General features: G+C 34.7%; 5 protein-coding genes across 6 annotated transcripts; 1 reads left to right on the plus strand and 4 right to left on the minus strand.

The window, feature by feature from the left end:
- Nucleotides 1–6,513: 6,513 nt before the first annotated feature.
- Nucleotides 6,514–26,724, minus strand: LOC107864537 (myosin-7). The gene is made up of 41 exons (XM_016710935.2): nt 26,201–26,724; nt 24,445–24,573; nt 23,498–23,641; nt 22,627–22,772; nt 22,391–22,547; nt 22,145–22,203; nt 21,895–22,054; nt 20,968–21,117; nt 20,758–20,894; nt 20,523–20,669; nt 20,331–20,432; nt 19,913–19,970; nt 19,727–19,828; nt 19,329–19,366; nt 19,080–19,206; nt 18,793–18,963; nt 18,577–18,708; nt 18,388–18,497; nt 18,205–18,265; nt 17,467–17,644; nt 17,090–17,295; nt 16,784–16,903; nt 16,389–16,487; nt 14,587–14,883; nt 14,216–14,355; nt 13,572–13,692; nt 13,207–13,346; nt 12,476–12,569; nt 12,353–12,373; nt 11,896–11,997; nt 10,611–10,781; nt 10,283–10,426; nt 9,150–9,332; nt 8,627–8,758; nt 8,478–8,548; nt 8,294–8,393; nt 8,146–8,202; nt 7,849–7,905; nt 7,480–7,560; nt 7,126–7,208; nt 6,514–6,932 (listed from the first exon to the last, which is right to left on the minus strand). The coding sequence occupies exons 1-41, from the start codon at nt 26,201–26,203 to the stop codon at nt 6,818–6,820; spliced, it is 4,845 nt and encodes a 1,614-aa protein (XP_016566421.2). The 5' UTR covers nt 26,204–26,724; the 3' UTR covers nt 6,514–6,817.
- Nucleotides 26,725–29,289: 2,565 nt separating this feature from the next.
- LOC107864539 (malate dehydrogenase, chloroplastic) lies at nt 29,290–32,750 on the minus strand. Of its 2 annotated transcripts, none has more exons than XM_047408992.1 (2): nt 32,649–32,750; nt 29,290–30,671 (listed from the first exon to the last, which is right to left on the minus strand). In XM_047408992.1, exons 1-2 carry the CDS (start codon nt 32,710–32,712, stop codon nt 29,425–29,427), a joined length of 1,311 nt encoding a protein of 436 aa, XP_047264948.1. In that variant the 5' UTR covers nt 32,713–32,750; the 3' UTR covers nt 29,290–29,424. The 2 variants fall into 2 exon arrangements, with proteins under 2 accessions (XP_047264948.1, XP_016566423.1); XM_016710937.2 differs by having other exon boundaries at nt 32,535–32,716.
- A 2,704-nt stretch (nt 32,751–35,454) lies between these two features.
- On the plus strand, nt 35,455–37,052 carry LOC107866588 (golgin subfamily A member 6-like protein 2). The gene is made up of 2 exons (XM_016712617.2): nt 35,455–36,427; nt 36,526–37,052. The coding sequence occupies exons 1-2, from the start codon at nt 35,995–35,997 to the stop codon at nt 36,756–36,758; spliced, it is 666 nt and encodes a 221-aa protein (XP_016568103.2). The 5' UTR covers nt 35,455–35,994; the 3' UTR covers nt 36,759–37,052.
- A 538-nt stretch (nt 37,053–37,590) lies between these two features.
- Nucleotides 37,591–49,653, minus strand: LOC107864540. Its single transcript, XM_016710938.2, has 18 exons — nt 49,164–49,653; nt 46,336–46,394; nt 45,906–45,987; nt 45,680–45,747; nt 45,358–45,427; nt 44,653–44,734; nt 44,184–44,248; nt 42,714–43,724; nt 42,536–42,598; nt 42,410–42,456; nt 42,103–42,148; nt 41,915–41,994; nt 41,300–41,413; nt 40,066–40,147; nt 39,628–39,753; nt 39,083–39,163; nt 38,150–38,275; nt 37,591–37,927 (listed from the first exon to the last, which is right to left on the minus strand). The coding sequence occupies exons 1-18, from the start codon at nt 49,470–49,472 to the stop codon at nt 37,874–37,876; spliced, it is 2,565 nt and encodes an 854-aa protein (XP_016566424.2). The 5' UTR covers nt 49,473–49,653; the 3' UTR covers nt 37,591–37,873.
- Nucleotides 49,654–57,812: 8,159 nt separating this feature from the next.
- On the minus strand, nt 57,813–59,888 carry LOC124896561. The gene is made up of 5 exons (XM_047408120.1): nt 59,751–59,888; nt 58,702–58,788; nt 58,497–58,604; nt 58,274–58,381; nt 57,813–58,172 (listed from the first exon to the last, which is right to left on the minus strand). Exons 1-5 carry the CDS (start codon nt 59,886–59,888, stop codon nt 57,813–57,815), a joined length of 801 nt encoding a protein of 266 aa, XP_047264076.1.
- Nucleotides 59,889–72,089: the final 12,201 nt, after the last annotated feature.

Below are 72,089 nucleotides of genomic sequence, written 5' to 3' on the forward strand. Positions count from 1 at the left end.
GCATAAAACCTTTAACTATTCAAAACTGTACAAATATGACCTTTAAATGACTCTTCACTATTATTTTTTCATTATTTTCGACTCAAAGATGAAAATGACATCTAATTCTCTTTTGTCATTGCGGAAAAAGACCAATATTGAAGATTATTAATTAGGCAGGTCAACCTCATACAAAAAAATCGAGCGGGTATGTATATATATTATAAAGTAGAGGACGAATTTAAGTTATATAATATATCTAAATATTATTTATTTAAATATTAAAGATGAAACTATACTAATAATAAAAAAAATTATAGTTTTAATAAAATATTATTAAATTAATATTATTAAGGATAGTAGTAGTAGTATATTAAACTAACGTTATCAAATTAATGTAATTAAAATGTTATTAAATTAACGTTATTAAAACTTTATTAAATTAACGAGGGGCGGACCTACGTGGTTGCCATGAGGTTCACCTAAACCCCCTCATTAAAAAATTACGTTGTATATATATAAGATAGAAAATGTATATTTATGTACGTTTATTAATGTTGAACCACATGAAACAAGACACTTAGATAGCCCAGTGGTGTTATTTATTCTTCTTGGGCGCTTCCTTCAGCCTACTGTGTGGGTTCGATCCCTGCTAGTGGCTATTTTTTTTTTAATTAAAAAAAAGCTAGATGTTGCTGCTATAGAAATAAATAAAAATAAATAATAATAATAATTTTTAAAAATTAATAAAAAGTTAGGTGTTGCTACTATAGAAATAAATAAAAAATTTATTATTATTATTATTATTATTATTATTATTATTATAATAATAATTAAAAAAAAAAAACGACGTCGTTTTAACACAAAAAAAAAAAACTTTGACAGTGCACAAATATGACCTTTAACTATTCAAAACTGCACAAATATGACCTCTCTCCAAGTTAACCCTTTTAACGACGTGGCACCGTGTGATTGGATTACCTTTCCACGTAGGCGCGAGTGAGACTCATGCATGGGGTTGCAAAATCGAAGGTCATATTTGTTCAGGTTTTGAATAGTTAAAGGTCCTATTTGTGCACTATCAAAGTTTAAGGTCAACATTATAATTTAGTGTCAAGTTTAGGGTCATTTTTAAGTATTAACTCTTTAATTAATAAAATATTAGTCATTTGTTTACAATACATACATTACCTTGAATATTATTGTGAAAACTTTATTTATTAATATGAAGATTTGATAAAAGTTTCTAAAATACTTTTAATAAAAAGTAGATAATTCATTTTTTAAAATTTAAACTTTGTACCTTTCATATTTACAATCTTTTTTATTATTTAAGTGAAATTAAAATTATAAAATTCATATTAAATTTTTTGGGATCTCAGAATTTTGGAGGCCTCAAGCAGAAACTTTACTGGCTTTACCCTTGAGTCACGCCTGAAATAAATGATTTGGCATATAAATAAGAATTCAAACCTCGTAAAATTTAAATTATAAATTCGCGTCTCGACCTTAATTATATATCTACATGCTTAGTAAGCTTTAGAACATGCATCAGATTCTCTACCAATTTTTTTAGGCATTTGTTTGTGGACAACTACGAATAATTATTTCCTTTTTCCCATGGTATAAAAAAAAACAAAGAAAGTTGGAGTTAAAAAGTTAATTAATAAGCTAAATCTATTCTTATAATTAATCATCTGATTCGAACATTAACAAACACAAGTTGGTACAAAATCATTTGCCATGTTCTAATTATAGAAGCCATGGTCAAAAGACACAATAAAAGGAGGAGAAAAAAGAGAAATTATTAATTTAATAATCTTTGTAAATTAAAACTTGATACACTTATGATTGGCATTGACCATGGAGTTAAGTGCATGTGTCCCAACACAGATTATGGTGGGATGATCTGGGTTCCTCTGCCCTTCTTTAATCAAATGTCTCGGACTCAAGCTTCTCGGGACAGAAAAAATCTTGTTTGAGCGTCGCCCTAGAAAATAGGTCATGCGATGCTTGAATTCAGAATTGATTGAACCTCAATGTAGGTACTGGATCTAAAAAAAACTAAAAAAAAAGTGCATGTGTGAAAGCACATAATTAATTAATTTTTTAAGTTAAGCATCATTCTTTGCACATTCAATTGAGGCAGTTTTTCCAATAATTAGATTCAGTTAATGAGGTCAATTGCTAGGATTTGAATGAATGAGGACTTGTTTTGTACTAATTAAGTCAAATGTCTATCAACTCTTTATAACTCAATTATGTTAAGCAATTAACTAGGGAATACTCAAAAATCTTTTCTTGTTTTTACCAATTCCCTCTTAAGATCTTCATGTTGTCCTCAATTTTTGATGTTTCCTTTGTTTGCACATCTTATGTTGTTTCGTGAGGAATGAAAAGATAAGAACATAACTTAAAAAAAAAATAAAAAAATTGTGTGTTTGCCTCTTTTGGAATTTGTATTTGAGACCTCGTGGCGTTCAACGAATTTCATTGATTGCTAGGTCATATTCTTGGGTGGTTTCTCAATTACCGTGGTATCTGAATCAGCTTACGTACAGCTCGACTATACAGGATACCAACTACCTCCCACCAACAATACATATCATATAACTTTGTCGTCCACCTAACCAGGATGAAGTAATTATTTGACAAATAGAAGTATGAAAATCTTGGTTGTTGAATGATGAACTTTTCCTTTTATAGAACTGTAATATCACACGACAGTACATTATATTAAATTGACGATCAAAATATAAGTTTGAGACTAACCGCGTTTGTCATTATATATTCATCAAACAATTATTTTTCCAAGTCAATCATAAAATGTGATATACAAAGCTCTATGCTCGAGACCAATTAAATAAAGGGGTACTACGAGCCCTCTATCTAATGCATCTAATCAATTTGTCTTGTTGGCTTACTTTCATTGACTAGATCAAAAGAGTGGTAAAGTAATTTTGTATATAAAGGTATGAATTTTAGGATATATATATATATATATATGAAAATGTATATATCGATCAAAATGCATTTATCGACGTATTTAGTTAAGAAAATCTTAAATTAGAAGAGGCGTTACATAATTTTCTTCACATATTTTTATCAAGTTTAGATAGCTCAGCCGATTAGAGCAAATTAATGATTAAAAATCTCAATGTCAGTGATTTGAATCCACTTTCAAGCATATGAAATTCAAATCATATATAGTCGGAAACAAGTCAAATTTAAAAATAAAAGAAAAGAATAAGTAAAAAAAATATGAACGCTTTTACACTTAGCGATAGGATTGAGGACTGAGGTGACTTGTTTGAGGCAAATCGATTATGCTTATCAAATATCAACACCTAATTGCCTTATAAGTGACTCAATTTTATAAATTTCTTCACTCATTCTTTTAATCCAAATAAAATTGTCACTTTTTTTTTTTCCTTTTTTCATAAATTACAAAGTCATAAAATGGAATTTTGTCATAAATGTTGGTGAACAATACCATCATGGAATAACTTGTTCTTCAATCATTTTTTTCCTTTCTTGGGGAAAGTACTTTTTTTTCTTTTGGTCTCACAATGTATTAAATTTCTTAACTATTCATTGAATTAAGATGAAAAAATATTACATATAGCATTAGATTTCTAACTTTTGTTTTGAAGCCATTTCTAGATTTCATATTCAAAGGACAAGTTTTCACAGGTCCTTTTAATTGATCTAACATGTCTCAATCCAAAGAACCTAAATACACTCTCAAGTTAGATTCAATTTAATTTCCCAAGAACATTATTTTGCCCCACAACTATTAAATTAATAAGTTGGGATAATAGCATTTTTAGTCCTTAAAATATAGGTATATTTTGAATTTAATCCCTGTGATATGAGCTTCTTCATTCTCTATCGAAAACATCCGCTTGACCTCTCAAGGTAATGATTAGGTATGCGTACATACCACCTTCTCTATACGGCTATACCCCACTTGTAGGTTACAAAAAATATGTTGTTGTTGGTCCTTGTGATATCTGACGAAGCATATTTGATCTTCAATTCATTGTAATGTGTACTTCTACTCCTTTTACGTAAGAAGTATGGTGTATTTGAACTGCTTTTAGAATAATATTGCCGTCAAATATGGAGTAATAGGACAAGTTTAGCAGTTAACATACTACATGGTTAATTGGATGGTAGAACGAACGACTAACAATTAATTGTAAGTTAAATTTATGAATATTCACAAGCATGGAAATCAAAAATAGACATTTCAATTATTGAAAATTTAATGTATATTTAACATTCAATTAATCGAGATGTGTGATTTTAGTCCTGAATTACTTATGGAACTATATGGCATCAACTATGAAGTAATAGTATAAGCTTAACATGACACATGAGTAATTAAGGGGTGTAACGAGTAATAATAATAATAAATTTGTGACTTTTCACAAGTAAAGGAAACAAAAGTGCACATTTCAAATAATCAGGGGTTAAATGTGTTTAATCAGACATTACAAGAATCAAAATTGAAATCTATCAATAATTGAAGGACCAAAAGTGCTATTAACTCTAATAAGTTAATAAAAAAATTCTTATAAAAATATTATTCACTTGTTTAATTGTACTATAATATTATATATTTTAATGCAACTAACTCCATAACTGTAATAACTGAAACCCATTAAAATATTTTATATATTTATATCATGTGATAAGTCAAATTAATAAAATGTCCGTAAAATAAGATATTAGGGAATCAATTAGAAAACATGGAAATTCATGTGATCACACATGACCCTTAGAAGGGTTAATCTTTGAGATTATTGCTTAAGTTAAATTAGTCAATGACCTTAGACTTAATAATATTTAACATGGCATTTGCAGCTAAAATTAAATTAATTTGGTTAATAATTATGAAAAGAGTATCCATTAGGAATTAATTAATCTTTAGTTTTTGTCTTATGTGAAGGAAAAAAGTTATAGTTATTTTTATCGCCTATCGCAAACAAATCGATTCCAGGAGTGAACACTCATTCGTGATCTTATACTTTCTAAATAATTTTGAGAATAAATATACGTTCTCTACATTAAACATCCTTATTTCTTCTTGTTCAAGGTTTTCTAGAACCGCAAAACTATTTAGACTAATTGTAATTAGTATTTGAAAGAGGTAAAGGGACCAAAAAAGATTTTCTATCCACCATCCATCATAAATTAAAAAAGAAATAGGAAGAAGTTAATCATGTATAATTGAGATGCTTATTTGGTAATTATTGAACGTTATATAAATTAAAACGATTTGAAGTATATGTTTAATATTCATTATTACACAAATAAATCTCATAATGAAATCCCAAATTATTTTAGGACCACATAAATATGCAACAAAATCATAAAGAATTAAGTCAAAAGATATGGATACCTCTACTATATACACTTGAAACTCAATTCATCACTTAAGTATAGTAAATTAGTGTAAACATTCAATATTACGTGATTAAGTTGTTTCATATAACAAACTTTATGACGGAGAAGAGAAGCAATACAGGAACGATGATATAGGACTATAGGTATTTAGACATGCATGGCAGAGCGCAGTTAAACTGATTATGTTTCGACTTTTTCTTCTATTTATATTCATACGCATATTAGCTGAGCAATCTGAAGTTCTACATCGACCTTTGTGTTCATTGTTTCCTTTTGAGATTTAATGGCCTTGGAGAATTAAAATAAATTCATTGTATTATACGAGTATTTTGACATGTCCTCGTTTGTGATAACGGATATATTTGAATTCTAACATAAACAATGGATAATTTACAAGAATGATCACAGAAATTAGTGGTCTTGAATTTTTATCGTGTTTGCTCATGAGCAAACCTTCAAGATCAAAAGTCAAAAGTTCGTTGCTTTATTGGGCTTGTATTGGATTGTTATCAGCTATCACTCTAGTAGCAACAGAAATGAAGCCCAATAATAAGTAGTCCTCAAGTGTAAGCCCATTTCTTTGGGCTTCTTTATTTTTGGCCCATGGGCCAAACTTAATTGACTAATTATGTATAGTATATGTATATTGTATGTATATTTATGCTAAAATCGAAAAAAATCTATATATTAACTGGCTATTTTCTAAATTAGATCTAACATATCAAATGATAATTTTGAATTTGATCTTTCTGAATACAAGATTATAGAACCTGAAGCTAAAAGAAGATGAAAAATGTCACAACAACAACATATCCGGTATAACCCCACAAGTGGAGCCTGGGTAGGGTGGTGAATGGTGGTGTGTGCACAGATCTTATCTCTACGTTGTCAAGTAGAGATGATGTTCCCGAAAGATCCTCGACCCAAATAAAGACATAAGCAATAACAGGATAATAAGAAAATCGATACGAAAATTTTTTAGAGAAACGGACACCTTTATGCTTAGGGGGCACTGAATTGGCCATTTTGCTCTTACAATAATATTGTACTCCATTTAGTCCTTTGTTACAAAGAATCTATAGCTAATGAAAACTCTAAAAAAAAATGGACAAAAATGAGACAAATAAAGAAGAATAAAGACTAAATAGAACTTTACAAGCTCTAAGTTGGAAAACTTCTTCCCTTATCCCCCTTCTCCTATCTAAACTAGACCTACAATTTTACAAGAAGACTACATTTGAGCAACTTTACAAGGGGCATTGGATGTTACAGTATAAGGAAAAGACGCGTCTCGAGGGAAAATGAAATGAATTGGTTGATATGGATGTACAATAGTTGATTGATATTCATGGCGTGGGAACTTGAACGGCGTCCTTCCAACAAACATGCATGCATGCACTTACTTCCTGCTAGACAAACCTCAGCCTTATTCACGTAAAAATTGGAAGGCTGCGTGTTGAAGCAGTTCGTTTGCAGGTTTTACACCGGTAAAATCAACATCCTTGAGGGAACTGCTAATGTCCTCGACGGAGATAGGGATGCTGCATTGGAAGCAGATAGATGAATGATAGAACAGGATCTATGTCATTTGACCTATGTTGCTCGGACTCTCAAAAAATGTTGTTGTATCCTCCAAAAATGCGTTACTCTTGGAGGATCTGACAACCACCTGTCGCTATTTTTGAAGAGTCCGAGCAACATAGATTTTGACAGAAAATGGGATTAGTGACGTACCTGGAACTATCATCCAATATAAAGTGGTTCTTATCTGCATCATTCGCGTCTTCTTTTGATTGATCCTTAAAACTGGAAATGACCTGTTCCGAGCAGCATGGTTTAGGAAGCGAATGCAGTAAAGTTGAGTTAAGCTTTGCCATTGAGAGAGAGAATCATTAATTAAAGCTAAAGTTCAGCATCCTCGATAGAAGAAAATAATCAGAAAAACAGTTGGAGGATGTAACCAATATCTTATATCGATGTACATTAGTTGACTAGCAGATCATCTCGAAGAAGCATTTCTTATATACACAATTAATTTAAGACATTCAGTGAAATAAAATAGAAGCAGCTGAAGAAAGGAGGACTCACATCTGGGGATACACCTTGAGTATTAAAATCTTCATCCCAGTAAAGTGTACATATCCGATACAACTGTTGAGTACTAAGAATCTGAAAACATGATCCCAACGAAAAAGACTATCAGTGAAAGATGCACAAATGCTACAGCAGGAATGGCAAGGGCGCATATTGTAACATGAAGATAAACTTCAAAACACCATCTTAACTCTGGATATAATTCATTTAAGTCCCTATCGATCTATATACACTTCACAGCTCTCCGATAGGATGCTTCGTGCTAGTACTCAAATAACTAAAGGAGTATGAACTGCCATGTATTATCAATATTTGAAATCTCTAAATTAAGTACAAGTAAGAAGACAATGAAGATGAACTTACGGGGCAGAGATCAGCTGTTAGATCTTCCAATGTAAGTCTTGACTTATGATTAATAACCTGTAAAGGAGCTATTTAGACAGGGCAAAGTATATCGTAGAGGTCAGGTGATAATCTCAAATTGGGAGTTAAATGTCCATAAATGTGGTGTTACTTGCAACAGAAAGCGCTTCCGCAAAATCATACTTGGACTTAAGAAGAACATTATTAGCCAACGAAGCAGAGTAACATTTTCCAAAAAAGAAAAAAAAGATTCATATTGAGAGATATACTTTGCCCGTTCAAAGAGGAGAAACATACCAAAAATCCTACTGCCTGCCTCGCATGCTTTAGTTCATCCAAAGAAGAACCAATGTACTGCGAAGGAAAAGTTAAACATATGTAAATGCAGTTCATCATACCTACTATTTACTAGCAATGTACCGTTACAGTTCTAATGATAGAGTACCTCTTCTTTCACCTTGCCGCACCAATGTTCTATTTCTTGCAATCCAGCTTTTACATACTCCCCGTTGCTGAATGTACAGAACTCTCTTTGAAGGAGAAGGCTGCAATGATATTTAAGTAATATGGTAATTAGAGTATCTATGACTTTCTAGCTAAGTCCTGCTATGAGGTACGGAAAAATGTACCTATTGAAAAGCTGAACATTTATGTAAGAGAATATCTGGTTTAGAATTTTCTGGATGAAAACTGGATGAACCTGAAAATATTCGTAAGTCCACTCATTAGTTTATAATAATATTAGCACATCCCACTATTTCCAACAATGAAAACATACATATTTTTCTTTCAGTGTACTGAGAAGCCCGTTTAAGCTCTCAATTACGCCATCCCAGGGAGTGGATGGGGAAGGACCATCGACAGACTTCCGTGGTGATTGCGACGAGCCGCCTTTTGATGTTTGTGATGCCTAATTAAGATGGGAAAGTACAAGTATAATTAGAAGTTTGAATATCTGAAGTACAAAGACCATAATCCTTTTGAGTCAAAATATGAATTAGTTGGAAGCACAGCAGTTTATCACAATTTTGAGATCCAATACACATGTTCTGAAAAGGCCATGGAATCAAGATAAACCAGAATCCTAATCAAAGCAACAGTGAATATGGTGCAGTGAGTTATTAAACGGTACAGGAGCCCAACGAATCCTTGTGAGCTAGCGAGAGCCGAGAAGTGCAGTTTGAGAAGAGAACTTACTCGAGAGATATTTTTTTATAAACAAGCACCGAATGTTGTCATTCATATTGTTCAGAGTCCATACATACATTGTCATAGAACTTCTAGAAAACATCGCGATTTACCTCGATACATGAAGTCAGTAGTGAAGACAAGTCCCTTTTCCAGTTATCTCGAATAATTCCATAAATCTTTTCGACATAAGCACTGAGCTGTAGCTTAAAAAGTAAAGCTGGCTGCTTTGCCTCAACCTGTTGTACAGTGTCGAGACCACCAATTGCAATGTTGGCAGATGAAGACCGGAAACTCTAGAAAAGAAGTACAATCACTTTATCAATATATTTTCTGAATAAATCTGCTGGAAGTCTGTTTTGAGTAACTGCATATTCCTCATTCTAGGCTACTAGTGTTTTATACAGAGATACTTACTAATGTCAAGCCAATGAAACTGTAAACAAGTAACATTTACATGGTCTTGCTTGGAAATTTGCAGGATACAAGTACACAAACTATTAGAAAGTAAGGACAACACCAACAGGTTGCAACCTAATAAGTAAGTCAATGGTGAAATAAATGTGAGTGTATCTTAAGTAGCGTATCACACCTATATATTAGTGTATGTTGTATTTTCATACTAACCAAGATGGAATCAATATGACTTGTTCTCCTTACTCCTTCCTCTCCATTAGAATCTTCATCATTGTAGAACCTTATAAAAGTTATTTCCGCTTACTAGTGCGGTGTTGCATATAATTCACTTCCTCTTCCAACCTCAAGTGGTTTCACCCTTATGAGTTTGATGGACGTGTTCGAAAGTCAAGGACCGAACACAAACTAATACATAAGTTAAACAGTGCAATAAATGCACCACTGTAATTTTGTATATTATGTTCCTAATCAGTTCTGCTTTTCAAATAATATATCCACACATGTTGATACAGTTAGCTCTCTCTATTATCTCTCTTCCTCCCTCAAATCTTCAACATTAACAGTAGCATCAGAGATACGTCCAATTTTGTTAAGTAAAATAACAGGGAATTCAAAGAATAACTGTAGAAACTTTCAATAGAAGTGCTTTCAAATACACAAAGTAATACCGCAAAAGATACATTCAACTACTTCAAATATGATAGTGTCTTTCAGTAATCTTATGTCACTCAGTTTAGGTTAGATAAAATAAGAGGGCGCACGCACAAACTTTAATTCAACAGTTTAAGGGCCACATTTAACAATAGAGATGAAGTAAGAATCTAAATACCTGCCGCATTCTACCAAAAAATGATGTTGGTTGGGGCGGTTTTTTTGGAGCTGAATCAGCAGTTTTCAGCGTATGCTGAAGCAAAAACAACAATGTTGCACTATTGGACAACCAATAAGCCATGTGATTATTGTTTGTCTCATCCTGAAAATTGATATAAAACGAGCATGCGTGTATATCATGAGTTAGAGAGACAGCATTTTCAAAATGATGCATTTATGACATAGCAGTACAATACAGGCTAGTGTGTATTTCACTGATGTTATCATGAACTCGTACGAATAGATACAGCATGACCACTGATTTTCGACGTGATATTGAAAGTTACCTCTATCGAAGAACCAATCATCTGAATAAGACGATCAAATACATTAGTTTTATCTGCTTCAAACGAATTCCAATGAAGTAGGCATTTGTATATGGTAAATGCTGCCACTGGTTTCCCTTCACTGAACCCTAGATCTTGACTGACACATTTGATAAGGATATCCACACTCTCCTGCAACATAATGTTAAAGAGGATATTAGCCACAGCACCACCACATTCATTCACAGGAAAATGGAGGAATATTTCCCGCGCTGATGTATAATACCTGTGTGAATAAAACTTCTCAAAAACTAAGTAGCACGAAATTAGAAAAATAACTCAATGTTTTTTGTATTCATGGGAAACAGTATATATACAACTTCATCTTTAAGCATTGCATACACACATAAAATCATTTTACCCGGTCCCCAGGGCTTAGCTCACTTGGCAAAGGTACAGGAATTTGAAGCTTAGGTCACAAGTTCGAGACCAACACTAAGCTATCTAAGCTTACTGTTTAAGTGGAGAAGGTTAGAGGGCAACCCCATCATCCCTGAGTTTCCAAGGTTGCGGTTGGTCCTAAAGTTGGCTACAAACGGATTTCTCGTTATCAAAAAATAATTAAAAAAGCATTCTACCCAGGGTTTAGGACTAAAAGGGAACTCCATTGATAAACATTTTTACGCATCTATGTCCTTCTGATACTATCTTCCGCAGAAGACTTGCCAGCTTTTTTTAGGTATACCATAACTTCTGATGAAAAAGAAAAATTGCAAGGAAGGTAATTTTCAAGATGCATCAAGAGAAGTTCTGAGTGTGTCTGCACTCTTTATTTGTTCATTTCTTTAGCTGCCATTACACGTTGATTGTTTTTATCCAAGAAATAGCCAATGAACAAGGAAGTATACAAGGGATCATAAAGGAATATAAAATTGGAAGGATTTGGACCCATCCCCCACCAGAAAAGGAAAAAAAAGGTAAACTGTATCAACCTCTTAGCAACATCACAGAAAAGGAATTCAATTGGTCCTCTCTTTTCCCGACTTCTCATTGAATCGAAGATAATGTTTAATCCTGGTTTTTCTTTCAGGAAAGAGGACTTTGACTAAGTCATCAGCTCGTAATCTGTGAATCTCAGTTATTCAATAGAGTTCAAACCACAAGCCTTGTAAAAGATGTTTTTAGGAACTCTAATTTTTAGATATCTTGTCCGATATATTTCTCAAAAAGTACTAAACTAGAGAAAGATGTCAAACAGAAAAGAAAATCTGTTTGAAAAATATTTGATCACTTCCTAGGTACATACCCGCTGCCTTTCAGCAGTGGACCTCCTCATAGACTCTGTACCAATCAATTTTGCTTGTGCTCCAGTACCAAACTTTCTTGATGGAATTGCAGCCAGTGGTTCCTGTACATATATAATGTTATTACCGACGTTATGCAAAGCATAAACATGACTGTCACTCCCTCCATCCCAGTTTATGAGACTGTAATTGAGTGTACACGGTGTTTTAAGATGTTAATTTAACTTATATGTTGTACTAGTGATAGTCGAAGAAAACATTGGAGTAATAGTTGAAATGTTAGCTGAATGAGAAAATATCATCTCAATATTTAAAACTTGAATACTTAAATGAATTTGAATTCGTGAAAATAATGAAAGTTGTCACGTTTTGGGATGTTATAACATGACAAGAGTATCATACAAGTTGGGATAGGGGGAGTATATAACAAAGCACTAAATAGGTGAATCCTTCACTTACATGATGACCGTTTTCAGTAGGCTGCAGTAGGAAAACAGAAAAAAAAAAAAAAGTTACAACGTGCTCAAGAAAGCTATGAAAAAAAGATTGGTGTTTCTATGACATCAGAGGCAGAGTTTTTACTGAAAAACGGCTTGAAGCTCTTCCAGTAGGTAAATGTAACGCTTGCTGTCGAAGAATCTGCTGGTCTTCTATATCGGAAAGTTTCTCTTCAAGCCTGAGATACACATGCAAAGTTAAACAAGACATTCAAGCTAACTAATTTCACATGATAAATAATCCCAGATTTTAACTTGTACAAATACAAGCAATATTGTAGAATCCCGGATTTCAACTTGCTCATCTGTTCAAACTTTGCTCTAAAAGAAGAAGATATAAAAGAAATCGGAGAACATACCGAATCAATAAACATGGATTCATTATCTACTTTGACATATTTCGTCGAACGGATTTGACTAGATTGAACTGGAATTTGAACTTTTACCCAAAAAGTTCAATTTTCACAAGCTAAAAAGCCTCTCAAGAAGACTGACTGGGTTGATATCGTGAACAACAATTAAATCGGGCTTTGGTATTCAATGCAGGTCCAGAGGTAATCCATGATCTGGTTCTTCACGAAAATGACTCTAGTTACCAATATAAACTTAACAACTGATTGATCTAACAAGGTTTTTTCAAGCTTGATCCACATGTTGTGACATGGGTATGGGTATGTCGATAAAATATTGAATTTCAGCTTAAGACAAACGGCTAGCATATCTAAACGACATGCAAAACCATATTTTAAAAGAATAAATAAGATAAGAGGCCAGCACTGCTGAAGAAACCAAGCCATATATGTAAAACTTTTCAACCTTTGCATGTTAAGCTTCAACTCAATTATCTTGGCCTCTGCGTCCAGAGCTTGCTGCAGTCGCTCCTCACTTAATTTGCTTGCTTCCTCATATTTTTTCTGTGTTTCATCAATTTTCTTTTCCAATGAATTAACAAGAACCTGCAACATATATGATAAACATGTTAAACGCTAATTCGATAACTGAAATATGATAATCACGCATCATATACTGCAATCCTAGAGTACTAATCCGATGCAAGAAAAAAGTTAACAGGATAAAAAAGTTAGAAGCAGCAAGAAGACCAAAATTCCATCGGGTATTGATTGAAATTCAAGAAGAGTATCTATTAAGTAGCAGATCACAATTTAAACTAACATCGTCACCTTGAGCTGCTCATTTTCAGCTGTAAGTTTGCCCGACATCTCCTGATCTGCAGCCCGGAACTCGACTTCTTCCAACAACTTTGTGGCAGCCTCAGGATCCTTCAGTAGCAGCTCTTTAGAACTGTGGTTGTCCCAACAGTATCGAATGAAAAAATTAGGGAAAATAAGGATTTAAATTGATGTGAGATTCAACTGCAGAACTTACTTAGAGCTGTATTGACAGTAAAATACCGGCAATTGCAAAAGTTATGAGAGGATCTGTATTCAGTAGAGATCAAAATGCAATTTTGGTCCAAATACAAATTAGATTCAATTCAAAGGGGAACCTAAGGTTGATTGAAACAATTGAACCACAAATTTGCTAGGAGGTGTATGCAGTTATTTCGGCAGAATAAAATAATATTAGAAGGTAAATAATGTATTGAAAATATTAAACTTAGACCATTCAACTCCCCAATTTATTTGGGACTGAGGCATAGATGTTGTTAGATCATTCAACTATGATGGATTGAAATCTTAATTGTCTTTCAGCGTACGACAAACTATGATGGATAATCCAGGTAAATACTAAACCATATAAAGGTAGTACAAGTATGGAAAGACGGTTTCAAACAAAGAAACTGACATATGTAAAATTTCATTACCTTTTTATGGTATCCTTCAACTGACTTATCTTAGACTCGGCCTCCAGAACTTGCTTCAGTCGCTCCTTACTTTCTCTGACTGTCTCCTCATATTTTTTATCTTTTTCATCAATTTCCTTTTCTAATGAGTAAACAAGAACCTGCAACAAACTTAATAAGATATTAAAAGCCATTCGACAACTGAATTATGAAAATTATGCATCAGACGCTGTAACTATGAATATAATCTTGAATAAGAAAACAGTGGATCAAAAGACAAATTTGAAACAGCAGAAAACTTTTCCATGTCAGGATTACTTCATGTACTTTTTGAACTTCAAATAGAGTATCCAATATCCATTATGCAACACGGATAAATCCCACATCCTAACCTTAAGCTGTTCGGTTTCAGCTGTAAGCTTGTTGACCTGCACCTGATCTATAACCTTGACCTCTTGTATAGCAGATCCTTGTTCCACGACCTTTGTCTTGGTCACACATTCCTTTGTGAGAGGCCCCTGATCTATAACCTGGGCCTCTTGTATAACGGATCCGCTTTCCAAGCCCTTTCTGGCAGCCTCACGTTCCTTCTTGAGCAGCTCTTTAGTTTCTTGAAGCTGAAGACTCATCTCGTCCACTGCAGACTGTAACTTCATTGTTTCCTGGGTTTTAGCTTCCTCAAGCTTGCCCTATATAATATAGTTTCTGTAAGTTACTGGTATAGAAACAAGATGCCAATACAAAATAGAATCACATTTGTTTGCTGCTTATTTTCAATGCTTGCTTTACCTTGGTCCAACAATGAACACTTCATAGTGAAATTATAAGGCATGCACATTTCCAATGTGATATGCATTGATACTCGGTCTATATAAACTCCGAATAGATCAGAATGGGCGTATAGGATCCAAATAACCGAGCCCAACTACTTCCAAATTGAGGGTTAGTTGTTTAATTAATCAACTACAACTAGAAGGCAACAAAAAGAAAGCATGTTTGACGACATGAATCACCATTTACTTATAATTTGAATCCAGATCGCGGTATCTGTTCTATGTTTAATTCTGCAGAAAAACAGGTATACCAAGGTACAGATATCCATCACGTCTAATTTTCATCAACAATTCAACTATGTATGCATCATAAGCAAAAACATGTATATCCTTTCTCTTGATTCAGAAGTTGAGCACTATGATAGTCGATCACTAATTCACTAAAATATTCTGTTTCAACAAGAAATATTTGCGGAGTTTCAGAGTCCTAATCATATAAATCCTAACCGAAGAATTTCCCGAAAAAGGTTAGACATCATTGTTAGTTATAGGGGAGAAATAAATTATGCCATAGATCTAATAGGGTACTGGAAAAGATGCACAATGAAAAAGTTTAGCATTGTGCTTAAACATTGTAGCACATCATGTCGAAATAGCATGCATATAAGTCAACATTAGGTTGCAAACAGAAACCTGTATATCATGATTAAAAAGTAAGCACCTTACACCATTTCAACTAGCAATGCCTACTATAGGATTAACCACTAGTTTTCCACTAACTGTCAACAATTTTTCCACATAATAAACTAGCCTCTTTATCATTTCCAAATTGGTCATTCTCTTCAGAAAATCTTTTTTTCAAGAGAATCATTCAGCAAAGCTAAGTTTTATGTACTTGTACTAATACATGTCCCATGCATGTTCTTAACATGCATTAGATCTGTGCATTCCTAAACGAAGCTATGAGCTTTCTTCTTTTGAAGAAAGGTGATCCTTAAGGTACAGCATTTCAACAAGTAGTTTCAATTCCGAGTGAGAATCTGGGAGTAAACATTTGTTCATCAAAAGTCTCTAGTGTGCTTTTATCTTTGATATGCCTAGGTAATATTAGAAAAAATCCCCATTTTCTTGGGCAGACAAAAGAGACCAATTAATCCCCATTCTCTAAAGTTCCAGTCGATAGAAATTTATTTTCAATTCCTAAAGTCTAGGAATACAATTGGATATATGTCTCCATTGTCAAGTTTAGGACATGTAACTCGCAGTAAATGTGCAGAAAAATGGACTGAACAGATACGAGATGAACTTATTTTCTTCAAAATGAATTGAAAGGAAGAAATTATAGTTAAAGAACCTGTTAGAACCTAATTACAGATTATTGTACTGGTAGTCATCTTGAAAGTTAAAATAAAAATATTTACCCTCATGCGCTTCTCCACCTCTAGTCTTTGTGTCAGCTCTTCAACTTCCTTTTCCAGCTTACTTTTGGCTTCTTGGAGAGCTCCCTTTTCTTTCGCTGCCTGAAGCAGAAAAGAAAATAAAGACATTTAATGGATTTATCAAGTTTGAACTCCAGCATGTGAAATACCGAACCTGCATTCAGCAATTCAAGCAAAAGAAATGGATATTCATTTAATCAACATTGACACAGTCACAATCTTTTCATTGAATGATTCAGAACTAGTTGTTTTTCTGTTATAACTTCATACTGGAGAATAATGACAAGTACAATTACACAGATCAAGGGGCACAATAAACTAGCATGTCGTACATAAAATTTTGTGACCAATAAAGGCCAACTGAAAGAAATTCTGACCATCTTTAGCTTCCGTAGTTCTCTACGGGCCAATTTAGCTCTCCATGCACATTGTAACACAACTGCTGCTTTTTTCATCTTCCTATAATGCCGGCGTTTCACGTATCTCCGCCCATCACTCTAGAACCAACATAATCAAGGTAAGAAAAACTACAGCAAGCTAAGTGTCAATTACAACATGTAAAATAGATTAGTTACTTGAGTTCTGATTATCATTATGCTGAACCAGATCAGGATCATAAACTGACGCTAAAATGGCATGTGAAATTCAGAAAAGCCAGTAGAAACTAGAAAATGCCTCTTTACTTGGATAATGATAGCTGCATTTTTTCGCTTTCTGAATTGAAGCTCCTTTCGAGCAGCCATGCCACGCAGTCCTGCTTGAATGGAAACAGATGAAACACACAGCAATCCATAAGATCTCCTGGCATTGTACTTGCGTGCCTCTTTTTGGATCCTCAGACTGGCAGCTTCCCTCCTCATGCACTCATAGAGAGCCCGTTCAAGCTGGCCTGTGTAGTTATCATAAATAAAATTATCAAACATATTTTTAGAAGCATTATTGAATTGAAGGAAACCAAATCCCAGTGTCACAGATGATGTGCACAAGGCCCAGGATGCAGATCTAGCTTTTTATTGGCATGTGCTGATATAACTTGTATAGAAATCAAACAGGTTCATACCCCTACAAACAGATTGGATTCGGATTGCCGAAACTCGTAACAACACAAATTTGTTGCGAGCGTAAAATGCGCGAACTTTTGCCTGGATTATGCAAGCAGACCTGCCAAGGACCTCATTTCGGCGAGTGTCTAATTCTGCCATTTGACCAGCTCTAAGAAAAACTTTTGTTTTACCAACCTGCAATTATATAATGTCAGATTGAATGCATCAACTGGAAAGTAAAAATTATAAAATGCAATAGAAATGATCATAAAACCAGATGATGCAAATGTGAACAATGATGCAACAAGAAAGTACGAAACCTAGATTACAGGTTTCCCACAAGATCCTCAACAATGTCCTCCACTAAATTGCAGCAACTAAATGACCAAATACTCCAATTAAAACAAAAAAAGGCACTGAACTTTCGGAGCAGAAAGAATAAGCATGATTTTGAATTGTCCTAATTCTTGGGACAGGATCTCGAAGATCCAAAATTCTGGACTAATAAACTGTTTCTAGACTAGAAATCCTGATTTTGTTTATTTCTAGATTAGAGAGATTCGATATTATTTTAGGTAGGTAATTTATTTCTAATCTTTTTCCTAAAGGAAAGGAGAATAGGGGGATATTTTACTGATTGTTTCTAGATTTATTGCTGCAGTATTCATCACATAAACATAATCTCTCTTTAATAGATAATTCTCAATGATTTAACCCTTATGATTGACCACTACCAGAAGAACGATAACCAGTACCTGATAACCTTTGAGACGAGATTTCTCTAAAAGTCTCTGGCAAGCAGCAACCTCGTCAATACTATCAATGAGAAGACTAACATGAGTGAAGGAAAGATAAAGAAAACATGGCGAGAAAATTTCTAAATGGATAGAAACCTTGAAAATTATTTGAATTTTGATAATGATTAATGCAAATAATACCTTCCGTTTAGAACCTCCGGAGCAAGGACCTTAAACCGACTCAGAAATTCATCAAATGGTTTTCGAGTAGGAAAGCCAGCACAACTGATCCGAATAGCCTCCAGAACTCCCTAGAAAAGATTTAGTTGTGAAGCACCCAATTTTGCAGAGACAGTATAGTTTGTAATTGACAGAGTTATTAAAGCTTACCCCACAACGTAGCTGCTGGAGTACATTTTGATTCTCAAAAATTTCAGGCTTCAAATGATTATTTGGCTTCACGCAACGAACATAATGAGGCTCTGTGGCATTAAGTGTCTCAAGCAATGATTGCAATTGTTGCTATATCAGGTACAGGGTAAGATATTTCAGCGGCATGAAGCAATGATTACAAACAAATTAATCAAAGGAAAGAAGAAAACATACTTTAAATCGAGCACCAATAGAGGAGAACTTGGTCTGTTTAGAAGAATCTTCAGGTAAAGGTGGAAACAAGCCAGAAACAAAGTGGCAATTTGAAGCAATAAGTGTTGCTTGGTGCTCTGGAACTACATAATCCTTGTTCTTATCCAAAAAGAACTCAGTTTGGTATGTGACCTGGCATGAAAGAAGTCAAAACAACATTGAGCAACACTTGCTTTTCTTGGAAGATTCTGCTTAACCCTTATTCTGTGATTTAATAGATATCTTGAAGAACTAGTTTTCATACATACATCACCAGCATAGTGGCAAACAGTAAAATCAGTCCGAGACAACTTTGGCTTGCTGAACCGCTTATGATCTTTGTACGTCTGATATAGCTTTTCAGCGAAGGTCTCATGTGTTGATCTTGGGAACATGCTGTCAGAAGAGCCACAACGAATAGTCAATACCACAAACAATGAGGTTTGTGGATGATTTTGATAATATTACCAAGACAATGAAAAACTAGAGTAAATTAAAGATTTGAAATGTCAGTATACCAAGCCTCATCAAGAAGAGCAATGATCCCACCAGGTTTCTGAAAGAAACGAAGTATTCAGAACATAAACATGGTAAAATGGAACCAAAACATATCAGTAAAATTGAAAATCTGTAACATAACAGAAAAAATTGATGATACAAGGACATATTTTTTTTCCTTTTTTACCAGAATATCCGTGAAGGAAAGAACTGAATCAAATAGTAATGTTATCAGCATAAGACAATTTGAAATGCATTGATGATTTGATATATTTGGTAGAAAGATCTACTTTTTATAGAACTCTGTCTCTTTACACTTGTACATGCTCTTGCCATTTTCTGCCAATAAATCTTACTCTACACATTAATTAGAGAAAAGTAAAAGACGGGGATAAAATATATTCATGATCTACATCACCTTTTCTATGAGATCAAGAATATCTTGGTTATCAATGAACTCTATGTAACTCCAGTCAATTTCCTCCTTGGTATACTCTTCTTGCTCCATCTTGAAAACGTGCTGGCAAGGGGAACAATAAAAGTTTTTAGTATTTATATTAACATTTCTTAGCTATGGGACTATCAAATGAATGACCACACAAACCTGGTTGAAATGTTGCTGCAGTTTTTCATTGGTCAAATTAATGCAGAATTGCTCAAAACTGCATCGAAGAAATCAATATCATAACCAAAGAAAGAGCACCAAAAAACAAATTGAATAAACTAGCACGAATACTGACAAGGCTATTCAACTAAATGTGAACTCAACACTTTAAGTCGTTTAAGAAGCAGAATGTGTGTACAGACAGCAGTATTATAGCAGGCATAATAAACCATATCCAAGATAAATCCGGTATAGAGACAGATGTTCATAGAGAAACAAAATATGTTTAAGTTGAATCAGAGAGGATAATGAACATTCAATTCCAAAATCCACATTGGCAGAACAGAACTTTCACCCAGCACTCTGCAAGAAGTTAACCTCTGTGAATGATGAATACAAAAGCATACCGGTTAAGCACCTGTTTGTCTTGAAACTCTCAAATCCATAGATATCTAGAACACCAATTGAAAGAGTTGAATCAGGATCTTGGCCAATAGAGTTATTGATCTTGTTCACTATCCTGAACAATAATACAACGTTTGTCTTGGATCAATTACGTTTGGTACAACTAAACAAGCAATAAAACTTAATCACCCAGAACTCAACTAACCAGTCAAACAATCTTGAGTAAACTATCTTAGCTAAAGCATCTCTACTGAGAGCTGCAGCTTCTGGATCAAGGGACTTTGTAATGGTCTCATCACGAGTTACCATGACACGTTTGCACATGGACTCCTCAAGGGATTTCTCATCACACCTTAACAAGATTTCACCAAAATGAACTTTTTACAAAAAATAAAAACACAAGGATATTTGGAGACAATAAATTAGAAGAAACTACTTACATAAATAGTTCAGCAGCAGTCTTTAGATGGAACCGAGACTTGTCATCCTTAGGTTCTGAAGCATCAGTTTCTATTCCCTTCGCAAATTCAATGTTTCCCAAGTGAAGAATTGCAGCCACTACCCTAAAAATAGCATCCTGCAGTTGAATATTAAAACTAGAGACTCTCATGAAGTAACCCATGTATCAGAGAATGTAATGATGCTAATACCTGCTCGTCATGACTGATCCCAACAATCTCCATGGCCCTCCTTGTTGCCAGGTATTCCTCTGACTCATCCACTCCAGGTAGTTCAAAAAAGTTTGATTGGTTCAGATAATGAAATGTCCTTGGGTTCCCTACTTTATATTTTTTAACATCCTGCAAGAAAAGAGAAGGAAAGAAAACCAGTAGCTCCAACTTAGAACGGCATGATCCTAAACTGTTGAAATATGTGATGGCTCATCCAGATGCTTATATGGTTAAAGAGGAGTCACGTTTATTTATTTAATTAGCTCTAAACATATCGTTATGGAATATGTTCACACAAGAATATTCTCTGGTCTTAATGGCAGTAGTGGCATCAGCAACAAGTGCTTAAATTGAAAAAACTAGACCACAGCACCTACTATTACGGCATCTACAGTCATACTCAGTGGTAACATCTACTGGCTTTTTACAATTCTCTCCAGTGATATTTATGCTTTTGGAGCGAAAAAAGGGACAAAAGGAACTTTCCAAAGACACCTTCCAATTTCTATATTCTTTTTAAATCAGTAGATAAGTACTCACACGTCTAATCGTCGTTTAATCTTTTAATAAAAAGGACAGGTGCACTAAGCTTCCGCTATGCACAATGTTCTGTGAAGAGACAGACCAGATTAGCTCTATTGTATTCAACTTTACCTAGTATTACTGCAAAAGGATGTATCCATGTTGCTTAACTTTGTACTTCTTCAAAAATAATGAAAAAAAATAAATAAAGAAAGAAAAAACTTCTCTTTACTTTGTTAACATATTCATGGCGCTTAATCAGAAGATAGACAAATTGCATTCGGAGGGAAAAGCATCAAGTACGATCTAAATCCTAATAAAGGTAAAGTGCTCCCCAACTTGTAGAAGAAAACATTTCCAAACATAAACGGAGAGTAAAATTACCTGAGGTGGTGCAGCACAAAGCAAATAAAAGCAGTGATAATTTCTCTCAGGATCAGAAACTTGACAAACACGGGATCGTTCCAGCAGATATGTTCTGATAGCAGCACCAGATATCCTTCCCCTTTGATCAAACTGGAGCTCCACAAACTTACCAAAACGACTGCCAACATGTTTGTGCAGCAAAATTCATAAGTTAAACAGAATGTACATTATGAAGAGGAATAAGCATCTGAATTTCTTGTCTCCTCACCTTGAGTTGTTGTTTCTGACCGTCTTAGCATTACCAAAGGCCTCTAAAACTGGATTGGACTGAAGAAAGCAAAAGTTTAAAATGTACATATATATTTTTTTATATGTAGAAGTGATTGATCTAGAAATATTTGACCAGATTTTATAAAGTCAATCTGGACAAGAAAGTTGCTATCTCAAGAATCCAATAACCGAATTTGATCGAAACAAAGTCAGGCAGAGAAAATTTAACAAGTGTTAACCATACCTCAAGGACTTGCTGCTCCACGCTCCTTCCCTCAGCTGCAGCTCGTCCTCCCATATATGCAAGATATTGCATAAGCATTTTTGTGCTTTCTGTCTTGCCCGCTCCACTCTCTCCACTTACCAAAATTGACTGGCTTATCCTCTCATTAATCATCAGCCTGCATTTAGAAGCATAATGTTAAAGATTATGTAGTAAGTTAATACTTTGACAGCCACTCAGAAAAACATGAATCGTGCCTGTAAGCAGCATCAGCAATAGCAAAAGGGTGAGGGGGCAGCTCCCCAAGTGCAACTCCTTTGTACTGTTCCATCACACTTTTAACATATAAATGGGGTAATCGCTTGAAGGGGTTCACAGCAATCAAAATGCTCCCAGTGTAAGTCTGAATGCACCCAATCACGTGTTAGCTTTCATAACCAGTTTATTCAAGATAAGGAAAAAAAACATATGGGGTTGTTTGGTTGAACAGATTAGTAAATTTAATCCCAATATAAAATAATAAAGTTTTTGTTGGATGAACTAGAAATATATTCTCCGGATGATTAATACAGCATGTTATTGGTTGTACTATCCCTGCATAATTAATGTTGCGTTTGGTTTCTGGTATTAATAATACCCACACTAAGTTATACAGAAACTTATACATTACTTTATTGATGTGTTATTCTGTCTTGTTGTTTGTTTTTATTACGTCTTTTTATACTGTATTTTTGTCCTGAGCCGGGGGTCTATCCGAAACAGCCTCTCTACTTTATTGACGTTGTGTGGATAGCATACACTTTACCCTCTCTAGACCACACTTTGTGGGGATACACTGGGTATGTTGTTATTGTTGTTGTATTAGCAATGCAGTGATGAACATACTTGTTTTGTTGTCTCTTATGTGGTTTTAAACAATCCCTACATAACATTCTACTGCGCGATAATCTCTCATGATTATTCACTGTTCAATTTTTACATTATTATCCACTGCATAAACAGTTACTACAATATAGTCACATAACTAACATGAACCAAACAACCTCTTAATGCCTAAAAATCATCAAGAGAAAACTAGAAATACATTTGGTTCAAAAAATGCATAACAATCGTCCTGAAAGTGCTTACATAAATTTCATTCATGTCATATCGACTTCTCAAGTTCTGCAAAACTCCTGGTTCATGCAGATAGGAAAGTTTTGTCATATCATTCACACCGCCAGATGGCGCATCCTCATCTTTTGCGTACACACTGGATAGATTGGCCGTAACCTACAAAAGAAATTCAGGGAGATTTTTCAAACACATCCAGATTCCAGAAAAATTGAATGATGTAATCCTGTCGATCTTTTTTTTCAAAAAGTGACAGTATATAGAATTTGCTAACAAGAATGCTGCAAACACTAAAATCTGCACGGCTTCATGCTTTATGATCATTGTTACATTCAAACCTTCACTATTTTTAATTCATAAAGGGGAATTTCTAAGTTTTCCAAAAAGCCATAATTGACTAAGAGACCACGGTAGTTATACCGACGACATAAAAAACAGACCTTTACTCAGTATAACCATATCTAATCTTGTCAATAATACTGCTTGCTGTGGCCAGAGTTTTTTCTTCTGAGATCAAAATTGACTGCAATCAATAGTTTATGTCCTCTAGCTTCAAATCCCATGACACTATTTATTCCCCCAAGACAAGGAAAGGGGAAGATAAAATTGAATATGAAGATTCAACAAATTATATACACAATTATGCTAGGACCATATCAGAAAGGGCAATACTAACAAGTTAGAGAATTTCTAGTTAACCGACTTTCATAATTATCTAGCGAGTTAGCTGCTATTATGCACAAAAAATGAGTTTATGTCAATCATAAGAAGAATGTACACAAGAACCAACAAGACATAACTACATCATCATTTAAGCATTTGCAGCAGGCACCAAGAATGCGGATCAAACATATTACAGAAGAAACAGAATACTGAAGTTTACAGGTTTATAAGAAAAAAAGTAACCTTAAATCATAAATAATAGTAACCCTGTCAAAGGTCTATGCTAAAGCAAAACTTACTGTCTTCCCTGACGTGCAGTCAACTGTGATCTCTGCATCATTGATCTTAACCACTTGCCCATCTAACCAAGCTACCTCAGGATCCTCAACCCATACATGAGATCCAACCACAACACTGGAAGAAACACTCTGCACAACATTGGAATAGCGAAAGTCTCAGTCACAGCACCAAAATCATTCAATCATTTGTGCCTTTAAAAAAATGATGCACTTGAAAGTTTGTTGTATATACCATAGAAAAGAATTTATAAGAAAAAAGAACTCAAGAACATGACATGGAATCAAAAAGGTAAAGAAGAATACGAGACGACAGATATATACTACACATGGAATCTAAATTCGGCTATATATTTTACTCTTGAACATGCCAATTTGACTCTCAGTAACATATGCTGATGATTTAAAAGCTGAAACACTATAGACACTAAGGAGTGTCCAATGGTGTTGAAGTCCCACATTGTTTGTGGGATGAGAACATTGATTCCTTATACGGTCTTAGGCAATCCCTCCCTCTTGAGCTAGTTTTTGGGATTGAGTTAGGGCCAAGGTCCATTTCTTTATCATTGTATTAGAGTCACCTCCCAACCCATTGTTTCAGATGTTGGGTCCCCCATCTTATATTATCCATGCTCCAGATGTCCAGGTCGAGAGAGTGGGGAGATGTTAGAGTCCCACATCTTATGTGAGACGGGAACATGGGTTCTTATAATGGTCTTGGACAACTCTTCTACTTGAGCTAGCTTTTAAGGGTTGAGTTATCCCTATGTCCATTTCTTTATCAAACAGTCCATTTCCTAATACAGAGTTTATTATTAAGCAAAGAGAAAAAAAAATTAGCAAAGACTAACGCTAGCCATGATAATTTTCATCTTGATAGGGGGATTCTGTTTCCAAATAGGAACTTCAGGGAAAGCTGCTTCTTACCTTTCAAAAACCTCTAACTTGGCAGTGCAATATGCAACGGTTGACAGTAAAAAGTGAATAAAAAAAAAATCTTCTCTGACTGATGAAAGTTCGGTTGCTTATGTACTCATTAGACGATCAACAAGATGGATAAGGCCAGGTTACAGAAATATTTTACACCTTCATGGGGAGAGCTATTTAACTGCCACTCTCTTATCAAAAACATTAACTTACTGAAAAGTATGTTCAATTTCCTTCCCATGAAAATGCATGAAACTAAATAATAGCTACAAACCCATGTGGTTATCGTTTCCAAACGAATAAGCTTAAGCTGTTTAGGAGCCAAACACATGGAAATTCTTCTTGTATGTACTCATCTCGTCTAAAAACTCAAGTTATTAAAACACATCACCCAAAGTGGGGTCTGGGGAAGGTAATTGTACACAGACCTCACCGTTACCTTTGAGTTAAGAACACATGTATGCATTTAAATATATCTCACCAGTTTGTTATAAAGAAACAACATAGTTTCAAAGGGAAGCCTGGTGCACTAACCTCCCACTATGTGCGGGGTCCAGGAAAGGGTTGGACCACTATGGTCTATTATACGTAGCCTTACACTGCATTTCTGCAAGAGGTTGTTTCCACGGCAAGAAAAAATTTAGTTCAGCTAAAACAAATTCATCACCTTTCTATGCTCCTCCAATAACAAAAAACACTCATACAAAAATCCAAAACAAAGTCAAAATAACCACAACTATACTATTTGAACACAAGCTCAAAACTTTAAGCAAAACCCAACATGCAAACTAAACAAATTCTTCAAATAACCAAAAAAACAAGAATGGCATACCATTTCTCAACAAACTCAATGGAGACCAATCAAGACTCCAACTTTTCCCTTCAAATCCACAACCCCACAAAAACCATCAATCTTTTTTCCTCAAAAACACCCATAATGCACCTCATTATGTAAACTACACCCAAAATTCCTTTAAAGGTGTAACCTTTGGTCTTCTCCACAATGGTATAACAAAAATTCAAGAAAATGTTATAGGAAAGGGTTTAGAAAAGAAAATTTTATTTATATAACAAGGGGTATATATAAAATTATGAAATAAATCACTATATATTTTTGTTTTCTTTTCTTCTCAATCTATATATTTTCTATGAATGAAAAGGAAAAGAAAACAACCCCCTTTGGCAAATCCCTTTTCCTTTCCTTTTCTTGGTAAAATGCTTGTTCTTGTTTTTGTCTCTTTCACAATGACAATGATTGTTTGTATAATGTTTTGTTTTGTTTTGTTTAAGGTTGTTTTTTGAGGTTTCTAAGGTTGGTTACTTCTGTTCACGTCAAAATGCAGGGAGAATCCACAACACGAATGTGTCTAAGGGGGGAGAGAGAGAGAAATGAATTTTTTAGTTCCCATAATACCCTTTATTTTTTGCTGTATTTACATAATTGTCCTTAGTACACCGAGGGTTCAAAACATAAAGAAGTAAAATGCACGAAAAAACTAAAAAGAGATTCGACATCTATGTATATAAAATATGATTTTCCTACTTGGCTCCGCCCTTAGTACTTACTGCATTGGAAATCGACCAAATTCAGGGGTAGCTTCCTAACAATAACAATGGCACACACTCGAGTTGAACTCAAAATTTCTGATTAATCGATCTTTAGCAATATTGTATTATTACTTGGCTTGTATTGGAATTCTTACCTTTGTGGTTATCCTTATTTTTCTTTTGATAATTATGATGTTCAGCTCAGTTCGAGGATACCTCGACTAACTTTTGAGAATACCTGCCACAATTTTATTTTTTTTTAATATTATTTTCACTTAGCTTGTTTGGTCAAACTTATAAAATCAGCTTATTTTAAAAAGGGTTTTTTTTTGAAAAAGTAATTTTAGTAAGAAGTAATTTATGTTTGGCCAAAAATTTTAAAAAGTACTTTTGAACAACAATTGATGCTTGAACAGATGGTTTAAGTATATTTTTATCAAAAGAATCATATTTGAGCTGATGAAATATTCTGAAGATTTTATTTGAGACTGAGTTAAGCTATATTATTTGAGCATTTTTGAGTTGATCAAATATTATGAGAATTTTATTTAAATAAGATGTGGGTTTTTATTTTGAGCAACAGTAAATACAATAGATTTAATTTGGCATTTTGTTTCGAGGCATTTGTAATTGTATAAATCCAGTAATATGAATTTCCGAATGGATTTTTTGTGAACATTTAAGGCATTTGTAATCGTATAAATATATTTAGACGATACAAATGGAAAATATTATTAAATTTATACAATAATATTATCTAAGTAGAAAGTATTTTGATTAATTATGTATAAAAACTTGGAACAAAATTATTTTCATTAGCTCAAAATTCAAAAGAAAAATTAATCAATAGGTAATATAGAGTGTATACATGTCTTACTTTTATGTCATGGAGATAGAGTGAATGTTTTTGAAAGATTTCGGCTTCTCGAGGTTCAAGGGATCATATCAATGCAATTAAAAATGGTAAAATAAATATTATTATTGTGAATTGTAAATAAACGGAAGATGAATAAGATAGCAACGAGAGAATATTTACAGTAAAAGAAGTGATGAAATTTTTTTTTTCACTATATTGAAGAGGCAAAAATGAATTTAGGCAAAATTGAATAAAACAATCAAGCATGTTTATTGTTTAGTACTACCTTTTTTTAAACCCAATCAATCGAAAGTGAATTACCAAAAAGTATTTGAAATAATAAACTATGTTGAAGGAATAAATAGATAAAAATGTCATTTCTGTAATTTGATTACAAAAGTAAGAGTATTTTTGGATCATAGGCCACAAGGTCATAACGATCTTTTTCTTTCCCGCCGAAACGGGTGACGGTTGAAGCTCCTCTATGTTACAAAGGGAATATAGTGGGCCCTACCTTCCAAGATCTAACGGTTGACAACTGCCCTAGTGGGCCCTACCTTTCAAGATCTAACGGCCGGCAATTGGCCTGATTTAGGTGGGCCCACCATTCTGATTGATTTTAGTTGATTAGACCTGACGTAACATATCTGCAATTTATCGAGGATATGACTCTAGGCAAAAAAATATAAAAGTCAAGGATTATAATAGAAGATAAGTAAATTGTTCGTAAGAGAGTTGTATAATTTCTCTTATTAAACATCATTAATAATGTCACTCTTATACCGTCTTATTATTCAATTTTATTACTGCCCAATACCTTTCTTGCTTCAATTATTGTATGGTTCTTATTGATCTTTTCTTCGATATTCACTATTGTATTTCTTTTTCACACCTAATTGGACATTTACTTTAGTGAATGGTCTATCAGAAACAACTTATTTACCTACACAAGTATAGCTTTTTCACTATTCTATTTCCTTTACGTACCTTATGACATGTTTCACTTTAGTCGATGTCTATTAAAAACATCATCTACCTTCACAAGGTAGGGGTAAAGACGTAATGGTTCATATTCGTATACTGTACTCGTCTATATGCATTTATGTTTTGTGATTTGCTATACTGTTATCGATCCTAAGCCGGACAGGGGCGAATCTACCCTTTGCCGAGGGGATTCGTCCGAACCCGCTTGGACGAAAAATTATGCTATATATTCTTGGTTAAAATTATTTTTTATGTATATATATTAGATGTTGAACCCCCTTCAATTAGTTCGTATGTTCACTTATGAACCCCCTTCGAGAATATCCTAGCTCCGCCACTAAAACCGGGAGTCTATCGGAAACAGTCTCTCTACTTCTTCGGAGGTAATGGTATGCATACACTCTACTCTCCCCAGACCCCACTATGTGGGAATACGCTGGGTATATTGTTGTGGGTGGTGATGGTTCATATGCGCAAGAAAAGACCGATCGGATCACAAGACTCTATTGTATGCATTTCTTACCCTGCAGAGATGTTTAGACCAATTTTTTTAAAAAAATGAGGGCCCTAGTAAATTGAACCATACAAAATTGTCATGCTGAGAATCTTTCCTAAAAATTATCTAAAACCATTTCTCATAGCTTTAGGCTATGTAACATAACATGATTTTAAGAAGTCACTGCTTGTTTTTGAGCATAAGCTATCCCCCTCTCAATGCTAGCTTTCAGCTCTGGCTTTAAAGCTTCCAAAGACTTTTGTTCATACTCAGTTAATCCATTGAGATCAGATGAAATCAACGCCTCGATGCCTTTCCTTCCTAGTTTAACTCTTGATGCAAAGAATGGAAGTTCCGTCAAGTCAGATTGCACGTAAGAACACTCGTATACATCAGCATCACCATCGAGGGCGCGTAGTGAGGACTCGACAAATCTAGCTGATGCATATGCCATTGACAGTGTTGCAGATCCGGCTCCTGCCTTTGCCTCGACAACCTCTGTGCCAGCGTTTTGGATCCTCGCGGTTAGTTCCTGCACTTCTTCGTCAGTGAAAGCAATTGATGGTCTTGTCTTTGATAGCAAGGGCAGAATTGTTATCCCCGCGTGCCCACCAATCACAGGGACGTCAACGTCTATGAGTCTCAGGTTTTTCTCCCGAGCGACGAATGTGTTTGCCCTGACAACGTCGAGGGTGGTAAGACCGAAGAGTTTCTTAGGATCATAAACACCCTTTTGCTTCAGGACCTCGGCAGCAATTGGCACCGTGGAGTTGATTGGATTGGTGATAATGTGGATGAAGGCGTCTGGACAATTGTCAGCAACAGCCTCAACCAAGCCTTTCACAATATTAGCATTAACGTTGAACAAATCGTCCCGTGTCATACCAGGCTTTCTGGGAACGCCGGCTGGTATGACGACTACATCCACACCTTTCAAAGAATTGGCCAATTCAGAAGCTCCCGTAAAGTCAAAAACCTGAGCGGGCGTGTTGCAATGGCTGAGGTCTGCTGAAACACCTTTGACATTTGCAATATCGTAGAGGTGCAACGATGAAACTAGTGGTGACATCTTAATCAGAAGAGCTAGAGGCTGGCCTATGCCGCCAGAAGCTCCAAGAACAGCCACTTTATAAGATGCTTGGGGCTGAACATGGTTCCATGATCTCTGCTTATCCTTTTGGGACTTAGGAGTAATGGATTGTCGAAGAGCTGCAACACTTTCCCTTCCCAGAAACGATGACTCCGATTCACATTGTACAAATGCCTCTGCCTTGAGGCCACTGAAATTCCTAAGGTAGTTCCTGGCATTACATTTCGCAACGAAGGCCTTTGATTGTAATTTTGGGCTCACTATGGAGCCAAATGATGCAGCTGAGCCAACGGAGAGAGTAGTTGCTGATGCTGATGCCATTTCACCCACTGAAAAAAGACAGTTGACATCAATATTCTGTATAATCATCCAAAAGGAGCTCGAGTCTAACAAAGAAAAATAGTCAAATAAAATGTTTCGCAAACAAAGTATCCGAGTTCATAGATTTAGTATTCAAATCAAGTTATGAAAACCACATTTTGAAACTTTCACATACTCAAACAACTATATTAAATCTTGTCATATGAACAAAGCACCAACGAAACATGAAAGTCAACTATTTAAGACAGTTGTGTTGCAATTAAGATCTTAAAATCATCAAGACAGTTGTGTTGCAATTAAAGCTAGTTCACTGAATGTAGTGCAAGAACCTAACTGATGAGTATGTCGGCACTAGATGACTTGTTAGGACGAGATCACTTCAATATCACGAGATTTTGAATATATTTCCTATTATCTTTTACCACTCTGGAATACAGTTTGTATAAGCTTCCAAATTTTCAGTTTCAAGAGAAACCCCACTCAAGCAGCTATAAAACCGAGATGTTTAACATGAAATCCGGATGCAGTTCAATACTTCATCTTCAGCTGCTGTTAACTTTAGCGGTGAAAGGGTGATAAAACTCGCATACCTACTCATTTTCTTTCTGGCACTACACAGAGATTATGCAGGACTTGTTGAATCTCAGCTCAGCGAAAACTACACCTTATGATTCCATTAGATAAGAGGGAAAAGAGGCCGACTGCAACGAGCAGTCAAGACCGGTAAAAATTCCAAAAAGGACCAATAGCTCAAAGAGGGTCCTCACAAACTTTAAGCTGCTAAGTTATCTTTCCCTGTGTATTTCATTCGTTCCGGTTATCTAACAAAATCCTGAAAACCACTTAAGATTCAAGAACTAAAAAATCTGACAAAAGAATTCATAGGTGAGGCCTAGCCCCTTTATAAATTAACTTTCTTTGCGGTGAATTCTACGTCTTTTTCAGTTCATGGTCCATGAACTAAAATTCTTCTAAGATGGGAAAGGGAGCTTCAAATTAATTATCCATTCACCCTTAATCAACTCAACACTACACACACTAAAGGGCATCCCGGTGCACTAAACTCCCGCTATGCACATGGTCCGGAAAAGGACCGGACCACAAGGGCCTATTTTACGTAGTCATACCCTACATTTCTACAAGAGGCTATTTCCACAACTCGAACCCATGACCTCCTGGTCATATGGAGGCAACATTGCCGATTACGCCAAAGTTCATCTTCCAATACTTAAACTACTCTTTCCACAGCTCGAACCAGTGACCTCCTGGTCATATGGAGGCAACTTTACCGGTTACGCCAAGGTTTTCCTTTCAATACTACACTTACTATTAAAGAAAAATGTTACAGAAAATACAGTCTTCAATGGAATAGCCAAATGTGAAAAAGATTAGAACTTTATTCTTTTTTTCTTTTTTCAAGTAACCATTTTTAGCCTATCACAAACAAAGAGAAAAAAAGATTCAATTTTTACATGAAAATAAAGATTACATAAACTACCTAAACCAAAATGGAACAAGAAAACAATCAAAAACTCAATACAATACATGGGAATTAAAATTCAAGAAAACAACATACCATAACAATACATAAAGGGGCAACCCAATGCACTAAAGCTCCCGCTATGGGGAAGAGCCGGACCACAAGGGTCTACTTTACGCAGCCTCACATTACATTCCCGCAAGGGGCTGTTTTCACAGCCCCGTGACCTCCTGGCCACAGGACAACAACCTTACCAGTTACATACCATAACAATGCATAACATTATGAAAATTAGCTCATAATTTCTCTAGATAATATAGAAGCATACACATTCAAAGGGGTTTAAAGAAAATGAAATTTAACAACATATTCAAGTCCAAAAAAATGTTACCTCAAATACACAAATCCAAGAATCAGTCTTCAAGTAATTTAATAACAACAACAAAGAAAATAAAAATAAAAAATAAAAACAAATTGAAAATCTTGAAATTCTTTGAAGTTTTACTGGTTCTTCTGTTAAGGCAGATAGAGAAGAATGTTCCAGAAGATATGGAAAGGAGTTTTCTCATAACTAAGATACGGGAAGGAGGTTAAAACTGTCTTTTCAACTTGGTCAAAAGTGAAAAATATGAGGAGCAATAAGTACAATAAAATCTCATCAGCTTGATACATGACATGTGTTTAACTATCAGTTAACCATAATTAATGATTTAAGTATTACATAGCAGCGGCGGAGTGAAAATTTTCGGAGGTTCAGAGGTAAACGTACGGACTAGTGGAAGGGAGTTCAACCTCTACTGTATATAAATTAAAAATAATTTTAACTATGTATAAATAGTAAAATATTTTGTCGAAGGGGATTGGATGAACTCCTCGGCCAAGTATAGCTCCGCCCCTGTTACATAGTCAACCTTTTAAACTTGGTGGAATTTTTTTTATTTAGATACTCGAATTATATTATGTTTCAACTGAATATCTCAATTCCTGATATTATATTTGACATAGATAATTTTGAGTTAAATTTAATTTCTCATCCTTAAATTGCTTTTTGTGACTTTTCTTTCCATAGATATAAAATACCGTCTAAATAATTACGTTATTTATTTAAAATATATCATCTATGAATTTTCCTAGTAGAACTAGAAGAACCTTTGGAGTTTGGGCTACAAAGCTGGACTTGTTGGAAAAATTTCACATCACTCAACCTTTGGGCTTCTGACTATGGTTCACTTTGCTAAGCCCTCAAAAATTTGCAAGAAATTGCTCGTATTCTTCAAAATGTTCAATCTTGAAATTAATTAAACATATTCACTATTTTAAAATAATCTTGAACATCTATGCAAAAGTTAAAACTTCTACCTGATCGACAACATACCTAAGTTTTAAATTTTGCAAAAGGCAAAACTTGTAGTCAATTGAATAAGTGCACTTTCTTAAAATTATTAAATTTCTACCATCGACCCGAGTATTTCTCACATACTTTTCAAATTTAGGTGCCTATCTTTTTCACATTTCAACTAAATTAAAAGACTCTTTATTTATTTTTTTGTCATCTTATTTTTTCTCATATAAACAACTAGAACAGGATTTGTTGACTTGACAAACAAAAGTCTTCTGATTTTGGTAAGCATCAATCTTGATCGAGGCACATTTTTTCCATACCTAGAAATACCTAAATGTTTGAAGAATTGTCTATTTAATAAATAAAATATTCCAAGATCAATAGTATATCTCATAGTTTAAGTAATTAGTCTGATTTTTTATAAAAAAAAAATAGTAGTAAATGCTAACATAGTTTAATGGTATATAAACACATTTATAAAAGTACTTTTGAAACTAAGGGATCATAATTCAATATTTAGTGAAATTTTAATGATTTTCTTTTATATATACATATATATGTATCAGTAGTTGTAGTGTTACGTTTGCAATATGTTGATGTTTGTTGTCTTGGGTAGATCGTTTGAATAGTCTTGTTTCTATTACTATCTGGGTTTTTTTAACTACCTATTATTTTTTGTTCTAGTTTAGACAATTTTTATCTTGGATCGGATGTCCATCATAAATATCCTCTCTACCTCACCCCTCAGACTTTATTGTTTATGTTTCGTGTCAAAAATACTAGTTTAACCCATGCTCCATCTGCTAGCAGTGCCGAATCTAACATATATCCAGGAAGTTCATCCGAACCACCTTCGGTGAAAAATTATATTATTTATATACGATTAAAATTATTTTTTATGTATATATTATATATGTTAGAACCCCTTCGGCTAGTTCATGTGTGCACTTTCAAACCCTCCGCCAATTTCTGGTGGTCAAACCTTTTGTCTTTTCAGTTCAGAATTTTCAGGTGGAATACAAAGGCATAATATACAAAAACAAAGATTCTTTGTCAATTATGTATCCCATGTTTTCAGCAGAAATTGTAGGTCCCTTAATAGCTGGCAAAATATGTACAAAAATTTATGTATAATACAATAGTCTTTCCCCCATGCTACTCCAAACCCCCACCCCACCTCCACAACGGAAACAACAATAACATATTTAGTGTGATTTTCAAAGAAAGTAGAATATACATAAATTTTATCTATAAGGTCTACTTTCAGACTGATGGGCAAGCCCCCTCCTGTCACAATAGTGTGGGGCATAAGAGGTTATTATTCCGTGGCTAACTCGAAAGAACTGAAGTACGACTCAAAGCTTTTTGATTGTTAAGCTATACCAGGACTGAGGAACATCCAACAACTCCACTCCTTCTTGTTCGCACTAAAGTGATAGAAAGTTTATTTCCGATTGACTCTCGGCTCAAAAAAATATATTTTAAAACAGATTTGAAAAATACAAAGTGAACCAAGGTCCAATGAAAATACTAAGAATGACAAATTTTTAAAAAGAAACCTCCCCCACCTTGTCACAGGCTCCAAAATGATGTACATGTGATTTTTGGAATATGGACACTAATGTCATTCATTCATGTCAATATCTTGATATATGACTTCTCAATTTTTTTCTTTTTCACATAAGGCATCTTTTACCATTAATAATTGAAATTGATGCCAAGAGCCACAAAACAAAAAATCAGTACAAAATTCTTTTGCATCATTTAGTGCCATCACTTCATATTACATGGTTGGAGCCTCTTTTTCCAAAAAAAAAAAAATCATGTTATCCCATACTCCATTCTTATTGATCCATTATACCCTTTAATGCATTTTATTATTTCCTTCCACACCTTTTAATGTATGTATTGTATTAGGTGTTCTTTTGCTTGTACCTAACTACCAAATTCTTTTTTTTCTTTTTGATGATTTAAAATCTCTGAGAGTCAGTGACGCACGATTCGAAATTCGGTGAATAATGGGCTCGTCTGTCTATCCTTCTCCACTTAAATATCAAGCTTCGGTGAATAATGGGCTCGTCTGTCTATCCTTTTCCATTTAAATACTAGGCTTTTGTTTGTGACATGTTCTAGCCTTATCCCAACTATTAAGCTGAGAGTCAATAACACACGATTCAAAATTCGGTCTCTACTTAAATATCAGGCTTTTTTTGTTTGTGGCATGTTCAATTTTATCCCAACTATTAGGCTTAGATCTTTAGACTATAGAAGCCTCCACCTAATTTTGAAAAAAAGAAAGAAAGAAAAGAAGTCTCCTTAATTACCTAAGATTAGTTATTTTTGACTATTTTATTCTTCATATACATATACTAACAACACATGGATTGAATCACACCCTCTTATACCCCCCCCACCCCCCCAACCCCCAAATGTCCAACTCACATTTTCTATATATACACATAGGACTAGTGTACTACTAAAAGTAGGAAACTTTAGGGACTTACAAAAAATGGGAAGTTTTCAAACAAAGGAGAAAAGATACCCAAAAGCCAAAGTGGTTGAAGGTTTGAAGTATAATGTAAGATATCTTAAAGCTGAGGTGAATGAAATAATGTGCATGAGGGAACATGAAAGTCAAGTTAATGCACAAGAGATGATTATATTTGCATTGAAAGAAGCAGAATGGAAGAAGGAAAGGAAGAAACTAAGAGAGGAAGTGAAGAAGCTGAGAAGGAAGTTGGAAGCAAAAGAAGAAGAAGAAGAAGAAGAAAAAAAGTGTAATGTAAAAGAAGATAAAGAGTGGCATCAATTAGCAACAAGTTATTTGTTTGAGCAAATTAGGCATGAGGAAGTTAGAAGAGATGAGGCTATTGACAAGTGGAAACAACTTTATTTTGCCATCAAGATTGAGCTTGATGATCTTATTCATAGGACAAATCAAGGTATGTACCCCTCCAGTTTAATTTTTTTGTTTGATTTTGACTCGGCGCTGAGTTTAAGAAAGTAAAAAAATACTAATGTGTTTGATTTGTTTTACTAGGAGGACTTTACTGGGAAATTGAACAAGTGAAGTTATTAGAGGAGCTACATAGGGAGTTGCAAGATAAAGAGGAAAAGATTGCACTTCTAAAAGAGGAAATAGCTTCAAAGGAACAAGAAGAACTCAAGAGGGAAAGGGAGATAGACATTTTGAGACAAAGTTTGAAAATAATGAGCTACAATATGAAGGCAACAAACTTTTCTAAGAATCTATCAAAAAGTTTGCATATGTAAAAGGTTGTCAATTAAGAAAAATGCTAGTACTAGTTTTTTTTTTTTTTTTCTTTCACCTGGTGTCCAATATCAGTACTGAAACTCCAGTTAATTTGGATTAACGTTGCGTGAAGGCTCTTTACAGTACATTTCTATACTCAAAAGTTCGAATTCGAGATTTCATCCATGCCAGCACAACCCCGATGGTAATGATACTAATGTTTAGTAAAATATAGAATTAGTGATGTTCCTCTAGATTGTATGTTTCTTTAACGCCATTTTTGGTTGTTTGTGAAGTGTACTTCTTGTCAATCTTTTAGTACAAGGCTATTATTTTAGTACAAGTAGTTATTATTAGAGCAAATTTAAGATGTAACTTTCATTTAGAACTCAATTTGTACAAATTATTGGTACAACTAAATTAGAAACACTTTGATGCTTTAGGGTACTTTTCTATTTTATTTACATAAGAACAATTTGACATCTTCTTGAAAAGGTATATTCCTCTTTTGACCTCTTTTTATTTATGAAGGAATTTTAGGAGTGCTTTTTTCTTTGATTAAATTGTACCAACATCAAGAAAATCAGTAACTTACAACAACATACTCAATGTATTCCCACGTAATGGGATCTGGAGAGGGTAATATGTACGCAACCATACCACTATATCAGATAAAGTAGAGGATGTTGTTTCCTGAAAAAAAACCCAGTAACTTATAGATATTAAAGAAAAACCATTATCTCCATTTATAGACTATAGTCATGTTAGAAAAGCTGCAAATGCCATTTTCAAGTCTTTTTAAATAATCTATAAAGACTATTATGTCTTCTAAGAATACTAAAACTATAAACGAAAAGTCCAAAACAAGCATTACACATTGTAAAACAAATTGTGATACATGTCTCATTGTTCTATCATTATCATTTTCTATTCTATAATAATCAATAAAAATACATGTATAGTGTCCAGGGCAATATACACTTGCATGAATACAAATCATACATGTATATACAACAAATATAGCCATTTTCTTTTTTGGTTTTATTGTTATTTACAACCTTTACCCTGACCTTTGGAAATTGGAATATCAACACTGGTGAATTTCGATAATTTCCATTTTATCCAATTGATATGTTCATCCTTCTGTCATTTGTGGCCTTGCCACAGTTCGATAATTTGATCTCACATTCTGGAAAAAAAAATAATTATAAAGCATAAAAGTAAATACATATATATTGCTTCTCAAACTTTATGGTTGCTCGAATTCTCTAAAAATGTTGCAGCACCCGTGTCGGATCCTCAAAAAGTGCGCTGTTTATGGAGAGGATCTGACACGCACCTGTCTGACATTTTTGAAGTGTCTGAACAACGTAGCTCAGCATGGTAAGGCGTAAATGGAAAATGCAAGTACCTCTAATAGAGTGATGTAATAGAAATCCTCCATGTGCTGCATAAGTGCACTGCCATCTCTGATTGCTAGAAATATGTTAATCTCTGTGTTCAATATTTTCTCGATAAGTTCTTTTTCACCTTTCATCTGCACAAAAAATGTTACGATAAGTGAATCGCACGCTTCTCAAGAGTTCTTTACATTTAAAAAAAGAGGAAATAATTTTCGTTGCAGAATTAACTACTTTGTCTCAGGCGGAAAGTATCGCAACATGCTAGTAGCATATGGCCAATGAGGTTGCAGCCGTGTCGGATCCTCCAAAAATGGATAGCTTTTGAAGGATCTGACATACACTCGACAATATTTTTGAAGAGCCTAAGCAACATAACTACACAATGACTTGAAACTTCAACCTAATGGATTGAATTGATAAGCTTATACCGCAAGGACACCCTCCCTCATTTACTTGTCTTTCTAAATCGATCTATCAATAATAACAAACTAACATAACAGGAGAATAGCTTTATATGCAATTCTGAACAATAAGCTTTTCCAACAATATCCCTCTATATTCATTGTATTAAGTCAAAATCCAGAATTTAACATGACATTCGAGGGAATCACAAAATTCGAAAGAGCAATGTATACAAAGACATACCTACCAAAGGAGCTCGCAAAATTAGAATGTTAAAAATGATGGCAAGTAAGCAGTACGATTTCAAAAATCAACCGTTCAATATCTTAATAAAACAACAACAACAACAACAACAAACCCAGTATATTCCCACAAAAGTGGGGTCTGGGGAGGGTACAATGTACGCAGTCCATACCTCTACCTCCAAAGAAGTAGAGAGGCTATTTCCGATAGACCCCCGGCTCAAGATAATATCTTAATAAAACATATTACCAAAAAGAAGAGAATAAAGATATGAAGAAAAAGGTGGAGAAACATACAAATTCACTAACAATAACATCAGGTGTGGCCTCTCCGATAACATCACCTTGGTAACCATCTTCCAAGAGTTCCACATTCTCCTGAAATGTATTGTTCCGAGACATAAGACGTTAAACAACAAGCTCCTTTCACTGATAAAAGGAACGATGTCAAATATGATCATATTTTCAAAGATATAAGACTTTTTCGATGGGTGAAAGGAGCTTGACGTTTTGACAGAATCCACGATAAACAACAAGCTCCTTTCACCGATTTTTTCTACCTTAACTATGAAGACGTCTCAAAAGTTACCTCAACCAATTGAGTAAATAGTGCTATAGAACAGATAACAAAGGTCAATTGTTTTGAACCTTCCACTATTTTCATCAGGATTAAGCTAACCATCTGACACACTTTCCCACTTTAAGCTCTAAAGGAAAAACAATAACTTCCTTACGAGTGCCAACATTCTGCCAATCCAACTGAGGTTGAAGCTCAACGAAGTCTGATGTTTTATAGTGTAAAAAGAGAGAGATTAAAACGTTTGAAAATGAAATCTACTCACCCTTGTATTTTTCAGATCTCCAGCTGCCAAATAAACAGGTTGAGCAACATGGCAGTAGCCCATCAATCGAGGAACTGTTGGTATTATATCTCTGTGATTTACAACCCTCCAGCTGTCTTTAACTTTCTATAACATAAAAAAGCAACTGGGTTATATTGATTTACTCGGAATTTAACAAAATTAAACCTCTTGGTATAATTCCAAAGCATGCGAGACTGATTTTGTAAGGTCACTTTCCTTAAAGAGTTACAACAATATAGTTACAGCAGTTCGCCATGTAACGTTAGAAGAACATGCAAGATATTCTCATGAACTATCGGCAAACAATGGTATAGATTAAATTATTAGACCATAAACGAATGGCGAGATCACAATGGCAATATAGAATATACTTGGTCTCAACATAAGCACTTCACATCTGCAGAGAGTAAATTATACCTCATTATAAACTTCAGCAAACTTTTTGTTTCCAACTCTTGGAGATCCAAAGTTGTACATGGTCACACGTATAGCTCCACGCCTAACACAACCAACGAGAAACATAAGACAGTCACATATATAGAGCTAGCATGATACTTAGGGGTTGTTTTGTAGCTAGAAAAGAAGCAATTTATCCATTTATTAATTTCTATACAAGTGATCAACGTTTGGTAGCTAGTTAGAGAATAAGTTATTCATGTAAAAGTTTATACAACGTTTGCAATTTAGAAACCCGCACAACTAACACAAGTACAAGTCATGAGGAAATTGGTGTATTCTCTTATGCAGGATAGAAGATCGGAAAGCTAATACCCGCATAACTAATACCTACATAATTCTAACTAGCTACCAAACGACCCCATAGTTAATAACATGAGATGACAGATTCAAAACTCTAGAGACAGAGGCCTTGGTTTTTCTCCACAAGTACTTCGAGTACAAGGGTCGCACAACAATTTGGATCTAATATGCTCTATAATTATGGAAGAATCAGCAAGCAACTTAGCGATTAGGATTTTCTTAGGGTCATCACAAGTTCAATTTGGTTAGAAAAATGAAACCATCACGAAAAGATTTCAAAGTGGCGACATGGAACAATTGAAAGGACGTGCGCTGCAGCTTGGTAGTGCATTAGTTTTGGGTACAAAATGTCGTGCATTCAAATACCGTCATCCCTACCTATTACTGCCCCTTAGAGCAGCAGCGAAGAATCATTGAGATAGCTTATGATCCGTGGAGTTATGGAAATACTGATCCGAACAGATATAAGACTGGAATAAAGGTCCACTGTAAGGAGCATTTTAGTAACTAGTTTCAAAACTACATCAGTGATGTGGTTCTACCAACAATGATAAGACTTCTCCTCTTAAAAGAAGATCCAATTTTTGAGGAACTTTATGCATGTCTCCATGAATGAATAATATATCATAACGTAATACCAAAACAATAGCGTTTGTAAAGAACAAAACGTGTGCCTGAGAAAGAAAAGTTGGTGAAATTGGATCATTGAACTTCTCAAAAAGCCTCCTGGCTCTGTGGTCAACACAGTATAATCGAATTCTCAAAGAACGCTACAAACATGGTAAATAGACAGCAGAAAACCTAAGTTGCTGTGGTCATTGACGAGATGTTGCTAAATAATGTAGAAAGGATGGGAAGCAAGCTACAGATGTAAGCAGAAAAAGGAGCTTACTTAGCTAGTTGACTTGATGATAGTTCAAGAGCGAGAAGAGTAGCCAATGCACCACCAAGACTATGGCCAGTCACGTAAACATGCCATTTGTTTGGCAGGTCAAGATCATCATCCCTGGAATACATCAAAATTGTAATCACTAGGTGATGCGACATCAATAAATAGTGGTGAGTTAAGTACATCATAGACCGAGAAGAAAGCAGAAAGCACTGACAAGGCAAAGGATAAGACGTACTGCAGCAGCAACAAAACCCACGTGAAAAGAAAGAAAATATTAACGCAGGTCTAGACATCTCAATAAAGCAAAATCACATTACAAGTTTAGAGTAAGATAAGCACATGACACGAGTCCACCTAGTAAAGACTTGTAGAGATATTTTCCAAAATTCTTACTTCAGAGTACGAAAAAAGTCAATGGAGAGGAGGAATAATGAAAAGAAGCGAAAATAAAAAGCTGATACTTAAGGCCATTGTCAACGGCTTGAGATAATCAAATTATCAAATCAATATACATCTAATTCAAAGATGAGCTACACTATCTTATCGCTCCTTCACCTTCCAGAGGTAATCAAGGAAAACGAAGTGTAGTACAATTTTGTTCGACAGGCCACTTACCGATAGTCAATTGCTTTTTTGATAAGCGAGATAAGCCTAATCCTAACCGAGTCATATGCACTTAGGAAACCACTGTGAACCTACAAAAATAACCTCTGGTTCTGATAATGAGAAGGATTATAGATATAAGTAGAGTACATTCATAAATCAGGCACTTGAAGATAGAAAAGTAAAAAGTCCAGTGCCACCTGAACTTCTTCCTTGAAGTCCCCGCCTATCCTTTCAGGATTCAACCTGCAGAATAGGAGACAACTCAGGATACGAAAATAAAATAGACGGTTGCTTAACCATCTAAAGTTTCTAGCCAACATCCGAATAATGAAGATGCGAGGACATACAGTTCATATTCAAAATTAACAAGTGTTTGGATATTTCTTGTCGTTTCAAATTCTGTTTGGATATTTGTTTACTGTAATAGGAAAAACAACATAGAAGTAAAGAGAAACCAAAAGGACAAGGTAGAGAAAAAAACTAAAACCAGATCTGTGATGTTACCCTGCAGGAACTAGCATCAAGTCCGTCACAAGATCCTTCCATTTTGTCTGGATCAAAGAACAACCAGTTATCCCCGAGTAATCAAAATCAACAAGTTTTACAGATGAGTTCAACAACAGAACCTACTTGTTCCGTTCCCCTGAAAGCAACAACTAACCGTTTCCTGGCTGAATCACGCCAGAGAGCTACCTGCAGCTCTTACAGAATCCAAATTCAGTAGAATAGCTTTCCTAGGATCAAATAAATCAGATCTAAGAAACCTGATAGAAGCTAAGAACTCAAAGCCAGCAATATATGAACTTGCCTCTGTGTCGGTTGACTTGTTGTCTAGGAAGCATAATTTGTCAAATTCAGATTTGATGAAAGTTGGATGTCCCAATGAAGTAGCTAGCAGTGCCCAAGCTTCCATGGCAGTCTCTGCTGTTGAGAAAAGAGACTTCATCTCCTCAGCTTTCTTCTCATCCAACACTATTCCATCTTTATTCATGGGATATCCAAGGATGTCATTTTCCGGTCCAATTGAAGAATCTTCTTTAGCGTTACCCTTTCCAAAAAGGCCTGCTCCTTTGTTGAATTGAGAAACTGTGGCATTTAGAACCACCAACGCTCCCAAAATGGAATCAGTTTGACGCAATAAGTCTTGTGTCACCTTCTTGATATCCGGAAGTGATGACTGAATGTTGTTAAGAACAGGTTGTTCAGTTGATGCACTACCATTAACATTTTCCTGTTTATCAGGAGTTGCAAGACCAGATTCAACATAACCTGCATCTGCATCTTTTCGTGATTGCAACCCAATTTTATTTAACAAGTCAAGATTATCCCACTTTATTTTCTCAGGAGCGGGCAGACCAAGTCTTTGAACAACATTTTGATTAACAGTATCAGCAAAATTCTTCCAGAAATGCTTATCTGATTGAGAGCTCTCGAAAATCTTAGTGTCTGGAGAACTATGCTCATTGGTAATGTCACTTTCACCACTAACTTCGGTGTTTTTCAAATTATTTGAGAATTCTGATTCTGGGGGCATGCTCGAGTCATCCAAGTTGGATGATTTCTGCGACTCTGATAATACATCTGATTCCACAACAGGACTATTGGAATTCTTGCTGCTGCTATTTGAATCATATGCATCATTTAGTAGTTTCAGCTGCCCAAACGCATACTGTACAAATTGTCGAGCTTGCACAGTCTCGGAACCCAGAATTGCCTTCAAAGCAGACTCAAAACCATTTTTCTTTAAAAATTCTGTAATGATTGGGATGTTCCACCACTTCTTTTCTTCTTCAATTTTCTCAAAACTCTTGTACTTAATCTGTATCATGTTAGTGTGACAGTTGGTGAAATCTCGAATTGGATAAACAATGGTCAAATTGGAAGAGGCACACATCAGACACTAGAATTGATCATTTTACTCTAAGGGCCATAAACTGAAGCAGTGAATGCTAAAGGATACTTTCTGAAGCCAAGGTTATTATACTATTCAGCTATAGAGTACAATGTACATCAAAATAATCTGATGGATCGTCATAAAATGAAGGTCTGAAATTCCATTAAATAGAAAAAGTTTTATTACTTTGTCTCGACAAGTTTGAAAAACAAATTAACTCTTAGCTGGAATGCCCATATTCAGATAGAAGTTCCAGTTGCAGAAGATAAATTGCTAAGAACCAAAAGAAAGTGAACCAACCAAACACCGGGTTGCTTCCTACAAATAAGCAAGGTCTTAGTGATCTCAAACCTTGAATATGCCTCCAGATTCAAATCAACTTACCTCTATCTCTATCTTCCCACCACCGCCCATTCCTTCCAAATCAACCAGCAGTTCATGAGAATCTCCTACAAAAGGACATGTCTGTTATTTTCACATATTAAAACATCAATGGAATCTGTATACCAGCCTAATTCTTATGTCAGCTCTTATATCGGAATCTGTATACCAGCCTAATTCTTATGTCAGCTCTTATATCGGTTATGATAGTATTCAGAAGTGTATCACTATAGAAATTAATTTGGTTCCTTTATGAAGTGTTCTTCCTTTGTCAATTTGTTTTATGAGCACTGAGACGGATTACAACCAAAATGCATATTGAAGATGAACTCAGAACTTCTTCCCCATTTCTGATGGGATAAGTTGAAAAGGAAGTCGGACCTTACTTTACATGAATGATATTTTAGCCCACATGATAACTGAACAATTATTTGAAGTACAATTTCATAAGAGCCATTTCTTGAGCTCGTACCATCACAAAGGTGTTCTAAATGAATTGCTGCATTCCCCATGCGTTTATGTGGAGCCACAAGATTTGCATCCCAAGCTGCAAGCTGACATAAGTTATGAATAAAAAATTAGATCCTGAATTGAGATATAAGAGCACCTTAAAACCTGTCATGCCTGCATACTGTTGTGGATATCTTCGACAACAGATGAAAGTAATGAAGAAAGAAGTCGTTCCTCATTTTAGAGTGTAACTAAAAAGACAAAAGCAGACTGTTGTGGATATCTTCGACAACATAAAGCAACTTTCAGTTAATACTATGGATCTCAGCAGGAAGTAGAAATACAAAACTAACTTTCAGCAGGTAAGAAACAGTTGGATATGGGAAGATTGCCTAATGCCCTTAATTGTATAGCAGTCACACAGAAACACAGTTAATTTAGCAGTGTCCTTAGCAAGCATTCATAAATGACACTTGGCATGCCTACAAAGCTTAAAAGGTTTTCAAGTTCCATATCTTATCATAGGGGGATTTAGCGTTGCAATAGGTAATTCAAGAGCATCTGTAGACATATAGTCCACATAATGTGTATTAAACTTTCATAATGTGGAAGAGCTAAGTTACAGCAAATTCAGGTCGTGTTTAAAAAGAAAAATGTTACAGTTTCTAGAATGCTATCCTTTAGCAAATTAACTATCAGAGAGGAAGGATGAACTCAAATTATAAACCTGAAGATCATACAAAGGTGGCTGCTTAATATTTAAAGCAAACTCCTCATTCCATGTTGGCTCCTTTGTCCTGCAAACATTAATTCAAGAAATTAATAATTTTTCCATTCTTGGGTGATGTTTCAAGATTGAAAAGTGCACAATCTGAACAAAGAAAAAGATAGATTTATTCTCCAACAGACAACAGCAATCGTAGACCTTTTGCCTTCTTGATGACAAGTTAAAATGTTAAGAAGCATGGAATTTCAAATACGAGATTGGGGTAATAACCAGACTGAAAAGAGTGAAAAGGTTGCAATATAACATATGACCAACTACCTACCCCCATTTCACCTTGCTTTTGACAACTTGACTATCTAATTGCAATACCACGTACGGATCACTCGTTCCCTGAAATTTCGATAGAAAATTAAGCAATTAAATCAAAACCGAGGTCAGCAAAGCAAGTAAATGCACAACAAGTAATCATTTGAATAGGGTAAGAATAGTAAGGCACACTAACACTTGAATTTTGATCATTTACTATTATTAAATGGCAGATACCTTACCCAAAGATCCATAGCAGGAAGATTGAGACCTTTCTTTAACTTTATGAACAACTGGCCATCGTAAATTTCACGCACAAATAGCCTGCAAGATGGTTGTCAAATATGAGAGAAAATTATTAAGCATGATCCACGCCAAAACCTACTTCCTCCGAAAGAAACAGACATATCCCACTCATTTGCAGTTGCACATGCAGGAACCTAGTTTTGGACAAGCTGACATCTTGTCTGAGGTGATTTTGATAAAATAAAATATATATATAAAGAAACTAAGCGGAATAAGTCAAAAACAATCCGATTGAGCGTTCTTCATCGCCGTCACAAGTGGAATCATATGTGTGCCCCTTACTTGATCCAACCAATTTGACAGGCCTATAACTGACGTTCCTACCATTGAACTTTTCTACTTCAATAAGAAGAAAAGCCTACGTACTCTGAAAGAAATATGGTTTTGCAATTAGCCCCATCCACCTCCTGCCTTCCGACTTTGTCCTGAACAAGTGATATCAAATGAGCAAACTGGATCAGACCAGTGTTATCAAAAGCAAAAGGCACAAAAAAGCTCTAAGGTCCATTGGGGCTTAAGCGCAACACACGAATAAAACGAAGGCTTTAATGAAAAAATGCGTAAAGGGAGGAAAATACAAATATATATGTTAAGTCCAAAGATTAATAATTATAAGCATGAATGACATTTATATTAACAAACCAATTGAAAAAAAAAATTACGATAAAGTGAAATATCAACTGTTCAATGTTGACTCTTCATAAAAGCTCATTGTCAAGAAAAAGTATGCCTCTGAACATTGATGACAACACTGGAGCGCACATTAAGCCGGGGAAAGCACTCAACACGTTTTGAGCATCACTTTAGGGCTTAATCTCGTTTTAAGCACGCCTTTGATAACACTGGATCAGACTTGAAAAATAATTCAACTGCTAAATTACCTTTGCTCCATAAACATTTCAAGATTTGTAGAATATTTTCAAGCTTAACTTCCTTCTAAGCAAAATGTGGTTCAACGAAAATCCAGTTAGATGGTTAGAGGAGCGTGCGCCCATGACCATACTATTAACCCTCTGATTCAACAATTTGGTAGATATCTTAAATAAGCTCACCAACTATATAAAAATACGACGGAATTACGCAAGCGCCATAACCCTAGGTCTTAACTTTTCTGTGAACAACCTCCACGATATTGATACACAATTACTTTCTTGCTTTAGTATAATACGTAGTATTATTAACAACCAACCAAACCTTGATATTTGCTAGCATGAGTAAGTAGTCAGTTAAGTGTAAGTTGATGTGGGTTCAACATCTGATTGCTTGCAATCACTACATTACGTGATGACCGAGTACACTTGTGTGTGTTGTGGGAGGCAACAGCCTACTAAGAGAATCATTACCCTCATTAGCTACTCTCTTGTATAAACCATTTTTGTCCGAAGATGAGCCATGTATCAATCATTAAAACAGCCAACGAGAGGACATAACTTTAAGCAATATCTAATTTTAGAACTAGAATCGCAACAGCCTGATAAGATGCCCAAACAATAATACGAATGAAAACGAATTACGGGAACTCAAAGACCACAACTTTAAGACAGCACAAATTTCAGACTTTACAAGCATGTCCTCTATAACTTCTACAGCACCAAATTGAAACGAACCCACAATGCAAGATACTTTTACAAGGAACTTTCTTCCTCCAATCAAGAGCCTCATACATATTTAATCGATCAATCAAAAATACCTCAATCCCAAACTAGTTGGAGCCGGCTATAAGAAACCTCAATATTCATTCGCACTATACAAGTCCAATAACAACAACAACATAATACCAAGCATAATCCCACAATGGGATCTTGGGAGGATAGAGCATACGCATACCTTACCTCTATGTCGTAGAGATAAAGAGGCTATTTCTGATAGACCCTTGGCTTAAAAAAAATATTTCAAAGCAGTTTGAAAAAGGGGAATACTGAAATGAGCAGTAACAACAACGAAAAAATGCAGAATGGAAAATAGCACACAACATATAGAAGAAAGAACAGTAACAGCAGCGAAATGATACAATAACCGACGCACAAACAAATACAGGTAATAACCGAAATCAAAGAGCAAGAAACTAACAGAATATTGCTAATACTACTCGTAAAAAAGTAGGTACAGGTTCGACCATCAAGCCTACCCCCAAATAGGCAAGAGAATGCTTAACTACCCACTAACCTTCTATCCAAATCAGCACCCTCCAAATCCTCCTATCTAAAGCCCTTGACTCATTAAGCTCAATGTGCATCATTCCTGTCTAACCACATTCAACTAGACATCAATTCCAAACTAGTTGGCGTCATCTATAAGAATCCTCAATGTCCATTTGCTCTATTCTAGACCATTTTCAATTTATGAATAAAGAGAGAAACTGAAAAATGAACAACTACATACATATCAACATTCTTATTCACAAAATGAAATGATTAACCAATCAATCAACTACGCCTTAATCCAACACTAGCTGCAGCAGCTATAAGAATACTCAATATCCGTTCGCCTCTATTCGAGTTTGTTTTCAACGTTTCAATTTGTTTGGCTTACTTTCCTTTTTAATCCATTTCAAAAAGATTGCCTCTTTACTTTTTTGGCAATAATTCTAACTTTTTACATGTCATATTTAAGACCACCAGACTAAAAGGCACTTGGTACATTTACATATCTTTAATTTAAGACCACAAGATTCCAAAGTTTCTTTAGTTTCTTAAATTCACGTCGAAGTCAAAACCACACAAACAAATTCAAACGGATGGAATATGAGTAAATAAAGAAAGAGAAAAATGAATAACTACATACATATCAACATAATTATTTACATCAATGGATTAACCAACCAATCAATCAACTCCAAACTAGTTGGAATCAGCTAAGAATCCTCAATATCCATTCACTCTATTCGAGTTCATTTTTAATACTCCCTCCGTTTCAATTTGTTTGTTTGATTTTGACTTGGCACAAAGTTCAAGAAAATAAATTAGACTTTGAATCTTGCGGTCTTAACCTGAAGACATATAGAATTATCAAAATATACTTTTAATCTTGTGGTCAATTGAAATTAAAGAGTTAGCCATAAAAGGAAAGAGACATTCTTTTTTAATGTACTAAAAAGGAAAGTAATACAAACTAATTGAACTGAGGGAGTATAAATAAAGAAACATAAAAATGAAAAAACACACACACACATAAATCAAGATTGAGAATATTACAGGAGGACTAGTGTAAGCTTCAAAAGCAAAACCAGCAAGAATGACAGCCAAATTGATATCAAAAGGAGGCCTTTCTTCACTTCCAATCTCCTCCTTTTGAGCTGATGAAAGTGGTAAGATTTCACCACTGGCTTTACAACAACAAAAGAATGAATCTTTAGCACCAAATTTAGCGTAACTAAACACCCCATTAACTTTCTTGGAGAAAAAAAGCTTTTTGGAGAAATAAAGTGAATTGGGGTTCTTGAAATAAAGGAATCTTGGTGAATAAGAGATGGGGAAATGGAGATTAGTTTGGAGAGTAGCCATTGGAGAAGGGAGAGTGAAGATGAAGTGGCAGTTGGGTGTAATTTAGTGGTGAAAGTGAGGGTATTTTGGGAAAGAAAAAATTGTCTAAAGTGTAACAGTGTTAAGACAGAAAATCTAAGAGAGGATCTTTTTTGAGTTAAGAGATTGGAAGTGGAAGTCAAGAGTACTACGTACGTGTCTTCTACAAACTTCTTTTGAAATCTAGTACTGTCAAAATAGTATATACTACCTCCGTACCATTTTATGTGCCGCTATTTAATCGAGCATAAAATTTAAAAATAAAGAAAAGACTTAGTAATATTTATCAAATTATCTTTTATCAAAGAGAAAATGGTCAAAACCTCCCCCAATCTTTACTCAAATTCCAATTACACACCTATATTTTACGGGGTATAATGAATAAGAGATGAAAAAGGATGGAGAAATGAATTGGGGGATTGTGGAGTAGCAGAGATACGAGGAGTTAAGGATAGTAGATTACACGTGTAAGTCATCTGCAGAATGATAAGAGCATGTGCGGGTCACGTGCGAGTTGATCCAATGGCAAAGAAGAGGTTACAGCTGGCAAGATCAACGCAACAGATTCATGGAGCAATTGAGAATATTTGTTATATTTCTATTCAAAGAAGGGAGGGGGAATTATTAACAAACTTCTGGTATTTTACTCTCTCTCAAAAAATTCTCTCTTCCTTCTTCTTTCACTTTCTTCTTCTGAATTCTTCTTCTCAACCCCTCAATTTCAGGTGAATCACCATGGATGGACGCTAACAAGTTTCCGCCATTAGAGTAGTTGAATGTAGCAGTGGACTGTAGTACTGTAATAGCTCCAAAAAAAATCAATAAAAAGCCTCAATTCTACTTGTATTGTGCAATTTGAGTATTTTCTTTACAATTTCAGTGGTAATTCATTACAAATTAGTATCAAAGCAAATTCTGGCCCTAACAATGACGGTAACTGAAACGCGATACAAATCCATGGAGGACTTCGTCAAGAAGGTGGATACTCAGCTTCAAAGCCACATAGTTGAAGCGGAGAAGAAGTTTGAATCTCACGATGCAAAGTTGGACGATCTGAGGAAGAAACTGGATGTATTGATGGAGCATTTAATTTCGTAGCAGAAAGGAATTTTAGGTAGTGGGCCGCGCGATAAAGGTCATTCTGAAGGGCCTAGTAACCGTGCTAGAATGAGGGAGCAGATGGACCAAGGATGGAGTCGCAATCCAGGCAATTATCATCATCCTAGGGTTGAGTTTCCCTTCTTTGATGGAACTGACCCTTGCTCTTGGTTGCACAAAGGGGAGAGGTACTTCCAGTACCATCACATCTTGGACCCGGAGAAAAAGTTGGAGATTGCGGTTCTTCACCTTCAAGACAAGGCAGAGTCATAGTATTTTTCATATCACCTAAGTAGAGGTAATGTGAAATGGCAGGACTTCACCGATGAAATATGTAGAAGGTTTGAGGGAGCTCATAATAGTAAGTTGAATCTGATGGGAGAGTTCAAAAAAATCAAACAAAAGACATTGTTGACGATTACCTTGAGCGGTTTGAGGAAATAAAGGTCTGGGTTCTTATAAGGAACCCACACTTTCGGAAGAATTCTTCTTGGAATTCTTCATTGAAGGCCAGAAAGAGGAAATCAAACATATGGTTAAAATGTTGAATCCTTATCATTTAAGTCATGCAGTAGATAAAACGAGACATCAAGAAAGACTTCTACAGGTTCAACAGAGAAAGGATAAAGGGCAAGGCAGCAGAGGATTTGTTGGAGGGGGTTACCAAGGTGGTACCATGGTAGCACGAGGGACAAACAATTCTAATGGGTCCCAAGCTATCAAGTTGTTTGAGCAAAGAAGGGCCCAGGGGCTGTGTTATAAATACCACAGCAACTTAATACCATAACTGCTGATATAAAGGTTACAGAGGTTGAATTGCACCTTGATTTGGGGTTAGTAAAAACACCTGTGGAAGCTGATGGTGAATGAGTAGATGAGGAGGTGTTGCAAGAAGCCATTAACCTAAACGTTTTATCTGTCACAGAGGTACCTAATACCATTAGGCTGCAGGGAGAAGCTAAGAAGAACAAAGTGACTATTCTCTTGAACTCAGGCAGCACCCACAGTTTCTTGGATATGGATACGGCCAAGAAGATTGGGTGCAATGTATGTGAGGCTACTCCTATGAGGGTAACTATCACTAATGGGAGTCATATTCTGAGTCGACACTTCTGTCCTAATTTCAAGTGAAAGATACAAGGGGTTGAATTTGTGGACTCCATTAGACTGGTAAGATTGGGTGGCAATGATATCATTCTTGGTGGAGACTGGATGAAGGACCATAATCCAGTGTTATTGGACTTTGTAGAATATAAGGTGGAGGTGACTCACAAAGCCAAGCGGGTGGAATTGAAGGGAATGTACCACTAGGCAGAGTTGAAAAACAGGTCGGCTAGTAGTGTAAAACAACTATTCAAAAAGGGGCAAGCTATTTGGGCTCACCTTTTTACTGTTACTGCTTATAGTGTTGAGGACAAAGAGGTGATTCCATGTGAAATCCAGCTGATCTTGGATGATTTTCCTGATGTATTTGTTGAACCAAAAACCCTGCCACCACAAAGAGGCCATGATAATCACATTCCCTTAAAGAAGGATGCAAACCAGTTAATTTCAGACCATACAGGTACAATTATTTTCAAAAAACTGAAATTGAGAAACAGGTGTCAGACATGCTGACACAGGGGACTATTCAACCTAGTCACTCCCCTTTTTCATCTCTAGTGTTACTAGTTAAGAAAAAAAATGGAAGTTGGAGATTTTGTATTGATTACAGGGCACTTAACAAAATCACTGTTAAGGATAAGTTTCCCATACCCCAGTAGAAGACTTGATGGATGAATTATACGGTTCTACTATTTTTCCAAAGATTGACTTAAGAGCAGGGTATCACTAAATTTGGATGAGGACTGAAGATATCTACAAAACAGGATTTGTTACACATATGGGACACTATGAGCTTAAGGTCATGCCCTTTGGGTTGCCCAATGCCCCGACAACTTTCCAAAGCCTCATGAACCATGTGTTCAGAGATTACTTGAGGAAGTTTGTGTTGATTTTTTTTATGACATATTGGTGTATAGTTCTACAATACTGGAGCATCTAAATCATCCGAGAAAAGTGTTAATGGTGCTGAGACATAAGAGACTCTTTCCTAAGATGTCTAAATGCTCATTCGGTCAGTCTCAAATGGAATACCTTGGTCATATTATTACTGGACAAGGTGTGTCCCCTGACCCGGCCAAGATTAATGCGATGGTTAATTGGCCTAAACCCAAATCACTGAAGAGTTTAAGGGGGTTTCAAGGACTCACCGGATACTATAGGAGGTTTGTTCAGTCCTATGGGATTATAAGTAGACCTCTCACTAACATGTTGAATAAAAATGCATTTCAATGGAATGAGGAGGTTGAGCTTGCTTTTGAACGACTTAAGGAAGCTATGACCACAGTTCTAGTCTTGGCTCTCGATGATTTTACCAAACCATTCATCATTGAGACTGATGCATGTTCTAAAGGAATGGGGGCAGTATTGAAGAAAGAAGAAAGACCCTTAGCATATTTTAGCAAGGCATTGGGAGCTAGAAACTTGGGCCTCTCCACTTATGAAAAGGAATACATGGATGTACTAGCAGCTGTTGACAGATGGAAACATTACTTGCAAGGGGGCCATTTTATAATCAGAACGGATCACCAGAGCTTAAAGTAACTCTTGGAACAAAAAGTCACTACATTATTGCAACAAAAGGGACTGACTAGACTAATAGGACTAGATTTTGAGGTACAATACAAGAAGGGCACAGATAATAAAGTGGCTGATGCTTTATCAAGAAGGGTTAAAGAAGAAGTGACTGAATTGAGGGCTATCATTGTTGTGGAACCGACATGGATGTTAGAAGTGTGCGCAAGCTATGAGCATGACCCTACAACTCAACAACTGATTACAGCTTTAATCACCGATCCTAATAGCAAACCTGATTTTAGTTTGTAATAGGGTATTATCAGATACAAAATGAAGATTAATATTGGAAAAAGCATGGGAATGCGGAAGAAAATCTTTGAAGTGTTGCATCAGTCCCCATTAGGGGGCCATTCAGGCCAATAGGGAACTTATAAGAGGATGCAAATGATTTTTTATTGGCCTAACATGAAGGCTGACGTGGTGAGATGGGTGTTTACATGTGATCTTTGCCAGAGAATCAAGACAAAAAATGTGCCCTATCCTGGGTTGCTTCACCCTCTACCTATTTCGGAGGCTCTGTGGCAAGATATTTCCATGGATTTTATTGAAGGTTTACCAACCTCTGGTCATAACAATACCATTCTGGTTGTAGTGGATAGGCTGACTAAATATGGGCATTTTCTGGGGTTGAAACATCCGTATAATGCCTAAGAGGTGGCTGAGCTCTTCCATAAAGAGATATATAAATTGTATGGCCTACCAAGGTCTATTGTTTCAGACAGAGACTCTATCTTCACTAGCCATTTTTGGCAGCACTTATTCAAGGTCATGGGAACTAAGTTGAATATTTCTACTTCCTATCACCCTCAGCCGGATGGTCAGACTGAGCGACTAAACCGCTGTCTGGAGACTTATTTGAGAGCTATGGTATTCACCAATCCCAAACAATGGCTCAAGTGGTTACCTTTAGCCGAATGGTGGTACAACACCAATCATCACACTTTCTTAAAATCTACCCCTTTTGAAGCCTTATATGGCTATGTTCCTCCTCAAATTCTACTGGATTCCCCTTCACAATCAAGACATACTAATGTTGGTCTTTTCCTTGCTTAATGACAACTAATGATTCAAGTTCTTAAGGACAATCTTCACCAAGATCAGGCTCATATGAAATTTTTTGTAGATAAAAATCGTACAGAGAGGGAACTACAGGTCGGGGATTTGGTTTATCTTAAACTACAGCCATATCGACAAACTTCAGTAGTTGTTCATCGAAACTTAAAGCTCAGTGCTAAATTCTATGGGCCCTACAAGGTGTTACAATGTATAGGGACAGTGGCTTACCATCTAGAGCTTCCGGCAGGATCCACCATTCACCCTGTGTTTCATGTCTCACAGCTCAAGCGTCATATCAGGCCCTCAATTGTTGCTCAGCCATTACCTCCCACTTATGATACAGATGGATGCATCTTAGCCCAACCAATGGCCATTTTTCAACGTTGCTTGGTTCGAGAAAATAATGTTGCCATTGTTAAGCTTTTAGTTCAGTGGTCAAATCTTGGCCCCGAAGAAGCCACATGGGAAGACTGGGGCTACTTGAAGAGTCAATTTCCATCGTTTATGTCTCAACACCAACCTTGAGGACAAGGTTGTTTTTTATCGGAGGGGTAGTGTAATAAATAAGAGATAAAAAAGGACGGAGAAATGAATTGGGGTATTGTGGAGTAGCTGAGATATGAGGAGTTAAGTATAGTAGATTACACGTGTAAGTCATCTGCAGAATGATAAGAGCATGTGCGGGTCACGTGCGAGTTGATCCAATAGCAAAGAAGAGGTTATAGCTGGCAAGATCAACGCAGCAGATTCATGGAGCAGTTGAGAATATCTGTTATATTTCCATTCAGAGAAGGGAGGGGGAATTATTAACAAACTTCTGGTATTTTACTCTCTCTCAAAAAATTCTCTCCCTTCCTTCTTCCTTCTCTTACTTCTTCTGAATTCTTCTTCTCAACCTCTCAATTTCAGGTGAATCACCATGGATGGATGCTAACAAGTTTCCGCTATTAGAGTAGTTGAATGTAGCAGTGGATTATAGTACTGTAATAGCTCCCAAAAAATCAATAAAAAGCCTCAATTCTATTTGTATTGTGCAATTTGAGTATTTTCATTACAATTTCAGTGTTAATTCATTACACGGGGTCCTATAACCCCCCTGAACTATTTTGGAATTGATTCATTTCCCCCCTAAATGCTGAGGTGGCACGGAAGGTGTAGTGCACTCTCTTTGAGAGAGTAAAGACGTTTTAATCTCTTAATTTTTTAATTTCTTATGTTTTTTATTTATTTTTCAATTGTCTTCTTTCTCTTTTCTTTCTTTAACACCATGACTTTTCTTTCTTTAACACCATGGCTGCTCTCTTTTTTCTTTCTTGTTTCTTCTCTTCAACAAAACACCATGGTTGCTCCACAGACACACCAAGTAAATCATTCGCAATTCCATAAAAAACAACTCAATTAATCATTATTTCAACACACACCCCCTAAATGGATCTATCTTCAATTCCATCAAAATGACCAAATTAACAATTATTTAAACATAAATGCGAAATGGGTCATCTTCCATTTAATCGAAAGAACAAAATTAACAATTATTTCTACAATTAGTGCAATAGCTAAAATACAATTTGTGTACGGCTCGCGCCATTTCTGCACTACTATCATAAGCGGTGCTGATTATCTATTAACAGGTATGTTTTCTAATTCCTATGTTTCCTAATTCCTAAGGAAATCAGAACATCGTAAAGGATTAAAGAAAGGATGTATGTCCAATGTCCAAGTTTCATCTCCACTGTGTGTCATACCGGAATCATTTTCTCTCTTTCCTTAAAATGGTTTTGTTTGGCAAATTGAAGGAAAAGGCACAGATGCAGAAGTCAAGTGGGCTGGTTTTAACTAATAAAGGCTAAAACTAGAACATGGTTGATACATAAAAACTCCTCAAAAGAGTTGGGTAATCGAAAGGGGAAGGATTTAATCCCAGGGAAGAATTGGGTAATGACAAAGAACTACTGGAAACATGAATCAGATAAAGAATGAATGTTTTGCCCTCTTGGCCATTTAAGACTTGGAAATTGCAGAATCCGTTTTCAAAGTATAGAGGAGGGAAAAAGAAAAGAAAAAGGAAAATGAAAAGGGAAAGAATATATATATATATATATATATATATATTAAAGAATAATAATTAATTTTTTATATAAAAATATAATATTACGTGGCATTACATGGCAAGTGCGCGTTGCTCACTTTCCATTACACATCTGGGTATCAGTTTTCAGGGGTAATTATTCCACTTTAAAATAGTTTGGAGGTGTGATAAGACCCCCGCAAAGTAAAAGTGTATAGTTGGGATTTCAGGTAAAGGTTGGAGGGGGAGGGGGTGGCCATTTTCTCTTTATCAAAAAATGTGCTATTATCTTTTATTTTAATTAAGTGGACCAATAAGGGTAAAAGTGAAATTGTGTCTTTAAATAATTACCAAATAAGGAAAGATGATATTCTTTTTGGAACGGACCAAAAAAATGATGACACATAAAATGGAATGAAGGGAGTACTATATTTTTCCAAAAAAATTGAAATTCTTTTCTTTTAAAAGCCAAAAGATATATTATATTAATACTTCAAGGGATCGTTTAGTATTTGGGATAAGGAAATGGGATAAAGAAAATAATCTCAAATAAAGTTTGAAATTAACTTTCTTTCATGTTTGATATAAGGTAGTACTTAGGAGTCGTTTGGTTGTGAGGTATAATAATCCCAGAATAAAGTATAGGATTATTTTAGCTCATATTTGATTGGAGGTATTTGTTAGTCCCGAAATTATTTATTCCACCATTTATATCGTAGCTATGAGATAAGTTATCTCATACACTACAAAAAAAATAGCATTTAGCGACACGCCATATTCGTCGCTATCATATGAAAATCCGTCGCTAAATAGAAATAGCAACAGAATAGCAACGAAATTTGTTCTGTCGCTATATTGCTCATTGCTAACCTCATAGCGACAAAAAATTGAATTCCGTCGTAAAATTTGTGACCAATTAGCGACGAAACAGTTTGGTTGTTGATATTACTGACGTAAATTTCCGTTGCTATAGCGTTGTTATTCCCAAAATTCATTTTGATCGTGGCTTAATTTACGACAGAATATTTTATCGTTGATCCGTTGCAACATAATTTGGTCTACTTATAGCAACCAAATTTATCCATCGCCAAAGTTTTTCAGTAGATATGACTGATGTTATCACTAATTTTTTGTCCCTAATTACAGCCGTCTTTAACAACTAAATTAATCCGTCCCTAAAGTTTTTCAGTAGCAACGACAAAAGTTAGTCACTAATTTTTTGTCGCTAATAATTTTATAAGAAAATAGTTGAAACACATAAATTATAAAATGATTAAATATCCAACATTCAAATAGATAGAAAAATTCACAACAATTGTGTCCAACACCCACAATTTCAAGTATTTTATCAAACATAAACTAATGTCAAAATAGTCTATCAAAAATTAGTGCAACGATCATGGACTACGAATAATATGAAGCTACGAATCAACGTCGTCATCATCATCATGAGTAGGAGGAGGATCAAGCACGGCCCCATCTTGTACCCTAGTACCACCAACACGCTCAATAAATATCGGAAGAAAATGAGTAGTAAGGGCCGGAATCAATTGCTTCACCAACTCCTCCATATTTGCTGTCGGTAAAGAAATCGAAGGTGGTACTGATGATGTGGAAGCATTGCAGGCACACAGTTTTTTTCTTAAGTAACTTGTAGCTTCAGATCCAAGACCAAACAATCTTTTCTTCTTTACTCCTCCCGCAGCTTCATAATATGTCTCCAATTGATCTACTTCAGATTCACATTGTACTTTTTCCCGTATAATTTCTTCATACCTTTCCTGTAACAAGTGAAGTTATTAAAATAAACTCAAGTTCATGTCAACACAAAAGAAAAATAAGAGATGAGTATCATATCTTTAGATGTAAGTTATGGACTTACATGTAGAAGTCGGGAACGCTCACCAACAAAAGATTTTTCATCATGATTATGTGTATGGACGTGCAAATGTAACTCACTTGGATTTGGATCTCGACCTATTTTAAGAGCCTATACAGAATTTTCAGGTATTTGAATAAGACCAACGTACATTAGCAGTATGCCAAAAGAGAATCATGACACACCACCAAGTTTATTTGCCCTATTTTAAGCAAAAAAATGTCACCAAACATATTGGTATAACAACAAAATAATGAGGAAAAAGAAGAGAGTATAAGGAAAGAATTGTTGCAAAACAAAGAGGAAAAACAAGAGAAACTGCAGCAACTGCTTGCTGAAAAAATAGCATAAAACCAGCAGCAGCTGCAATAACAGAAAACAGCAGCAACAACAATTTCCAGCAACTATTAGTTTAACAAATAAGAATGCACATGTAGAAAATAGCTGCTGCAGTTCTGGAAAACAGCAACTATTGGTTTCTTGGGCAGTATGTTGCAGTTCTGGAAAATAGCTGCTTGCTGGAAAAGTAGCATAAAACCAGCAGCAGTTGCAATAATAGAAAACAACATATATGTTCCACAGAGAAAATACTCTTTTTATTGCAAGATAGATAGAGATAAGATTGCAAATACACTACCCTCACGCACACGGTGAGATTACACTAGCTACGTTGTTGGTTGGAACGATGAAGTACAGTTAGGAACAAAATGAGGATATGTTTCATTGAAAAGATCTGCCAATAGAATTAATAAAAAAAAGTTGATGATTGAAGAAACATCATTAATATAAATAATGGATAGCATTTAAATAGAAGTAAAGGATATTAAGGCAGATATTTTAGGGTTAAAATATCTGCTTAATATCCTTGTTTTGCAGCCCAAACAAGGTAGCACCACTACCAGTTGCTTGCTACGCACTTTAGACACAACCATAGCTACTAAAACAACGAAGTAACGACTTAAAACTAATCAGCTATTTCAAGGTATGTAGCAGTAGATCAGAGCATCACATATAGCGCCAAAATAAAGTGGAAAAACTCACATGTCAACAGCCAAAAGAACATAGCAGCAGCCCAAACAAAATAACTTTCTGGGTTGATGAAGAATTTTCAAGAAATATATACTTACAAGTTTTTTTCGGTGCTCTCCAGCTGTGATAGAGCCACCAGTGTGTGTCCCAACAGCTACTTCATGTCCACCATAACGATTCTTTGAATTTATCTCGGACTTCTTAACACAGTCATCACTTTACTAAAGTTCCATCCACTTTTCCCACACATGGTCATTTACAAATTCTGGTTGAACTATAGCTCTATCTTGTAGCATAATGCAGCCTTCTTCATCCATTGTTGCTTCACCAAAACTTCACTAACGGAAGCATCCCAAAAGAAATTCTTCTGAAATTCAGTTTAAAGTAATATAATTAAGTGTTAGCTGCAAACTCAAACAACTTCTATTGATTATGATCTTAAAAAACATACCTTGAATTCTCCAAAATAACCATCTTTGACATCTTGTGAAACACCTTTCCAGTTGATCCCATTAGGATCAACTTCACTTTTGAAAGACAATGTAATGGAACTGGAGCATTTGGAAGATGGTTTCAACCTGTACAACATCAAATTCAAAATCAATAACACTACACAACATCTATGTACAAAAATAGTAAACATATAAGTAGTAGGTACTAATGCTGAAGAAGTCAGAAAAATAAGGGTTCGGCCATTGTTACAACTGGAATCTCATGAGGCAGATACATTTCTTTGACTAGATGTTGCCTCAGCTGCTGTGTTGCTTTGAGCATTCATATTCTGGCCTGTTGGGCTGCTTTGGTTAGGTGAAACAGGAGATGTCGTAGGAATAACCGATGTTTGATCAGGTGTCATGGTCAGAATAGAACTTGTATCATCCTGTTCGATTACTGGAGCTGGAATAGAAGGAATTTTTGCACGATTAGCAGCCTTACTCCTGCCTGTGGACTTGTCGGCACGATATCCTCCTCGAGTCATATCTGAAAAAATAACGGTGTCATTAGATTATCACTACTAAAAATCAAATTAAAATGATGCAATATGAAAAATTAGCAGATTATTAAAAGGAAACCAAAAACTTATAAAATGATGATATCTTAGAGAAAAATTAGTAAAAACAACATATAACAAAGCTAAAATAACATATTTTTTTGAAGCACTTGGCACAGTCTATGTTTTGAACTAAAAACAAACTACAACAAAGCTAAAATAGCAGATTCCGTAGTTTCTTTCTAAAAACAAAATACAACAAAGCTAAAATAGCAGATATTTATCAAGTTCTATTCACTATCTATGTCTTCTTCAAACTCTTCCTCTTCATCCTCCTCCTCAGTTTCCTCGATTTCATATTCTTCTTCTGTACATCCATCTTGAATTTCATGATGCTCTTCAAATAAACCATCATTAAGAGGTTAATTCATTTCAAGTACACTCACATTTGGATCATGTAATAGAATATCTTCATCTACAAAAACAGACATATCTATCTCATGAACTTCAACTTCTTCAACTTGAAAAGGAACATTCAGTTCTGAAGCTATCACCACTTCCTCAACTGGTAATTCAATAACATTTTGAGGTTTGACCTTCAATACAGCTAGCCAATCTTCTTTGTCCTTTTTTTTGCTTGGATAAGGTATATAACATACTTGCGTTTTTTGCATTGCAAGAATAACACAGCTTGGATAAGGTATATAACATACTTTTTATACGACGACGATGGTTAATATAAACCAATTTGTACTGATCATGCTTCTTAACACCGACATCTATTATTGGGTCAAACCATTCACATTTGAATAACACAGCTTGCTTTAAAGGTGCTTCACGGTATTTCACTTGTATGATCTCTTTTATTCGCCCATAATAATCCCCAAAATTTGGATCCGAGATACAAACTCCACTATTCCTTGTTGATCTCATGCTACCATGACATTCTGTGTGAAATTTATATCCGTTAACAAAATAAACTGAATGAGATGTAGCTCCCATTAATGGTCCACGAGCAAGACTACGCAAGTATTCATTTTCAATGGGATTGCAACAAGCCTATTTAAAAAAAAAACAAAGATCTAGTTAAACATGAGAAGCCAATTTAAGTACATGCATCATTATATGAAAGTTAATATTTATTTAAATCTTACATATCCCTTGAACCATATAGCAAAATTTTCTTCAAGACTCCCGTCTATTTTGCTTTGAGAGAGAGTCAGAAAATCTTCTTCCAAACATTGCAGGTACATACTTCATTGCAATAAATTAATTTATATATGAGAAGTCACGATATAAGAATAGATTTTATTATTATTAATTAAGAGAATTTGGTTACCTCACAAATGGCTCAACCTCCTCACAATTTAGTAAAATATAAGTTTGAGCCGCCTTGATTTCATCTAAGATTAAATCTCTTTTGTTTGCTTCTCCCCAAAGTCGACCTGGATGGGAGAATATTGAAAGATTTCCTTTAAGATCTTCCACAACACCACCATCGTCATTACGATCCACATTATGATTTCGTGACATAACATGAGGTTCAAAATAATGTGAAAATAGTTGTGTTGACTCCATCATCAAGTACGCTTCACAAATGTAACCCTCAACACTAGCTTTATTCCCAATCATCTTTTTAAGGTTTCCCAAATACCTATATACAGAAAAAGATATAACATTATGTTTTGAAAGGTTATGTATTAATTAACCGTCACAAGTTTGACATGGAGCTACATATTTACCTTTCAAAAGGATACATCCATCGATATTGCACAGGTCCAGCAACCCTTGCTTCATATGGAAGGTGCACAGGAAGATGTTCCATTGAGTCAAAGAACCCTGAAGGAAATATACGTTTCAATTTGCACAAAATTTGTGAAATATCTCTCTCTAATCGCACCATATCATCCACTCGTAGAGTGGTCGAAGTAAGATCCTTAAAAAATAAGCTCAATTCTGTAAGTGCCTGCCACACATTACTAGGAAGTAGTTCACAAAAAGCAATAGGCATTAGTCGTCGCATGAACACATGACAATTGTGACTCTTCATTCCAAATAATCTTTTCGCATTTGTGTCTGGCAACCTATCCAAATTTGAAACATACCCATCTGGAAACTTTAAGCATTTCATCCAATTAAACAAGATCGCTCTTGCTTCCTTGTCTAATGTATAGACAACTTTTGGATATTGGCCATTACTATCTTTTCTCAATTGAGGTCGATTACAATATTTTGCCGTAACTAACCGTGACTATGGATTATCTTTAGTTTTGTCATCAAAATTAAGAACAGTGTTAAATACATTATCAAAGAAGTTTTTCTCAATATGCATAACATCAAGATTGTGTCGAATCATGTTAGAACTCCAGTATGAAAAATCTCAAAAGATGCTTCGCTTTTTCCACCCACATGTCTTATATATTATTTTATTAACTTGTTCTGCATCTAACTCTATTACATTTTTTATCCGTAAATTACAAATCTGGTCCAAAATTTCCTCTCCTGTTCTATTTGTTGGGGGAGGTCTTCTGACAGTCTGGTCTTTAAGAAAGTTCTTTCAATCTCTCCTAAATGGGTGGTGCTGGTCAAGGAACATTCTGTGGTAATCAAACTAGGATTGTTTTCTTCCATGCTACAATCTAAAAGATTGTGTTTCCTCCATACAATAAGGACATGCTAATTTATCTGCAGTACTCCATCCCGATAACATAGAATATGCAGGAAAGTCACTAATTGTCCACATCAAAGCTGCCCTTAATTGAAAGTTTTGCCTTTTTGAGATGTCAAATGCTTCCACACCTGTCTCCCACAACAAGGTCAACTCCTTAATTAAGGGTTGCAGATAAACATCAATTTTATGTTTGGGATTGCTGGGACCTGGAACAATGATAGTTAAGAACATATAAGCCTCTTTCATGCACATTCCTGGAGGTAAATTGTATGGAGGAACAATCACTGGCCACGAAGAATATTTTCTTCCAGATTGACTGAATGGTTGAAAACCATCTGTACATAACCCCAACCTGACATTTCTTGGTTCAGCGGCAAAAAAGGGATGACTTTCATTGAAGTGCTTCCAAGCCTCAGAATCTAATGGATGGCGCATCACACCATCTTCTTTTTTATGCTCATGATGCCATCTCATGTCAGCAGCTGTAGCATGAGATGCATATAATCTTTGCAATCTCGGAATCAAAGAAAAATAATACATTTTCTTGTAAGGGACCAATTTTCTCTTACGAGAGCCAACACAACGCTTATACCTTGGCTTGCTACAAAATTTACAAGATGTAAGGTGTTCATCATCATCACCCCAATACAACATATATCCTGATTCACAACAATCAATCTTTTCAACTGGCAAATCCAAGCTACGTACTATCTTCTTCGTCTGATAATAGTTATCAAGCACGATGTTATCTTCTGGTAAAAACTCCTTAAGCAATTGCATCATTTGGTTATAGCCTCTCTATGACATATTGTTCTCCATTTTAATATTCAACATTCGAGAGACAACTGCAAGTTGAGATAGGGATGAACCGGGATATAATTCTGCATCAGCAGCATCTAACAAATCATAAATTTTTTTGGAAACGGGATTAGGATCTTTCTCCATTGAATGTTGAAAAGGATGAGATGACTCGGGTTCACTATTGCTATAAGATTGCCAGCTTGAACCCTGAGAAATGTTTGGACCAGCTGCATCCAAAATCATTTGTCGGTATGGATTCTCTTCGAATATTGGTTGACCACCACCATGCAATGCATTACCATAAGAAGTCTCACTTATATCATCTCTTTCCCCTTGATGCTTCCAAATAAAATAGTTCTCAATAAATCCAGATTGATAGAGGTGACATTTAACAGTTTCAAGATCCATGAATTTATAGTTCTGATATTTTGCGCATGGACATCTAACTTTGTCACCACTCATATGATTTGGTTGAGAACATGTAAATTGAATAAATTCATCCACCCCGATTACAAATCTAGAGTATGAACCCCCTCGGTCATCTAACCTCTCATACATCCAACTACGCTCTAGATTATTCATGTTCCTATTAAGGTTGAAATAAAAAAAAGAATAATCAGTGCTAATTAACCAACTTAATAAGAAACACGACAATTAGTCTTAATTAATAATTACCCTTGTTGGAAATGTTTATTAACAAATATGATAATGTATGATCAGGCTCTATATAAAGAACTACTTAGCAAAGAAAGCATAATTAAGTTGATCAATTGACAGTTAAATAGTTTCACTAAATTATTCAAACTTATGCTCTTAAAGTAGAAAACAAAACTAGTTTACCTTTAAAATAAGATAAAAGTGATACATACTTCTATTTTAAGTTACAAACATAATCGAGAAGCCAACAAGCTTACCAAGAAAAATTAAAAAGTTGAAAGAAAGTTTTAAAACACGCCTGATTGAATACAATACTCCACTTATTTCACCACCAATCTATAACTGCACTACACCAATTCCAGTAAAAAACACGTGAAAGATAAGTGTATCAAATAAGTATTTGAATATATGACACACCCCGTTAACATTTTTGCAGAATCCAAGCAACATTGATGTACATACAAAACATTTGTAAAGAATCGGTTATCGATTTATTGGTTAAAACTATTTCCCTTATATATTTTAGAGCTTCCATGGAATAGAGAAGTATTATGGAATAACTTTTTTTTCTTCAGTACAGTTGGATAAATAACATATGATGTACATATGATGGCTAAATAACATGGAATAACTTTTTATCTTCAGTACAGTTGGATAATTTTATTATGTGTTTTGTGAAGTACCTCTAAATTTTCATACAATTGCAAGACTAACTTAAGGATTCAAAAAGCTCCTCTTCTAATTAGAGAAGAAGTTAATGCATCACTTTGGAGGCATTGTTTGCTAGAGACTACCCCAAGAAGAAAACCACTTGTTTAACTTTAATTACGAAATTGATACATATGATTCAAACCATACACATTGATACCCGATATATAAAGGACAAGGGTATATTTCAAAACAATCCAGTTTCAATTTCTAACTTCGCCATTCAACTAATAAACCGACCACATAAGACAAAAGTTTACATTGCTTCACTAGCCATAGTCCAAAGGAATTATTATGATGCTTTTGTATCAGTACCCAAACAATCCTCCAGCATGCTTTTAGACTTACAATGTGAAGAAGCTAATCTTTCCCTCCCTGGACGAATAAATACTCAAAAGTGCTAAAGCATATTCCAACTACCAAAGATGAATTTCTACCATAGGACTAGGCAAAGTTAAATGCCTCAGAGGATAGCTTTACGTCACAGAACATACAAATAGACAAGATTTTGCTGAAGTAAGCTTAAAATAACACAATCCATAATAGAAATATTTCAACATGTAGCAGGGGATTAAAAACCAGCAGGATGACTCAATAAACCAAAGCTGTTGATTCTTTACGAGAAGTCAAACTTTCTACATTATTGGTTGATGCCCTTCTTCCTAAACCACCTCACTGGATGGATTAAATGGCAAATAAAGGCCAAGACAGGGTAGTAGTGTCACACATCATAACAGCACTTACAAAGAACAGAAAGAGGAAAATACCTCAAATAGCTGGTTCCATTAAAGCCAAAAGAAAGTAGTCGCGAATCAAGAATCTTTCCTTGCAGATCAGTTCAGAAATTACATGCAAATGGAATTAATCAGTTGAATAAAGGTCAAATTGGAAACACGTATCCAGGAACTTGAAGATCGAAAACTGATTCGGTTAAAAGGAAGACAAGTGAAGCAAGAGTAGTGAAGAATTTTGATCTAGAAATGGAGAGGCACATCAGTATAGAGGGGAAAGTATCTCATTTTAGAGAGGAAGAGATGGGGGAATGGGTGGAAATAAATAAAACCCTAGAGCCCCCTTTTCTATAGTAAAAATAATTAATTAGAAAACTATAATTAATATTTTACGACGGTATAGTTGGTCGCTAAACAAAAACTTTTTTTTAAAAAAAAAATGAAGGGCACCGACAAAAGTTTGTTGCTAAATCCGTTGCTACGAAATAATTTAACATAGCGACCAAAAAATTCGTTGCTAATCAGTCACTAAATTTGGGTGCCAATTTTTTCCGCTATTATTTAGTGACGAAAATCAAATTCCGTCACTGATTCGTTGCTAAGAACATATCAAAAAATTGGACTGCAATGTCTACGACGAAATTGAATGTTCCGTTGCTAATCCGTCACTACATAGTGACGAAATTTGGTCTGTCAGTAAATTTCGTCGCTAAACACAATTTTTTTTGTAGTGATATACATGGAGGGATAACTAATCCCAAAATAACTAATAATTTTGGGATTTCAGATAACTCTTTCCCAATCAAACGACCCCTTAGTTTCGAGATTATATTATCTCACGATTTGTACTAAAATAATGGAATTACTATTTCACATGGAAGGTGGAATAAATAGTCTCATAGAATATCTCTGTTTATCTCATTTGGTATACCAAACGACCCATAAAAGTTGATCGCACAGAAAGAATTGTGGTTCGTAGAAGCGGTTAAAAGCTGACTATTGAAAACGTCTGAACTAAGGGGTCGTTTGGTATGAGGTATAAGTAATAAATAGTTTCGAAATAAAATGAAGGACTATTTTATCCCATATTTGGTGTGATACGTTAGTTAGTATCAAAATTATTTATCCTATCATTTACACCACAGTGATGAGATATATAAATAACTAATTTCAAAATTAATTATCCTCGAATAACTGTTTCCAACCAAAGAAGCTCTAACGAGTGTCTTTCGAAGGAAATGTTAACATCACTATTGTGGACAAGATATTGGGTGTTTAATTTGTTGTTTTGATGTTTTTTCTTTACTCTCTTTTGAACTCCAAATACTTGTATAATGAACACAAAGGGAACAAACAACAAAATATAAATTTGCCAAAAAAAAAAAACTTTCTTATTACATGCTCATGATGAGAATTCTGAAGAGAGAAATCTCAAGCAATAAAACAAATTCACTAACACCAATAAGGTGCTATGTAATCTTAAACCATAATTAATCAAACCTATGAAAATCACCTCATGACTATAAGAATCATTTCTTTTTTTTTTTTTAATTCTCTTTGTGAGAGACCTCTCTAAGAATAAATCACAAACTACTAATATAATGTTTTCACTTATGCTTAATTAAAAACATATATGAAAACCCTAGAAAATTAAATGATAAAATAATTGTTTTTATATATATAAATATTCAGTTGATCTTTCATTCACTTTTTGTCTGATCCAATTCCAAGTGTGTTCTTCACTCCATCTACTGCACCTTGAGCCATGTGGATCACTTGCTCTCCAGTCTGAATTACATAAAAATAAAAATTATAAACATATTATCATAAAAAAAAATAAAAAAAAATTAAAAGAGCTAGAAGCTTTGAGTATACTAAAAGACTTTTTTAAGAATTTAACTATTTGAATAATTCAATTCGGTATAGCAGGGTGATCTTATGTCATATTTTATGGACAACTGGTAGTAATTTTTAGATAATATGGCAGTATAAATTCTCTTTGTAAACTATTTAGGACTCATTTGGTAGGCCGTATTAAATAAAATAATCCATGGATTAAAAGTTTATCCAGTTATGTACAATGTTTGGTTGTTCAATTTAAATTTAATCCCCCTAATACATGGATAGTTAATACATCATAGAGTGTATTATCTTATCCCTAAGAAACCATGGGATTACTTATCCATGGCTTAATAATACTTCCTCCGTTTCATAATAAGTGAATTGTTGGAGTATTTTTTATGTTTCAAAATAAGTGAATGGTTCACAATTCAAGGTAGATGTTGGAATTTTTTTCCAAATTTATCCTCCTTTAAATGTGCATTGAGAGTGATCTATCATGTGACTTTACTTTTTGAAGAGGGTAAAAATAGAAAAACATGATAAATTTATGTCTTCGCTTTTTTTTCTTAATATGTGTGCCAAAATCCAACAATTAACTTATTGTGAAACGGAGGGAGTACATGGATAAGAGAATTAAATGACTCAACTACCCCTCAATTCTTTTTATTAAATTTTTCTTTAAATTTCATTTTAAATTTAATCACTACAAATTTGATTGTTATGTTACATTTAATTTGCCAACATTTTTTTACCTTGCGTATGCGGATCAAGTGCTTAAATATCATTTACTCCCTTATGTTGGTTGATAGTTTCGAATGTGAACTACATTTATGTTATTTTTTAATTGTTCAATTTACAGACGAATTAATTTAAATAGAAAAAATTATTATCAAATAAATATACAATTTGAAAATCTAAAATTATATTATAAACAGTCTATGATGTTCTTGCATAGTGTGCTTTACATTTTTTAAAAATTATTTCTCTATAATATGACAATTATTTATTTGTTTTAAATTTTTCTTGATTAAATAGACACAATTTTTTTTAAAGAAATAAATGATCAACTAAGCGGAGTGAGAATTATTATTCATATTTTAGCTTTTTTAAGATCGCGCAAAGGGTGAGTAACTTGGCTAGTTAAATGAAGTAGAAAATCTCATAAAAATTTAAGGGTATAATTGTAAAAAAGATTTGGGATAGTACCCACGAAAATACCTGAAGTTTGATCGAATTACCAGTTGAGCATACTGAACTTTGCGAGGGTTCTATTACCCCCAGACTTTTTTTCGTATTTTAATGGCATATATCTGCCACTTGGCACACTGCATGTGATTCACCCGCATTGAGCGCGTGAACAGTGTTAAAAACGTTTTAAAACTCTTTTTCTTACCAAACAATCCCTTAATTTTATAATTATTTAAAGTTTTATATTTTTATTTATTTTTTCATTCTTCTTTCTTCTTTCTTCTTTCTTCAACAATGATTGCTCCATTGTTGAATTGAAATTTAATGAAATTCAATGGATATATTTAATGGAACTCACTAATTGAAACTCAATGGATGATTCGGAAGAGTCAAACTCGGAAACTCGCTAATTTAATTTCGAGTTTCATTAATGGAAATTGAATCTTCCGAGTTTCATTAACGGAAGATTGAATAGCTTCATACATGAAATTAAATTTTCCGAATCTTTCGAGTTTCATTAATGAATTTTCCGAATCTTCCGAGTTCCATTAATGGAAATTGAATCATGAAATTAAACTTTTTGAATCTTTCGAGTTCCATTAATGAATTTTTCGAATCTTCCGAGTTCCATTAATGGAAATTGAATCTTCCATTGAGTTTTCAATTAGCGAGTTTCATTCAATTAGCGAGTTTCATTGAATCTTTCATTAATGGAACTCGCTAATTGAATCTTCTGAGTTTCAATGGAAAATTAATGGAAGATTCCATTCAATTATTTGAAAAAACTTTCTTCTTAAGCTCAATGGAATCATTTGGAATATTTAATATGGTTGTAATGGTGAAAAAATGTTGAAAAGTGATAAAATAGAGAAGAAACGGCGCGTGTACCACACTTTTCACCAAAAAAACTGGGTATACGTTTTGTGGGGGATTAATTTCACTTTAAAAAAGTCTGGGGGGATGGGGGGAATTAATTCCAATTAAAAAAGTATAGGGGGTAATAGGACCCCCGCAAAGTTCAATATGCTCCACTGGAAATTTGGTTAAACTTCAGGTATTTTCGTGGGTATTATCCCAAAAGATTTTGTTGAGTTTTAAAATACATGACATATCTAATTTTTAATACAATGAACCAAACACTTGATAAAAAATAATCTCTGTATTACTAATCCCTGTATTGTTAATCCATGGATAACTTCTCTTTGTACCAAACGACCCCTTAGTGTATAAAAGTTAAATTACTCTCTTCGCTTTAAAAGAAATGACCTAATTTGATTTGACACGAAATTTGAGAAAATAAAGAAGAATTTTGATCTTATGGTCCATATTAAAGTTCTGACAAATATACCAAAACGTCGTTTAATCTGGTGGTCTTAAACATGCTACCTGAAAGGTTGAAATTAAAACATTATCAACAAAAGATCATTCTTTTTGAAACTGATTAAAACGGCAAGTAGATCATTCTAACGAATAAGTATTAATTTTGTATGTCATCCGAAGTGACTACACATGTTATCCTTATCCTTCAATTCAACATATGAGAGCTATATATATAGATGAAAGGGTAGTCAATTGAACATCATTCGTCAAAAGAAAGAGAGGATAATGTACTAAATATATAGATCAACAATATAATTGGTTTTTAAATATATTTTAAATCTTGAATAGTTTTAACGAAATTTTGACTCCATCACTTATTACCTGCTGAAGGAATCCAGGATTGTTCTGATCTTTGGTTTGTTGGACAGATTGATTAGCTCTTTGGGTAGCATTTTCAGCCTGGTCAGCCATTGAATGTGCTGTATTCTTGGCTGAATCTGTCAATTGTTCTGTCTTGGCCTGTCTTATTTTGTTGTTCATCAATAAATAATATAACAACGTAACATACTCAGTATATTCCCACAAAATAGGGTATGAGGAGGGTGATGTGCACGTAGTCTATATCACGACCGCAGATGAAGTAGAGAGACTGTTTTCGGTATATCCCCAGTTCAAGACAGATAACAATAAACAAAAACAAAAAACGCAAAAGCATACAACAAAATATGATAAAATCCTGCTAGTTAATACAGGAAACAGACAACCACAAGATAATATCATTAACAAGAACAGATGATCAAGAAAAAGTGAAAATAATAAAGATCCTAATTTATTTTTTCTATAAAGCTATAGTTTTCTTTTTGTTTCAACAAAATACAATCAGCACGAGTAGCCGAACTCAATAGTTTCAATTCAAAGTATAGATATATAAGTAAAAGATTATAAAGTAGTTTCAAAAATATATTAGTCCGGACACATAGTTTCAATTTTGTGATAGATTACCAACATGGGTTGTGGTGTAGCGGATGGGGTTGCTCCACCCTTAACCAGAGGTCGAGAGTTCGACCCTGGGCATGGAGAAAACTCTGTTGGGAGCGCTACTCCCCGAATAGGGCCCTACCCGGCGCGAATCAGAATTAATGGGACTCCAATGTGGGTTTTGGACACCGGATGGAAAACCCAAAAAAAAATGTTGTGATGGATTTAGTACTGGTAAAACCTAAATTTACGACCACAGATGAATTAGAGAGATTATTTTTGGTATACCCTCGGCTCAAGACAGATAACAGTATAACAAACAAAAATAAAAAACACAAAAGCACACAACGAAATGTGATAAACACTGCTAGCTAATACAGAAAACAAGACAACCACAAGATAATACTATTAACTATCTATTTGAAATCATAAACATCACCAAAACACCACGAACAAAAAACTCAAGACACAAATACAAACAAAGCTATAGTACAAACAAACAAAACAAGAACAGATATCGAACAAAAAGTGAAAATAATAAAGTACATAATTAATTTTTTTTTTTATAAAGCTATAATTTTTCTTTTTGTTTCAATATAATATAATCAGCATGTTCAGCTGAACTCAATAGTTTTGATACGAAGTATAAATATAGAAAGATTATAAAGCTTCAAAAAATGTTAGTCTGGATACATAATTTCAATGTTATGATGGATTTTTAGTACTGATAAAACCTAATGTTATATTTAAATTCTTAATCAACCTCGAGAATCAAGAAAGAAAGAAAAAAAAGGGACAGTGAAAATGAAACTCACACATGTTATCTAAAAAATTATTATTAAGTCTTTATCATAACAATAATAACTATGTTATAAATGCATTTATATTATCGCGAATGTAGAT

The sequence above is a fragment of the Capsicum annuum genome, chromosome 3 (assembly GCF_002878395.1).
Source record: "Capsicum annuum cultivar UCD-10X-F1 chromosome 3, UCD10Xv1.1, whole genome shotgun sequence".
Taxonomy (NCBI): domain Eukaryota; kingdom Viridiplantae; phylum Streptophyta; class Magnoliopsida; order Solanales; family Solanaceae; genus Capsicum; species Capsicum annuum.

Bases quoted from the DNA above. Each gene is read 5' to 3' on its own strand.
- LOC107864540 (XM_016710938.2), bottom strand. From the start codon at position 49,472: ATGGCTACTCTCCAAACTAATCTCCATTTCCCCATCTCTTATTCACCA. The intron at 44,735-45,357 runs GTTTATAATTTG...AACTTATGTCAG, and splicing joins CACCTTTGTATGATCTTCAG to CTTGCAGCTTGGGATGCAAA. The intron at 37,928-38,149 runs GTACTTGCATTT...TTTTTTTTCCAG, and splicing joins ATTACATCACTCTATTAGAG to AATGTGAGATCAAATTATCG.
- LOC107866588 (XM_016712617.2), top strand. From the start codon at position 35,995: ATGGGAAGTTTTCAAACAAAGGAGAAAAGATACCCAAAAGCCAAAGTG. The intron at 36,428-36,525 runs GTATGTACCCCT...TTGTTTTACTAG, and splicing joins TATTCATAGGACAAATCAAG to GAGGACTTTACTGGGAAATT.
- LOC107864537 (XM_016710935.2), bottom strand. The intron at 13,347-13,571 runs GTGACGATGTTA...TATATGTTGCAG, and splicing joins CTGAAAATGAGCAGCTCAAG to GTTCTTGTTAATTCATTGGA. The intron at 10,427-10,610 runs GTAACTTTCAAT...ATCAATTTTCAG, and splicing joins TGATTGGTTCTTCGATAGAG to GATGAGACAAACAATAATCA.
- LOC107864539 (XM_047408992.1), bottom strand. From the start codon at position 32,712: ATGAGAAAACTCCTTTCCATATCTTCTGGAACATTCTTCTCTATCTGC. The intron at 30,672-32,648 runs GTAAAACTTCAA...GTCTTTTTTCAG, and splicing joins CTGCCTTAACAGAAGAACCA to TGGGTGAAATGGCATCAGCA.
- LOC124896561 (XM_047408120.1), bottom strand. From the start codon at position 59,888: ATGTTGTACAGGTTGAAACCATCTTCCAAATGCTCCAGTTCCATTACA. The intron at 58,605-58,701 runs GTGCATTCTTAT...CTATTTTTTCAG, and splicing joins GCAGCAGCTATTTTCTACAT to CAAGCAGTTGCTGCAGTTTC. The intron at 58,382-58,496 runs GTGACATTTTTT...AATTCTGTATAG, and splicing joins TTGTTATACCAATATGTTTG to GCTCTTAAAATAGGTCGAGA.